The sequence below is a fragment of the Neltuma alba genome, unplaced genomic scaffold (genome assembly GCF_004799145.2).
Source record: "Neltuma alba isolate B1F8T4 unplaced genomic scaffold, ASM479914v2 tig00012714_pilon, whole genome shotgun sequence".
NCBI lineage: Eukaryota > Viridiplantae > Streptophyta > Magnoliopsida > Fabales > Fabaceae > Neltuma > Neltuma alba.
This window is the reverse complement of record NW_021637140.1, coordinates 182,999-249,714: the sequence shown is the minus strand read 5'-3', so window position 1 is coordinate 249,714 and position 66,716 is coordinate 182,999. Positions and strand designations below refer to the sequence as shown.

At 35.2% G+C, this 66,716-nt stretch overlaps 5 protein-coding genes across 7 annotated transcripts; 4 read left to right on the top strand and 1 right to left on the bottom strand.

The window, feature by feature from the left end:
* Positions 1 to 485: 485 nt before the first annotated feature.
* Positions 486 to 2,742, bottom strand: LOC114730153 (copper transport protein ATX1-like). Its single transcript, XM_028917183.1, has 3 exons — positions 2,590 to 2,742; positions 1,711 to 1,786; positions 486 to 821 (listed from the first exon to the last, which is right to left on the bottom strand). Exons 1-3 carry the CDS (start codon positions 2,596 to 2,598, stop codon positions 676 to 678), a joined length of 231 nt encoding a protein of 76 aa, XP_028773016.1. The 5' UTR covers positions 2,599 to 2,742; the 3' UTR covers positions 486 to 675.
* Positions 2,743 to 20,855: 18,113 nt separating this feature from the next.
* LOC114730161 (conserved oligomeric Golgi complex subunit 1-like) lies at positions 20,856 to 29,060 on the top strand. Its single transcript, XM_028917192.1, is given in 7 exon segments — positions 20,856 to 23,198; positions 24,136 to 24,148; positions 24,151 to 24,329; positions 25,843 to 26,123; positions 26,988 to 27,167; positions 27,363 to 27,537; positions 28,359 to 29,060. Coding segments are annotated over 7 exon segments (3,189 nt in total). The 5' UTR covers positions 20,856 to 21,008; the 3' UTR covers positions 28,530 to 29,060.
* Positions 29,061 to 37,452: 8,392 nt separating this feature from the next.
* On the top strand, positions 37,453 to 40,187 carry LOC114730178 (trihelix transcription factor PTL-like). Its single transcript, XM_028917212.1, has 2 exons — positions 37,453 to 37,934; positions 38,931 to 40,187. The coding sequence occupies exons 1-2, from the start codon at positions 37,453 to 37,455 to the stop codon at positions 39,724 to 39,726; spliced, it is 1,278 nt and encodes a 425-aa protein (XP_028773045.1). The 3' UTR covers positions 39,727 to 40,187.
* Positions 40,188 to 43,343: 3,156 nt separating this feature from the next.
* Positions 43,344 to 46,727, top strand: LOC114730160 (receptor-like cytoplasmic kinase 176). 3 transcript variants are annotated; one of them, XM_028917190.1, is made up of 8 exons: positions 43,344 to 43,358; positions 43,427 to 43,525; positions 43,702 to 43,783; positions 44,263 to 44,585; positions 44,886 to 45,021; positions 45,134 to 45,276; positions 45,376 to 45,499; positions 45,986 to 46,727. In XM_028917190.1, exons 3-8 carry the CDS (start codon positions 43,732 to 43,734, stop codon positions 46,450 to 46,452), a joined length of 1,245 nt encoding a protein of 414 aa, XP_028773023.1. In that variant the 5' UTR covers positions 43,344 to 43,358; positions 43,427 to 43,525; positions 43,702 to 43,731; the 3' UTR covers positions 46,453 to 46,727. The 3 variants fall into 3 exon arrangements, with proteins under 3 accessions (XP_028773023.1, XP_028773024.1, XP_028773022.1); XM_028917191.1 differs by having other exon boundaries at positions 43,355 to 43,525; positions 43,729 to 43,783; XM_028917189.1 differs by having other exon boundaries at positions 43,355 to 43,525.
* Positions 46,728 to 56,352: 9,625 nt separating this feature from the next.
* LOC114730177 (receptor-like cytoplasmic kinase 176) lies at positions 56,353 to 65,640 on the top strand. The gene is made up of 11 exons (XM_028917210.1): positions 56,353 to 56,404; positions 56,883 to 57,205; positions 57,497 to 57,632; positions 57,744 to 57,886; positions 57,986 to 58,109; positions 58,612 to 58,959; positions 60,420 to 60,553; positions 61,354 to 61,522; positions 61,605 to 61,897; positions 62,068 to 62,098; positions 65,600 to 65,640. The coding sequence occupies exons 1-11, from the start codon at positions 56,353 to 56,355 to the stop codon at positions 65,638 to 65,640; spliced, it is 1,794 nt and encodes a 597-aa protein (XP_028773043.1).
* The last annotated feature ends 1,076 nt before the right edge of the window (positions 65,641 to 66,716 follow it).

Below are 66,716 nucleotides of genomic sequence, written 5' to 3'. Positions count from 1 at the left end.
ATTAAAACTCATACCCATTTTGATCATTTTATAACCAAACTTACTTTTACTCAACCATAATCCAAACAACCTTTTACTAATCTCACTTTTACAAACTAGTAGCTTTTTTAAACTTCAGTCTAAACACAATTCAGCTTATCTAATTTAGCTTTTACCTAACTTCATTTCTTCATAAGCTATTTTTTCAATAGGCTACTTTTTCAACCGTTTCAAACGGACCCTTAAGGTAATATTGAAACCAAAGAAAGTTCAGATATTCAAAACTTCTATGCAACAACTTTCAGAATAAACTTCACCCTATTGAAAACCAATTGAGTTGGCTCGTGTCATTTTCACCTTAAGCAAAAACCCAGCCCAACCTATACAATCCCCCCCCCCCCCCAAAAAAAAATTAGAATGATAACTTGGTGTTCAAGTTAGAAGTAACAATGTGCTAAGCAAGAGAGGGGGGGGGTTTGGAGGCACAAGTGCCAGGGGAAGATAGAAGCACACAAATATAACATCCCATATGAACAGTGCAATCACATAAACATACAGCACCTTTAGATCACAGCATGGATGTAAAATACATCATTGTACAAGTTGGACAATTATTGACGGTCTACCAAATTGTATTTGGTTTGAAGAACTACCCAATTAACATTCGCAACAATGACTCAGGAAACAACTGCTGGTTTAGGCTTGGCCAGCGGTTCCTTCGGCATCCCAAAAGGTGGTCTTCTTCCCGGTTTTTGAAACTGTCTGCAGAACGGTATCCGGCAGCACGTTTCCTTTGACGGTCACCTTCTGTTCCTTCAAATCAATGTCATATGATTCTACACCTGTCAATAACAACATTCCTCATTATCAAACAAAATTGAACGAGCAAGCTATGGAGTATATTGCTCTTATCGCATTCTTTGGCAAAGATGCAGAAGCAAACTCATTTTGAAGCTTGTATGCAACTTTCTATGTGTTGTATTAAAAAATATAACGAAAGCCAATGAATTCCATAGCAGAACAGGATAAGAGGAAGCGAATCGGTTCGGATCCCTTGCATTACTTTTGCAGATGTAGAGAGCGTTAGAGCGCACATAAAAAGGAATAAAGGGAAGAAAAAAAAAAAGAGTAAATGAGCATAATCATAAATGTACATTTACATAGATATTTGCTTAGGTCTTTCCCTCTCATGCAAAAATGCATGAACCGAGAGAGTCTAGTTGGAACCGAAGTTATTTCAACACCTAGAAGTCCAAAGATCTTATTTGATTGTGTCACCTTTGATGGGCCAAATGTATCGAATGAAAGTACCGTATGAGATATGTAGGCATGCAGAAATAAGACAAACATATGCAGAGATTTGCCACCATAAATATACTAACTTCTAAGAACATCACTTTTAAGTCCAAGCACAAAGCAGTTTTAATGAGATAGCAAAGGAAAATTTAGAACTTAATAAACACTCTATGTGCACCCAAACCAACATTATTCATGTAATTGCGATGGAAAACAGAAATCGTATGATGATATTAACAATTGCAGTAAGAACAGCACCAATTATTGTGGCTAGGGTAAGATAGTGCATCAATAAATTTCTATACAAAGTTGATATTAGAATTTGATAGCAGAAAGCCAAATACACCATGCAAAATGAAGTTAAGCATGGATGATGCTATGTCCAGAGAAAGAAAAGAAAAGAAAAATATATTGAATGCAATAATTAAAGCCTACCATCCAGTTTTCCCAAAACTCTTTTCACTGCCCCAACACATCCTTCACATGACATAGCAACTTTGAGGACTGTGGTCTGCAATCCATATCAAGAAAATTAGGCAAAAGGGAGAAATTGGTCATGGAAACCCCCTATCTCACAAGACAGTGCATTCAGACAGACTTTTAAGTAAAATAAATGTACCGAAACAAATTAAAGAAAGAGTGAATGGAAAGGACCAAGGGCTGAAAGATTAACCTATCGACATCTAAACGTGATTACATCATAGAACAATTGCTCTGTTGTTCATCAAAATTCCAAACACCTCATAAAATCCAATAATTGATTAACTATACTAAAACCATGGGTTCAGGGCTAAGACGATGGCCTTTCATGAGGCCAATTTTTTCTATTTTTAACAAATAGAACATGCCAGATATAAATGTACTTGAAACAAGCAACGAAGGAGCATCGCTTATTCTGATCAGATTGAAACTTCTGCTAATTGGACGGCTTTCAAGAAATCACGTCAATTGCTAAAGCATACGATAGAATTGAAAAATAATAATAAATAAATAGAGGACTAAATCAAATCAGGAAGAATCATCAAAGATTCCGAAGGAAAATCCTGAGTTCCCATCAAAAACCATTTCTTCTAAGTAATCAGACTTTTTAGGAAAATAAATATCCAGTTCAGCACAGACATAATGAACAATGAACGCAATCGATCTAAGCCGCAAGACACGGGGTGAAAAATCCGCATCCAAAAGGAATGACCAAGAATCGCAACAAAATCAGATGCAATGAAATTAAACCAGAAAATCAGCAAACAGAAGTAAGAAATGGAAGGGAGGAGGGGAGAAGAAGACAAATAAGGGGGTCGGGTTTGGGGAAATCACCTGAGACATGCTAAATGGAGAAAAGCCAACTCCCTCCGAAGAAGCTGAACGAGAAAGAACTAGAACAAAAGCAACGAGTTTATGATGTTTGGATAGTGTTTGATTAAAGATGGAATTTGGCAATCGAATTTATAGACAGAACAGGAAGGTCAACGAAAGACTCGATGTAGCGTTTCGGCATAAGAAAACTGAAAGAGAAAACGTGGACATCGATTGTGTGGTTAGGTTTGGTGGGCCAACGTTGATCGCCGGCCTTGCTTTAACCGTCATGGCTCACGTTGCTTCAATTTTTTTTCCTTCAGTAAATTCATTTTATCATCCACCGCCTTTTTACAAATTATAAAAATGGAGGAAACACTCCATAAAATGTTATCAAGAAAGAAATATTTTATAAAATTAACAAATATAGCTAATCAGGTACTGTTATTAAATTTTCATTATTTTTTAAGTTACCCTTAGAATTAATAAAACTTTATTCTTTTACTAATCTCTTTCTACTTGCTTGATAATGCATCAAGAGTATTTTTATGCAAAAAAAGTAATCAATGCAGTATACAATTTAAAAGAAAAAATCCCTACAAAAAAATACTATTGAATTTTAAAATTTTAAATCAGTATTGGTTATTACACTTGTAAAAAGAACTGCTACACTCAAAAAGTAAATGACAACAAGTTTTTTGTAGTAATCCTTGATTTGGAATTTTTAAATTCAACAATCATTTTCTTAGGATTTTCCTATTTAAAAAAGATCTTATAAAAATATTATATTCTGGTCATTAATATAAGACCTAATTAATTGATTTGAGTAAATTAAGAATGTTAATTAAATTACTTATTATGATATTAAATGACAACAAGTTTTTTGTAGTAATCCTTGATTTGGAATTTTTAAATTCAACAATCATTTTCTTAGGATTTTCCCATTTAAAAAAGATCTATAAAATATTAATTAATATAAGACCTAATAATTGATTTAAGTAGATTAAGAATGTTAGTTAAATTACTTATTATGATATTTTTTTAATACCCTTAAATATCTTCTTTAATTCCTCCCTCTTTCTTTTACTTGATTATTGTTAAGAAAATATTAATAGGGTTAATTTAAAAAAATTGATAAACTTATGAAATAGGTCGTACGTACATATCAATATCAATTACTTAATTAGGTTTTATATTAAGGACCAGAGGCGTAAAAGAAATAAAGACAAACCATCCAAAAGGCTCTTATAAATCAACTACTATCTCCGGTTTTTAATATAAAAGTTTGTTTAACTTTTATTCTAGTCCTAAATATAAGATTGTAATCCACTTTGTTTCTCATATTTATCTATTATTTGCTAAGGTAGTCTTTGTAATATTGATAGTTCTCACCACTATACTTGATTAGTAAGAATATTTTAAAAAAATACTTATTATTTATTACAAATAACTAAATTAACTAGTTTTTTTAATTTATTTCAAATTAATCAATTATGTCTTTTATTAAGGGTAGAAGGAAGTACTAAATATGGATTTATTGGTAGTCATAGCTAATAGTAATGCAAAAGTGCTTCCTCCACGGTAAATAGAAACTGTTTTTTTTTTTTTTTTTTTTACCCAGAAGTAAATGGAAGCTTAAATCATCAAAGGATTAGCGCGTGGCATCATTTTCCCCATGGTGAGTGCTTTTTGTAACGTCTTGAAATTTTGCAGCTAACTGGTCAAATGAGAATCATATGAACAATATCTATTTTCAAAAGCGGAACTACAGGCATTTGGAAGGAGTCACATACTCTAGAATCAAAAGAAAATTTCAAGGGACTGCATTCAAAACAAGACACCAGAATTAAGGGCTTGTTTGGTTTCTTGTTTTGAAAAACTTTTTTTGTTTTAAAAAAAATAAAAAAAACTTGTTTGGTAATTTGTTTTAATTGATTGTTTTAAAACAAAAAACAAAAAAATGTTTTTAAAAACTGAAAAACCAAAACAACTTTGATATGTTTTTTTTGTTTTTGTGTTTTTTATTTTTTTGTTTTGAAAACTTGGAGAAATATTCTTCTCTTCCCCTCTACTACCTATTACTTATCACTACTAATAATAACTACCACTTATCAAAGTATAATTTTTTATATTTTTTTTTCAAATGTGATTTTTTAAAAAATTATTTTCCAAACAATTTTTTTGTTTTTTTCCTAAAACTTGTTTTTTAAAACAATTTTATAAAATTATTTTGAGAATAAAAACAAACAGACCCTAAAATTTTTTTGTTTTGGAAGGGGGGGCAATTTTCTAAAGTTGAGCCCTGATGCAATCGGCCGACAAATATTAGTGGGTGGGTGGGAAATGAAGGTCTAAAATATTCCTCTGATCCTGTTTATAAGACACTTCTAACATGTTTCACACAGAACAAGAAAAATTTTAAACTGTATTAACTCTTTTTTAAAATATAGCAACTTTTGAATTTTACTGCTATTTAATATATACACCTTTCAAGAAAAATAACTATATACACTTTAATAAATGAAGGGTAATATAGTACTGATGATGCCTTTTGTCGTCAAAGCACTCAATTAAACTAGGTTTCAATTAATTTGTAGTTCAGGATCGACCTAGGTCATTACTTCCAAGGAGCAAGTTGTGGGTTTCTTTAGGTAAAAATTCAGGTGATAAAAAAATGCAATAAATTGGACCTAAACTAAAATGCAAAACTCTAATTCTAAATGTAAGATGCAAACGTCCTAAATCTATATGAAAATTAAATTAAACTAAATAAATGCAATGCAATTTTTGGGAGGTTTTTTTTGAAGGAAAATAAAAATAATGAATAAAGAAATTAATCAGAAAGCAAGAGAATTAGCAAGTAAAATTCAGAGATTTCTCTTTCAAGTACGGTAGAGGGGACAACTTAGGATTTGCATGGATTTAACCTTCATAACCTTAATTAGTTAATTAAACCAAAGGGAAGTGATAAGAGAGTGGAATTAATAAATTTAATTACCTACTTGAAATAAAGGGAACCCTTAATCTCAAAAACCCTTAAACCATTAGAGAACTCATAACAGTATAAGGTTGGTCAATTAAGCTTATTAAAACCAATGAAGATATCTCAAATTAATTTTGGAAATTATGTTTGAAATCATCCAGTTAAACAACTAGATAATTAACCAACTTAATTAAACAATTAAGAGGCAAAAGAACTCAAATTTTGCAATTCAAACCACATTGATAATTAAACTCATAATGAAAACTCAATTATAAATTCAATTAACAATACAAAGGTTCCAAACATATATTCCAACGAGTATCTTGGCACAAATAAGATCCAAATATCAATTTAATCCAAGAATAAAATTGACAACCTAGAACTAAATTGTCTCAACAAAATTACAACTTGAACTCATTTAAAACTAAACAATTTCAAGTCCTTGAATTAAAAAGATAAATGGAACATCACTCCCTTGTGGTCTTCAAGTGCTAGCCCAAGGTTCAAGTCTCCTTCATGCTCCTCCCAAGTTGCCTCCCTAGCAAGCTTAAGCTGCCATCAAAATGTCTCTTCCTCCAAACTTGTTAGATGCCACGGCCATGAATGATGGTGTAGATGAGAAGCTGTGCGTGCAGTGAGAAAAAAATGAATGGATGATGATGAGGGGTGATGATGATTGTTGGGTGGACGTGGAATGAAAAGGAAAATGGGAAAGGGCGTGAGGCTAGAGGAGTAGCGGTGAAAGGGGAAGATTTGAGGTTGGGTTGATGATGGTGTGAATGGAGATGGAAAGAGAGTGATATGTAGGCGTGCTAGAGGGATTATTTTAGGAGAGAAAAGGAAATTTTCTTGGATCCAAAACTTAAGACCATTAGTAATTAACTGACCCACTTGATATTAGCCATTGGATTGTGCTTAAATTCCAAGAAACAATCTTGCACCATTGGATTTCCCATATACTCTTTTTTTACTTACAAGAATTTAAGTGCATCCATTAATGTAGATTATATCCAAGTATAATCAAAAATTAAATATTAAATCTGCACAAAAATTAGGCAAGAAAGTGCAAAACTTTCTAAAAATAGTCTTTCTAAAAATATGAGACTTGTTTCCAAAGAAATAGGAAAATTAATTCCAAGTCGAAATAGGAAATCACAAAATATCTATATTTTTAATCCAAAATCTCAATTTTTATGCAAAATCTAAAAATCAACCAATTTATCCAATAATGCATAAAAAATCTAATTAAACTCAAAATTAGCATTTAAATCCTAATTTAATGTGGGATAAAATGTATAAAAATTGGGATTTATCAAGTACATTCATGGTAAAAATTTAATAAAATGACTTATAAATAAGAAAAAAAAACCTTCTTTTTCTGTCTTATAAATAGGACCAGAGGAGTATATTAAATATTTTTATGAGTTAGCGAAGAAAAACTATTAAAACTGTTTTATGACGTATGAATGAAGACATGTTTTGGCTGCGTGGAAAAGCTGGAAAACTAGGAATGTTAATAATTTGGTACTACAGTACTTCCAATCCGAGTTGGGCCGGACGCATGAAATGTTCAGATCCATGTTTATTTGATTTTTGGTGAGAAGGGTCTCAACTCTCAAGAATGAAGAACATACAAGCAAGTTTGTAATTTACGAATATGGGCAAGAAAGCCCAACGTACGAAATTCCTGGATATGAGGAGCATAGCATGCTACCCATAGGGCTGTTTAAAACCGGCTCGTCCCGATCTCGGTTTTATTAGCATGAGACAGACCCATTCTGAAATTTTTTAGGACGGGATTAAAAAAAGGATCGGGATGGGACGGGACACGGGATGAGATCATCCCGTCCCAATTTTGTCCTGGCAGGTATATTTTTATTTTTATTTTTTATGTTTTGTATTATATTTATTTAATTATTAAATGTTAAAAACAAATAAAATAATAATATCCCTTAGTTGATACTCAATATACAAAAAGTAAATCTCCCAATCAAAAGGCCCAGTGTTTTTAAACCCATTAGAAGACCCACAAAGTTTAAAATCTCCCTTATAAGGCCCACAACATTTTTTTTTTAAAAAGGGACCGAGACATCCCGATCCTGTCCCAACCAGGATTGGGATAGTATTGGGATGGGATAGGACATGGGACAGGTTCCCTACCCATCACTATTTATCAGAACGGGACCAGGACAGGCTCGTCCCAATCCCATCCCGTGAACAGTTATACTATGCGTCATTTATAGATTTTCTGGTAAGAATCAAACCCTCTCACTTAAAGGGAGACTTGTTGCTTAACCGCGTATCCTAGACTAAGAATGTCTAGGTTAATGCCTACGAATATAATGTATGCCCTTCTAACAAGCTAACATTGATATTATCTAAGAAGAACCGTTCAACCGCCTTACTCTTAACTTGAGTTGAGCTCACGCATTGCCTAAAATTTTTATATAAAGAGAGAGAGAGAACACAGCAAGCTGAGGATTGTACTAATGACGGCAATAGGCCTCGGTTACTCTAAACAATTTTCCTCTACAATTGACGCTTAATGTAGATCATGCTAAGCCCGCAAGAAGATAGAGTTGAATTGTAGCATGGGAAATTTTCAAATAATGAAGCTACAATGCAATATGGGAAAAAATGGATCCAATACCATGGCATTATTAGGTAGTCGTGAATTTGTTGCTGAGGTATTAAATTGATCTGCAGCAATTGGCTGAGAGTTGTCAGGATATGGGAAGACGTGGAAATGAAGCTCCTGAGATAGAGGGATATCTGAATCTGATCAAGCTGCAAGGGATGCAGTGTATAAACATAATCTTGCAAATAGCAAGACTTTTAGTTCAAGTGATTTCACTTGCTTACGATAAGCTAGTATTCTTCTTCTTCTTGGTTTTTTTTTGGGGGGGGGGGGATTCTCAACTTGCATGGGTCACACAGCATATATGCTCAAATATTGAATAATATGAAATTTTTTGTGAAAAATTATGAAAAGGAGGGGAATCATGCGACACACCAGTAACGAAATATTAAGTAAAAAATTATGAAAAAAATATTATCAATGTTTTCATGTTTCTTTCATTTTATGCATTTTGGTTTTTAGAACATTTTACTAACATTGATTTTTGCTGGGCGAATCGTCAAATTCATTCCAAAATAATCGAAGGATTGCGTATACCCAATTACAGAAATGAGGGTAATTAGGTCACCTTTCAGGAAGGGTTCCTAATTATTCACTTCCAAAACTCCAATTATCAATTTACGAAACAAAACATACACAGCATTTGCAAAAACAAGGGGTAGAAATCTTTCAATATTACAGTATCTAAGAAACTCAATTTCTATATGTCTTAATTTCTAAGGTAGGTAGAATTTGACTTTAAATATAATTTTCAACTTTTTTTTGAGCACTGAATAATTCTTCTATTAAGAAAACCAAGCGGAGTACACTCGCTAACCAAGAAACCAATAAGAGAAACAATAACGAAACTGAAAAGGAAGAAGACGTCTAAGCAAATTTGCAGTAAAAAGAGAAAACTATACTCAACAATAAAGGAATAAGCCTATGCCAGTCCTATTGTGCACTTCAGCCTGTAAAATCTCAATGTCCTGTAACATCAAAAAATTCAGAGAGGGTGGTGGCCTAAATAGCCATCCTTGCGGTACCAGTCCCCTCATAACTTCAGCTGCCACACAGTTTGCAGCTTTATTGCCCGTCTAAGCAACAAGAGAAATATCCCAAGATCTACACTCTTCCGACTTCAAAATCTGCAGGCACTTTTGCACGATATCTAAACTACCCCATTCACAACCATCCACGTTCATTTTCTTTAGTCTGTCATAAAAACCCTGACAATCTGTTTCCATATTCACCTTATTACCACCCCATAAATCACAACAATTAAGAGGCTCAAGCATAGCACAGCACTCGACTTGGAATGCAGACTCAGCATCAATCAACTTACCTACTCCTCCCAAAAACCTTCCTTCCCAGTCTCTACCCACTACCCCAATTGCTGCCTTCATAGAGTTTTTACAGAAAGCAGCATCTACATCTACCTTCACATCTCCCCACTCAGGTGCTTCCGATCATAGCTGTGATTTACCATAGAGATTCGACCCCTTCTTTCACCTGCATCCCAGCAATCCCTCACTAACATCATAGCACCAGTAATGTAGAGAAAGGCATCAACATCAATGTGTTCATACAGGAATTTACACCTAGAATTCCAAATTCCCCAGCACGTGCAAGCGAAAAGAGCTAGAGCAAAGTCATCAGGACCTTCCTTCAACATCATCCACTCCTCCAACCACCTGTCAAACCTTCCCACCTTATATCTATCGAACCTCAGCGAAAGAGGAGATCCAAACCAACACTGAGATGCCCAAGGACAAAAAAACAGCAAATGCTCCACTGTTTCTGCCTCTACCTTGCAAATCTCACAAATCGGGTTATTAGCACACTTCCTCTTGAACAGAGCATCCTTTATTGCCAAAGCCCCATTTTCTACCCTCTGAAGAAAATTATTAACCTTTGGAGGGACTCTAATCCTCAATATTCCTTTATTGCCAAAGCCCCATTTTCTACCCTTTGAAGAAAATTATTAACCTTTGGAGGGACTCTAATCCTCACTATTCCATCCCAAAATAGCTTAGAAGGCCAAAAAGAGCTACTGGGACTAGCTTGATCCTTTCTTCTCTCCTTCTCCCAAGCTACCTTATATCCGAGCTTAACCGCATACTCTCCATCTCTGCTCTTTAACCAAACAATATTGTTAGCAGATTGAACTAGAGGGAGCCGCACTTTACTGATCTTCTCCTTATCATCCTCGTCTAACAATCCATTTCCATCCTCTAGACTCCACTCACCATTTCTGATCCAGTCTTTAACATATAATTCCTTCATTTCTTCGCTCAAATTTCTGCTTTTCAACTTAAGGTCATCATAAGCAAGCAACCATTTATCAGTAAAGATCTTGATCTTTTCACCGTTTCCTACTTTCCAACACAAATCATTCATTAGTAATTCTCTTCCTCCTAAAATGCTAATCCACCCCCAAGAGGCCTTGCTACCTCTCTTCGAGTGCAGAAATCATCCTCAAGAAAATAAAGACCCTTCAATATCTTACACCAAAAAGCCTCTGGATCCTAAATCAATCTCCAGGCTATCTTAGCCAAAAGGGCTTGTCGAATAATTCAAGATCTCTAAAGCCCATACCTCCTTCCCTTTTAGAACTACTCAGAGACTGCCAAGCCTTCTAATGTATACGCCTCTCATTCCCTTTCTGTCCCCACCAGAACCTTGAAACCATACCGTCTAGCTCTGCACAAACCTTCTTAGGGAACTTGAAGTATGACATTGGAAAGATTGGAATGGCATTTGCAACAGCTTTTACCAAGACCTCCCTGCCTGAAAAAGTAAGGAGCTTTTGCTTCCACCCCTGTAGTTTTAGCCCTATTTTGCAGTTAACAAAGGCTATAGCATATGATTTTGCCCTTTCCCAAATCATCCCCAAATATTTGCCTGGGTTATCAGTGTCCCTAATCCCCAAAACTTCAAACATTGTTGCCTTAGCCACAGTACTTGCATTCTTTGAAAAGAAAACGCACGACTTGTCAAAGTTCACAGCCTAACCAGAAGTACTGCAGTAACAATCAATAATCCTCTTCAAGACTCTGCAATTTTGCTGCCTTGCATTGATGAAAAAGAGAGCATCGTTTGTAGAGAAGCAATATGACAAAATCAGACATCTTCTAGTTAGTCTGATTCCCCTTAACCTCCTGTGATCCACATGCCACTGAATCATCTTTAACAACACATCAGCTGCAATGATAAACAAGTAAGGAGACAAAGGGTCACCTTGCCTAACACTCCTTGACATACCCAAATCTACAACCTTCCTTCCTACCACTACCAAATGCAAGCTAGCCGAGGAGATGCACTCCATTACCCATGCAATCCACTTTCCCCAAAGCCCATCCTCCTCATTACTTCCTCTATAAATTTCCACTCAAGCCTATCATAGGCTTTATTCATATCTATCTTTACTGCTATTTCTACCTTTCCTCCTTTCTTCTTGTTTTTCAGGTAATGGAAGGCTTCATGAGCAACCAATATATTATCTTAAATTAGTCTTCTAGCCATCAAAGCCCTCTGGTTTTCTGAAATCACTTTCATCATGATAGGCCTCAATCTATTGGCTAATATCTTGGATATTATCTTATAAACAAAATTGCACAAGCCAATAGGCCTATACTGGCCAACCTGTTCAGCATTCACCACTTTAGGAATTAAAACTACATTGGTAGTATTTATGGGGCCCAAGCTAACACTGTTTTGGAAAAATTCTAACACCATCTCTATTACCTCTTTACTAATCTCCCCCAAGCTATCTGATAAAAAATTCAAGAAAAACCATCAGGCCCCGGAGCTTTTCATTCCATTCAATTGACAGGCTGCAGTCTTTATTTCTTCAACCGTTACCATTCTTTCTAAAGCCAAACTATCCGCATCATCAACATTTTTGTTAACAAAACTCAGCGCCTGCTCCATTCCTCCTCTTCCATCAGACGCAAATAACTCAGAGTAAAAGTTGATAAAAGCTTGATTGATATCCTCCTGCCTTACCAACCAATCACCATTATCATCTCTTAACTTGCACAGTTTATTCCTCACCCTCCTCTGCATAGTACTGGAGTGAAAAAAATCTAGTGTTTCTATCACCATCATTAAGCTTGCTTACTCTGGACCTCTGCCACTAATACTTCTCTTCATGGTCCCAAGCTTCTTCAATTTGTCTAGTGATTTCTTCCATTTTAGCCTTCCTTTCTTCATTCAAGATGCCCTTATTGCAGTCGCTGAGTTTCTTAGTTAGTTCCTCCACTAATCTCTTCTCATTCAGAAAAGTTACTTTTCCCCGCTTAACCAGCTCTTTCCTGCAATTCAAAAGTCTACACAGAATTTCATAGACCTTATTCTCTGCATCCCCTCCTTACTACTGAAAGAAACTCTTCATGTTCTGCCCAAAATACCTCAAATCTGAACGGTTTAGGCACCCTTTCATATTTTAAATCACAGTTCAACAGAAGCATGTGGTGGTCAGATCTAACTGGCTCAATGTGAGTCATTGTAGCATGTTGAAACTCATCTATAAATTCATAGTTTGCCACAGCTCTATCCAGACACTCCTTCACATGATCATCACCCATCCTTCTATTCCACCAAGTGTAGGAAGACCCCTTAAACCCCAAATCCACCAACTGGCAATCAGACAGCATTGTTTGGAAATTCATGATTCTTCTAACATCTGCAGGCCTACTTCCCCACTTCTCATCAATAGAAGCAATGTCATTAAAGTCACCAATACAGAGCCAAGGGCCATTAATGTTGTCAGCAATGTTCCCAAGTTTGTTCCACACTATTGATTTCTCCTCCTTTGTTGGAGCCCCATCCACAAAGGTAATGAACTTAGGAGCTTTAATAGTAGTAGAGATAACACTCACATGAATCAGATTCTTCAAATTGTACCAAACGTTAATCACCACTTCCTTCTGCCACCACAAGGCCAAGCCTCCACTCCTCCCCCTTGGCCCAACATAAAATTCCTCACCCAACTAACACCTATTTCTCAACCTTGGTAACTTTCCATCCTTCGTTCTTGTTTCCATTAGGAAGACAATTGAGGGCTTGTTCTTGAAACACTCCTCTCTCAACTTTCTAACTGTCAGAGCCCTTCCTAAGCCTTGACAGTTCCATGATAATAACATCATTGCCCCTTGGTGGCTATTAAAGGATAGCCACCACAACCCTCATTAATCTCCTTCAGCAAACCCCCACTTACCTCCTCTCCACTCCCTACTTCCTCCTTACTTCTTGCCATATTCCCCTTGCCATCACTACTAATGCCTCCCTTCCTTCTAGCCCCTCTCCTTACCCTACTTTTTAGAACTTGCACACATCTCCTACCCTTATTCCTCCGTATAGCTTCAGTGAGTGAATTTTCACAATTTTCAACTACATTAAAATCAACCCTTCTCTTCTTAGGGTGTGTTTGGATGAAACCAAACCGTGGTTTGGAAAAGTGATTTTGGAGAACAGATTCTGTGGAGAATAGATTCTGTGAAGAATAAATTCTAAGAAAAAGTGATTCTGAGAAGTGAGAGTGTTTAGATAGTTATTACCAAAAGCACTTTTTACATGTGAAAATTACTAAAAAGGGTATAAGTTAATATGATAAGTATATAAGGGATAGATTTTATGATATATTTTGATTTGAAGAAATAAAATTATTAATGAAAATTTTTTTACTAACATAATTAATAATATATAAGATAATATAATTAATACATAATTAATATGTGTATATATTTTTATAAAACATAATATTAAATATGTTTATAGAAAAATGAATTTTTTTTTTGCTAACAGAAAAATATTAATTTTCTTTAAAGATTTTAAACGTGAAATCCCATAACATTTTTTCACAACTACTTTTTGTAATAACATACTACATGTATAATAACCTCTGATGTTTAATACAATTAATTAATTAATTGTCACCACATATATATATTCATAAAATATAAGAGTAAAAATATTTTTAGAGAAGATAAATTATTTTGTTGCAAACAGAAAATCATGTATTTTTCATGAAGATTATAAACATAAAATGGGATGACATTGTTTGATAAAATAGAATAAACACGTCTTAAAACAATTTATTAATTATTAAAGTAAGTAATAATTAGCTTGAGAATATAAGGTATAATATTAATAAAAGAAATATAAATAAAGAAGTGTCATAATAATTAAGATGATGCATCGATACAAAGCATTTGTAATAGGTTTTGTTTTTAACTACATATTACAATCTATGATAAAAGGAAATAAATAAGACATGACTACTATCCTTGTATTGAATTAACAAGTTCGTCTCTTATGCTGTCACGAACCTGAGCCATGTAAGATGAAGATTGAATTGATGAATGTATACGTGAAAATCCAACCCCATCATCATCTTCTTCTGCATAAGTACCTTCTTCTTCCAACTGAACGAATCCAGGATCAGTAATAGATGTCGTTCTAATAAAATTATGTATAGCCATCGTTGCACAAACGATTTTAACTTGTGTTTCATAATCATAGGATGGCATGTTTCGTAAGATTGCGAACTTTTTTTTCCAAACTTCGAAAGTTCTTTCAATTGTACTCCTTAAACTTGAATGGAAATAATTAAAGACCTCATTGTTATTTTCAAACCCAGATGTCTTTCGCAAATCAGGTAGATGGTAATGCTCCCGTCTGTATGGGCCGAGATATCCATTTGGTGTTGAGTATCCAACATCCACCAAATAATATTTTCCTATATAAAAAATGAAATTATTGTAAATTATGTTTCTATTGTTAAGCTAAATATAAATAAAATGTAGGAAATAAAAAAATACCTTCAGGTGGATGGGGAAAGTTCATTGAAGGAGTTGTGAGGGCATGATCAAATATCCGAGCATCATGTGTGCTACCTTCCCATCCGGCCAAGACAAAAGTAAAACACATGTCCCAATCACAAACTGCCATGACATTTTGTGACACTGTTCCTTTTCTAGAGATAAATTTAGTTTGATCTGTTGCACTGACAACGCAGGAAACGTGCGTGCCATCAATTGCTCCAATAGCATGTTTAAAAAAAGGCTAGTATTTACCAAACCGAATTTTTGTATGAACATGCCGGAATGTTGGATCTTTTGGTTTGATATTAGACATGGCAAGTCTACAACATGCCATTAGGACATTATGAAAATGTCTGCTAATTGTCTCCCCTGAATGTTGAAATTTTTCTTGTTGCATTCTGCTACTAAGTGTATGGCCAACGGTATGTAAAAACATTGCAACTGATTCATGTATCCCTATATTTTTAGTTTCTTTTAGACCATGTTGTTGCCATTGTTCCACCAGACTTAAGAACACACCCCGTTCCAGCCTAAACATGTTATAACAACGACTGGAGTTACCATCTAAAACATCCCTTACCCATAAACAGCCTGTATAAGCACTTGTATGCCGAGGCTCTTTACACAAGTTCAAAGTAATGTATGCACCGACCAATGCTGCAACTTTGTTAACCCCTTTTTTTCGTCCCTTAGCATGCTCTTCCACACATTTAATTTCAGCATCCATATTCGTTTTATCCTGTGCACATACATATAAAGTTTAGAATTCTTACGTAGAAATTACGAAACATTTATAAAAGTTACAGAGTTGTTTGATTCATATAACAACCCACTAGTCACATAAAACGATAAACATATGGAACTGTCCAATATAATAAACAAGTCATAAATCCCTAGTGTAAAACTCCAAAATAGGTAGAAGTTGTTCCTTCTGATCCTTCAGAGCTGCATACATTTCCCGTGCCTCCGGCCGTTCCATAAGGAGTTGTGTGCACCGTCTAAAGAAATTAGGATCACTGACAACTTCAGGAACTGTTTTCAGGTGAGACAGGACTCCCCTAATTGAAATCTCATAAGCACGCGCTTCTTCTTCCAACCTTTTAGCTTCTACTCGTGAAATGACCTCATTTCCACGCTCGGCCTCAGAAATATTTGTTTCAGCAATCTTGCTAAGTGCATCCGCTATTTTCATAGAGGGAGATGTGCGTTTCTTCTTGACTTCACTCTTCCTTTGACCCCCAGTGAGCTACTAGGTCGACTCCTACCTCTGCTTGTACCCCCACCACTGTTATCCTGCCTCAATTCAGTGTTGCCTCCACTACCTCCACTATTATCATTGAAGTTCACTGAGTTAAATTCCCCACTTATACCAGTTGGTGCGTCTAAAATTTCATCACTATCTCCGGACCCTTCTTCCAAATCTTCATTCGGTGTTCCTTCACTTGGAAGTGTCATGGAAGAAGGTGCCCATGCTTGTGGTCCAGTTGCAGCTACACTCCCGAACAGTTGAGTTAATTGATCCCTAAATTGAAGTCCTCTTTCTCTAAATTTTTCGTAGTTAGGAACTTCCTGCACATTAGACACCAATAATATCATATAATATCCAAAAAACAGTAAATATGCACAAAACATTAACAGGCAGAGAAAATGTAAGATCAAAAGGTTCAATAATTACTCTTATTTTCCTCTCCCACCAATCATCAGTTGCACTGACAGTATTCCTTTCAATATCCCATCCCAATCCTGTCTCGCGAAGCAGCCTATCCCATGTCTGCCACTCCTTTCGTAGGGAATCATATTTATTCTTAAATTGAGATTTTTCATACACTCTCCCAGTTTTGGTAGTAAACTTATCACCAAGAATATCCCAAGCTTTCTTTGTTAAGCTAGTACCTTTTCTTTCCCCTTGTTGCACAAGTTCAATGCATAGGTCAAGAAACACTTTTGTGATTCGTAGGTCTCAGGAAGCTTTCACTGTATCCTTACCCATTATGTTATATCACAATTACAGCTCTTCAGTCATCACAGGTTAATCAACTCAAAAGCAATTGTAATAACAAGTGTCATTGTTACCCAAATCAACTATGAATACCATATTAACATTTTTCTTTCATTCATTATTATTTAAAACAAAAAGAAATTCAATCTATGTATTTATAACATGTAATTAATTTTTTTAATCCAACATAAAATGGAACTATGTTCCCATTCCTTTCATGACTAGAAAAAATTAAATAAATTAATTTTAATTACCACAAATATAACATCCTATAATTTTATTCAAAACAGGATTACAAAAAATAAAACATAAGGATTACAAATATATGTCTCTAGAAAAACTAGTCACTTGAATAGACCGAAAACCAATCCTCTGACTGAAATCAGATAAACCAAGCTACACAAATGAATCCTCGAATGAAAATCAACCCACCACTGAAGCAGAATGTCAGCAACAACTATCAACCAAGCAAAACCAGCACCAACCAAACACCCCAAGCCAGCATTGGAAAAAAAAAATATTGCCACGGTCAGACGACAAACCGTGACAAGTTCAATGCACATTAAAAAATGCAGAGTATATAAAACAAAATTTTAGACAGCCCGGTCATCATCAACGTTGAGATGCTCGTAAAAATTATAGGGCGGCAAACTACAAATAAATTGCGCAGCATGGGTCAAACATTAAACACAAAGATTTCCATTTGCTATATTTGTGCGTATGAGAGTCCGGTGAAGGAGATGTGGAGCTAGATAAACATAAATAGATCTCAGAACCAAAAACAAATTCATAGATTATAAACCAACCGAAGATACCATATATCAGGCTCAAACCAACCGAATAATTTCTATCGTATGGCAAGCATAAACCAACCGAAAATCAGGCTCAACCCCAGATTGTAATTAACAAAAGCAAATCTACCCAGAAGCAGAAGAAGGTTGACTCGACGTCGCAGCCCGTAGAGAAAGAAACAGAGGCTGCTCTGGTTTTGGCTTGCAATTTGTAAATTTGCAATTACAAATATGATCCAGAATCCACAAATACTGAAACAGAGGTCGCAACTCGTAAATTTGCAAGTTGAAAATTGAGCTAAATTGAAACCGAAATTAACAGAAGAGATCGAGTAGCAGAGGATAAACGCCGGATCTGTGCCACCTTACCTGAGCGCCGGAGAAAGAGCCAGGGAACATCGACCACCGCCGAATGCTTCAGAGCGAACCTGAGCACCGGAACTCACAACTAATAGCTGCGATCTTCTTCCGCCGAGCTACGATTTCTCTCACCGGCACCTTCAAACCATGGCTAGACAGCGACTTCTTCACGGGCGGCGACTCGTTCTGTGAAGGAGGAAAGAGAGAAGGGGGAAAGGAAGACCGTGCATGGGGAATGAATGGAACGATGGGGAAGAAAGCGTCTCAAGAGGAGAGAAAGTGGACCGAGTGGGGAAGAAAGCGAGAGGAAGATCTATTTTGGACCGACTAGAATGGAAGAAGATAATTGAAGCCAGAGGAAGTCGTGGCTAATTTCGGTCATGTGAGGAGGGCCCATCGTCAGCCTTCAGCAATTAGAGCCAGAAGCAGACGAAAGTTGCTTCTGATAAAACAATGGTTTGGGGGTTCAAAACCATGGTTTGCTCCCAAACCATGGTTTTATATTTTCCAGAGGCTGTTTGGCTAGTATTTTTCCCAAACCATGGTTTGGGGTACTTGCCAAACAGGGCCTTAATCTCCTCTCTCCCACTGTCTTTCTCCAACGACCTCTTCAGCTTAACTTTCTTAAGACCTGCTACAACCTCACACATTGGAGATTGAGTACCATATATCACAATGGCCTTCGATAAGTCCTCCCTTTGCACCAATAGAGACTTGACCTCCTTATCATTAACCAAAGGAGTTTCTACCACAGGTTCAATCCCCTCGTTACTTTTTGCAACTTCATTGCTCTTCTCAATAATAGAATCATCGTTTGCCACCTCCCCTTCCCTTATTATAGTTCCCTCCTTCAAAGCCTCCTCTACGCGGTCAATCTTAGCAGGTCTCACATCAGTTTTCATTTTAACTCTCCTGATCACATCCTCACTTCTTCCAACATTTCTCACATCAGCATCCTTCCCTTTCTTTGGAGACTCCACCCAATCCCTCCTACAACATCTCACAGTATTCTCAATTGGTTTAGCAGCTTGAGTACTCAACCATCCTCCATACTTCAATTCAACCTCAGACTCCACATCCTCCACATACGTGCAATTCCTCTGACCGTGCCCAATTCTTCCATACTTATAGCAGAAATCCTGCAGCCTCTCATATCTAGCCTTAACCCACACTAGATCCTTATTTGGCCTTGGAGTCCATATTCCAGTAATCAGTGGCTTTCTTAAGTCAACAACCACTCGAGCACATAGGAAGCTTCATATCAACAGATTATTCCTCTGAGGATTCTCCACCATTACCACCTCAGCGATCATCGATCCCAATGTGACTGCATTTTCCTCGTCTATCGCTCCCAACGACACATACTGAAATTGAATCCAGAAAGGACAATAATGGAAGTCGACCTCCTTATAGATTGTAAATTCCTGCCACAACTGAACATTCAGCAAGATTCCTTAGATTGACCATGGCCTCCCTCTCAGGATCCTCAAATAGTCATCACGTCTTCTAAATTCAAAGATAAAAGCGTACCAATCTGCATCTGTTATCTCCAGATCTGAAGTCCTCTCAAGGTTCCAACCCTTGCGAATCATCCGAATCATGACCAAGCAATTAAGGTGCCTATCAGTCATCAATTTCCCTACCAACGCACCACCATACACCTTCCTCTGATCATTATTCCGCCAAGTCAAGTTCACAGCTAGCTCTTCCTTTTCATTGCAACTTCTCGACCCTTAGAGAACTTCCTTTGAACTTCCTTCCATTTCCTTCGAAACTCCACATTATGCCTTCTGAACCTCACCATTTCAGGACCATCACAATGCATTATAACCTGAAACTCTCCTTACCTCTGTCGCAGTGGGCGGTGAAGGGCTCTCTCAACTACGATGATAACCGTCGAAAACCACCTCTCACATAGGAGAGAGAGAAACCCCATGGAGGAGGGGGAAAAAATAATTTTCAACTTTAATTTTCATCAAAATCTGCATAGATTAGATATTTCTAAACAACCGGAAGTTTCTCAGTTCCTCTCTTTACATGTTTGATGGGCCACACTAACAATAACAACATATAATGCATATCTTCGAATCTTATTTTCAACATTAATTTGATGGAGTATTTTTTTCTTAAACATAGAGGTAATTTTAAAATAGTATTATCAAGCCTTTTTTTTTTTGAATTGGTTTTGAAAAATAATTCTTAACATTATATTACGAGCATCCAGTCTTGAATGTAAGATATAATTAGAGAATTAATATTAGTTAAGATCTATTTTATATAATTATCAATTTTTTCTCAAATATTTTCTAAATAATAATTAAATAAGAGAGAAAGGAAAAAAAATAAAAAAAATACCTTGGGTGTTTTAAAAAAATATATCATGTTAACTAATTTATCTAATATTTTTAACCTATTCAGATTAATTAATTATGACTTATGCTAAGCGTAGAGGAGCATTAACCAAAAACACAGAACAAATCAAACAGGCTCCAAGTATTTCTTGGTTCCATCTCATACCATAAAACTCCTTTGTGAATCTCAGCTTAGGAAGGAAACGTGCAGAGGAGCTCACATACGCAGTGCAAGACGCAGCCATCCAGTGCCACTTCTCTGGAAAAACGTTCACCCGACTCTCCTAAAGACGGAAAATCTAAGAGCTGTTCGGTAATTTCTGTGGGACAATTTTCCGTTGAAGGCCGGAAGATCTTCACTTGGAACCCCATTTCAAGCTACCAAACGCGCCAACTGTGGGAATCTGAGCCAAATTCATTCCATGTGATATTTTCCATGCACCAAACGGCTCCTAAGAATCATCCCATGATTTGATGCGCGAAACTCTTAATACGGACTATATTCATCAATCATGAGAGTATTAACGCCTAAGGCGACGGCGACTCACTCCGACGACCACCGCTTCGCCACTGTCGGTCACCGTGATGCTGAGTCGCTTTTTCGGACGAAGCCCATTTCCGAGATCCGAAATGTGGAGGCGAGTACGAGGAAGCAGATCGAAGACAAGAAGGAGGAGCTCCGGCAGCTTGTTGGCAACCGGTACCGTGACCTCATCGACTCGGCGGATTCCATCGTTTTGATGAAGAACTCTTGCCAATCGATCTCTGGCAACATCTCTTCGATTCATGGTGCGATTCGCTCACTCTCCCTCTCTCAGTTGCAGTCTGAATCTCCGTCCCAATCCTCTGCCACGCGCACCTGGACTTACGGCATCGCTTCCCGTGTAAAATATTTGATTGATACCCCAGAGAATATATGGGGTTGTCTGGATGAGGGCATGTTCTTAGAGGCAGCATCACGCTACGTGCGAGCCAAGCAAGCACATTGCAAATTGTTCTTGGACAATGGGAATGCCGCCGATGGGGATCAGAAAAAGATTTTATCAAATTTCCCTATCCTTCAGCACCAATGGCAAATCGTTGAGAGTTTCAGGACCCAGATCTCTCAGAGGAGTCGGGATAGGCTGTTGGATCGGGGCCTTACCATTGGGGCTTACGCGGATGCATTGGCTGCCGTGGCTGTTATTGATGAACTTGAGCCAAAACAGGTATTGGATTTGTTTCTGGAATCGAGGAAGTCGTGGGTCTCTCGTATATTGGTTGACTGTGATGCTGCTACTTCCGCTTCCTTTGTTGTGGTTTCTGTCTTCTGTGATGTGTTGGGCATAATTCAGGTCAGTGTTGGTCAGGTTGGTGAGTTATTTTTGCAAGTGATGAATGATATGCCTCTTTTCTACAAAGTCATTCTGGGTTCTCCTCCTGCATCTCATTTGTTTGGTGGAATTTCCAATCCTGATGAGGAGGTGAAGCTCTGGAAATTGTTTAGAGATAAACTGGAGTCAATTATGATAATGCTTGATAAAGACTATATTGCGAGTACTTGTAAAACTTGGTTAAGGGAATGCGCTAAAGAGATGGTAAACAAGATAAATGGAAGATATTTAATTGATGCCATTGGGAGTGGCCACGAACTAGCTTTGGCTGAGAAATCGATAAGGGAGACGATGGAAAGTAAGCAAGTGCTGGAAGGTAGTCTGGAATGGCTTAAGACCGTTTTTGGGTCTGAGATTGAGTTACCTTGGAGTAGGATCCGGGAACTCGTTTTGGAAGATGATTCGGATCTATGGGATGATATTTTTGAGGATGCTTTTCTTGGTAGAATGAAGGTGATTATTGACCTGCGATTTAGGGAGCTCACTGGCACTATTGATTTGTCTAACGTGATAAATGCAGTCGGGGACACTTCCGCCAAGCAGAATGATATGCAGGGGTACTTGAACAGACCATCAACAATCGGTGGAGTTTGGTTTGTAGAATCTAATGCCAGAAAGACCGTATTTAAAGTCCAACATGAAGAGAATGAATTTCAAACATGTCTAAATGCCTATTTTGGCCCAGAAGTTAGTCAAATAAGAGAATTAGTTGATATGTCTTGTCGGAGCATTCTTGAAGATATGTTGAGTTTCTTAGAATCTCCAAAGGCATCTCAAAGATTGAAGGATCTAGCACCCTATGTGCAAAGTAAGTGTTATGAAAGCATGTCTGCTGTATTGATGGCATTGAAAGGTGAGCTAGATAAACTGTATGCCATAATGGAGAGAGATGGCAATGTTTCTACAAATGCTACCATTGAAAGATCTCTTTTCATTGGTCGACTATTGTTTGCTTTGCAAATTCACTCTAAACATGTGCCCCTGGTACTTGGATCTCCTAGATCATGGGCGAATGATGCTACATCTGCTCTGGGAAAAATGCCATCAGTGATGAAGCAATCCAAGTTTGGAGCTGATTCTCTTGCCTGCGATGCACCAGGAAGACACACACTCTTTGGCACTAAAAGACAAAATTCTCTTGCTGCAGCTGCCTTGTTTGGAACAAGAGAAAGTGCAAGCCCACACTTGGAAGAACTGAGCAGGATTATGGGAGATCTTTGCATTAGAGCCTACAGCTTGTGGATATCATGGCTATGTGATGAGCTTTCAGTTATTGTCTCACAGGGCCTTAAACAAGATGATGCTCTATCTTTGAGTACTCCCTGGAGAGTAAGTACCGTTTTCTGATCTTTCCTGTTCATTTTCTTGGTTTCTTGTAATTTTTATTTTGTAACTTAAGCATGTTTGACCTTATGGTTATTTCGTATCTGCAACACTCTCTTATGCTTGTAAACTTTTAGGGAATTGGTCTTTCAGACAATTGGACAGAAGAAATACGATTTTGGATAGGATTAGAGGTACTCAGGTAGTATACATGGTAGAATATAAGGGCAAAATAAAGGAAATTCAAAGTGACATTGGTTGGGAATGAATATTGGTGACATGATTGCCAACGAACAGACAATGTTATGGATAATTCAGAATTCATTTTGTACTAGGATTTGCTTCCAGGCCTTCAACTGCTCACTGCTAAATACTATCTATTTCTCTTGACCCTTATATTACTGTGTTGACCTTTTATATTTTTCTTTTGCAATATATGTATGCAGATGTTGTGGGTTTTGGAAATTTTATGTCTCACTAAAGTGCATTGAAAACGTGTTAGTGGTAATGCTTACAAGATGTTTTGCTTTGGAAGTTAAATACATACGTTTTGGGAGTTCTGAATATTTAATTTCACATTCTACCCTTATTCTTGATGTTCTTGGAGGTTACACCAAGGATAACTGACGTTGACTTAGTCAGCATAATTTCTTTTCTCAGTTTTCGATGATTGTTCTCTTTAAATGCTACGTCCTACCAGTGATATGCAACAAGACATTATGCCTTTAAAATGTAGTCTAAGCCATGTAGCTCATCTCTCTTGGCCCTGCTTGAGGTGTTAGGCGTGTGATAAGTCTTGATTGGCATGATATTCCTTCTATATCTTTAATATTATTATCGTGAATGATTTTTTTTAGTTGTTTACCTACTGTTAGCGATGTGCTAATCAAAATCTCGTGGTCCTTAATCTTGAAGGCAGCTCATCTTTTGTTTGCCTGCACAGGGGTGGGAGGATACGTTGTCAAGCAAGAGCATTCTGATGAAAATGAATCCGAGATGAAAATATCTCTTCCATCAATGCCTTCTCTATATATAATTTCCTTTCTATTTCGAGCTTGTGAAGAAGTTCATCGAGTTGGGGGTCATGTACTGGACAAGAAGATTTTGCAAAAGCTGGCATCTGGACTGTTGGAAAAGGTATGAGTTTTTATGGAAGTGTCAGTCAACTTGATCTCAAGCTGCTGAAGTGTCTTTCTTTCTTTCTTTCTTTCTTTTTTTGGTAAAATGATTTTCCCCACTGTCCTTTTGCTTTCTTAATTTTGAATTATTAACACTGATTATCTGGCTTTTTGTGTTGTTTTTTTGGGATTTAAAAGCAAGCTTCATTTGAGGTAGAGAGAGAGACAGAGAGTTACAATAGAGGAGGATACAGTAGAGAAAGAAGCAGGGTAATAGGAAAAAGATACATGAAGAAGGAAAAGTGAAAAAGGGAAATAATGAAGATGAACTAAGAAAATGAAATGCTGGACAAGCAGTATTTATCTCAATCAAAAGTGTCAATGAGACTCCATCGAAAACCTGTGAACAAAAAACCAAAGGAAGCGAGAGGTTAAAACTTTGTCATAAATCATTTAGAGTTGCCTAACCTTAGCAATTGTAGCGGTAAATTCCAACCAAGTACCCTATATCATATCAACAATTGGAAATTTGCATTCTTCATTTTGTCCCAAACAAATTTACTCAATCAGTAAAAGCTTATTCAAAATTTGCGGGCAAACCCAAAGGGGGAATTTTAGAGTTCTTGTAATAGTATTTTACCCTAATATGCTGAGTTACTAGTAATGACCCTTTAGAGTACTAGGCATTACACCGTCTTACATCGGGCAACGATCCAAGAAAAACCTTATGGTGTAAATGATCAGAACTAGCTGAGGTGGGAAATGAGGACTTTGAAATGGTATTCTTTGCGATTGATGAGACTTTATATCTCGTCACATTAACGGCTACATTTTCCAAGTTAAGGCTAGAATTTGCCAAGGAGAAACTGGGTGAAAATTTGACTCTAGTTTAGCCTGATTGTTGAAGTGATATTTTGATCTCTACTTTACAAAATGTAGCATGTGATACTTTTTGTGGAATTGTTGAGTTTGATTCTGTTCGTCGGCAATCAAATGCTCTAAAAGGTGTAGAAGTTGCCTCAAAGTATGCTTATTAGCTTAGATTTCTGACTGTGACACATCTGACACATCTAGTCAATCAGGTGCAGGGAAGCATCTAATTGGATGGAACGCCTTAATAGGATATCACCCCTATTATGAGCAACCGTTTGACTGCCTCATACCAACTAGTTGTCTAAGTAAAATATTTCAAAATGGCTGGTATCTCTATGAGCAGTCAGTTGACCGCATTAAAGCAGGTCGGCAATTTGAGGTTATATGGACCAATCATTGAGGTTTTCTTTAATTTCTAAGCCTTTCAAGGACAACTAAAGGATAATATAAGATTATTTCTGAGTGACTTTTTAAGATTTAAAGGTGCAATTGAAGGATCATCTGGCCATGCTGCCTTGTTAACTTGATAAATGTTTGGCATTTAAAAACAATTTTCTAGCTAGTGGATCATCATGTTACCAAGATGGTCCTAATCACGGTGTATGTCTTTATGCTCTCATATGCATGTACAAGCTCTCTGACTATATTTCATTTTACAGATTATTGGAATCTTTGAGGAGTTTCTTTTCACCAAGGAGACAAGTGATCTTGGATTGTCAGAAAAAGGAGTCTTGCAGGTTCTGTTAGATGTCAAATTTGCCACTGATGTTCTCTCTGGGGGCGATTCAAGTTCAATTGGGGAATTATCTGGCAACCAGAAGCCAAGGTTACCTGTTAGAAGGAAGCAGGATCAAAGACTGATGACCTCAATTATTAGAGAACGTTGTGATCAGTTGTTAAAGCATCTTTCTCAGAGACTGGATCCTATAGACTGGCTCACGTAAGTTTTATTTTAGTTTTGCTTTCCTTGTTCCCTAGATATTAACGCCTTGAAATGCAGCAAGGGAGTGCAGACTATAAATGGAGGCCTCATGCAACATGTTACCCTTGCAAGCAACAATAAGTGAAATCATTTAAATTAAAGTAGGGAAAAAATTGAAATTTACTTACAAATCTCACGGAACTCTAGAGTTTGAAGGTAAAATATATAAAAGAAAATAAATTTATAGAATTGTTTGGATTTGTAATGAACATATCCATGGAAAAGTTGGAGTGGCTACTGGCGATGAGAAAATGGTAGAAAACCGTTTGAGATGGTTTGGTCACGTGCAAAGAAAGCCTTTGGATGCGTCGGTGAGAAGGGTTGATAAGGGTTGATCAAACAGCATTGAGTCTTCTTAAAAAGGGTGGGGGAGGCCAAAGAGAATATTTAATACAGCGAGATCTTTGAATTAACAATATATCCAAACATTTGGCCTTAGATAGAGCTTAATGGTGTCTTGCGATCCATATAGCCAAGTCCATCTAGTAGGATAAGGCTTTGTTGTTGTTGATGTTTGGAGCAGAAGCAGTGTACCAATCGTATTAACCATCTCTAGGCTGGTTGTTGATATCAGCCCATGATCTTTTATCTGAGAGTGTGCAGTCAAAATAATGGTTTGTGGTGTGAGAAAATTTGTCTTGTGTATTACTTTTGCACTGGTTAATACATTGGAAGGTACTCGTGTGATATGAGCTAACAATTAGATATTTTGACATTCTAGTAATTTCTGTGCTGTCTTCTCTAGGATCTTTTTTGGTGAATATTTCAATGCTTCTTTCTATTGATCTGATAATGATTTTGTGTAATATAATCTGTTAAAAGGTTTGAGCCATATCTTTGGGAGAATGAGAAGCAGTCATACCTACGTCATGCTGTCCTCTTTGGATTTTTTGTGCAACTCAACCGAATGTACACAGATACTGTTCAGAAACTGCCTACTAATTCAGAGTCTAATATTCTGAGGTGCTCTACAGTACCTCGATTCAAATACCTTCCCATCAGGTAAGTCTGAATTTATTACTTTTTTTTTTTAAAATTAAATTCATTCCCTGAGGCATAGCCATTTGGATTCCTCTCTTACAATTATTTCATTTAGAACGTACCCAATTCATTCAGCACCTTTTTTTTTTTTTTTTGGCTAAGGAACCTGTTCTGAAGTGAATTCTTACTCGTAAACTGATGTCTTGATAAATCCAGTGCTCCAGCATTGTCTTCTAGGGGGACAAAGAAGACATTTGCTCCATCTTCAAGTGAACACTCTTCGAGAAGTTCCTGGAACTCTCTTACAAATGGTGAGCTTTCTCAGAAGATGAATTTGGATGACAACTCAAGTCTCGGGGTAGCAGCTCCATTTCTGAAGTCATTCATGCAAGTATGTCCTTGTCCAAATTTTCTGATGGTTCTACTTATCTTATTGTGGCCTGATGCATTATTTCATGTATGCTTTTTCTAAGAAATTAAAAGCATAGATGCCGCATTTCTTTCTATTTATGTCTATACTATATCACTTTTTTAGGGACCCACAGCTGCTAATGGGTTCAATGATGCATGGTTTCATACTAGGATTTCGCTTCCTTTTCCATCTTTATATGAAGACAAAAAATATGCGTTTCCGGAAATGTTAGTGCTTACACCATATGGACTTTAGGAACTGCATGCTTTAGGGTCCAAATTTTAAATTTATTTTAGTGTAACAAGTCAATGCAATCCCGTGTAATCTTGTTTTCCTTCTCTTTTTGAAAATTAAGGTTTCAAATGGTTGCCTTGGGATACCTATATGTAAATATTTTTTAATATATCGATAAGCATAAGGGATGCTAAGAGCTGGTGTATAAGGAAATCTTTTTAAATTAATGGAAATAATAAAAATATGGTTGACAGATCATAAGCTCAATGGAGCTTTTAAATTACTGAAGATCTCATTGATTCCTGTTTCGTCCAGCAAGTTTTAGATTTTATAGACATATCGAATTATTGGTCCTTTGTGCCATAAAAAGGTGCAAGTGGGAATCTTGAAATTATAGATATTATGAGTGACATTTATATTAATGATTGACTTATATGATCATAGTCTTGCATTCACCATCGTGTAGATATTTTACTTCTTGTATCAAAACATAATTTACCATATGAAGGCAGCTTGGCATACTTTTTAAGGTAATTGAACGTTTTTTTTTCCAATGTTTGTTCTAGGTTGGAAGTAGGTTTGGGGAGAGTACTTTGAAATTGGGATCCATACTGACTGATGGACAAGTTGGCATTTTCAAGGATAAATCAACAAGTGCTATGTCATTTGGTGATATTCTACCTGCTCAGGCTGCTGGTCTTCTTTCATCTTTTACAGCTCCCAGATCAGATTATTGACTTTCGGATGAATGCAAGGCACTAGTGGCTTTTAAATGAAAGAATATTATTTGCAGCTCCAGATGTTAAACATCTGAACGAATGAAGCAATTGAAATGTATGGGGACGAGGTTATTTCATGTTAATGGGTTAAAGGATCTTTTGGCTTGGAAACAAGTGTGAATCGTGACAACTGTTGGAGCTGCAAGCGTGAGGAAGTTTGCCAAGCAACAGATTATAAGAGCACAAACTGAAATCCATGGCATTGATTTTGTTTGTCATTTGGTCCTAGGCTGCTTAGATGTGTCTATGCAAATGTTTTAAGTGAGAAGAGCTATGATTAATGGCCACTGTTTCGCCTCTCACTTACATAGTTGAAAAGTTATAGAAAATTATAATGTCACTATTCTTAAAATGTGCCAAGGAATCATATAATGTGTAGTTGTAATTTTGGGTTCTTTTACTGTTCTATAGAGGTTTTGTAATTTCCATAAAATTGTATCCTATTATTTGTTTATTTCTAATTCTAATTAAAAGGGGTTCAAACCAAAATGTCTGTTCCCACGGAGAAGTTAGATCAAATAGTTACGCAACTTGGGGTGTATTGGGCTCAAAAGAGGAGCGGGGAGGAGAGGAGAAGAAGGATTTTAGTGAAAAGAAAGGGAAGAAAAACAGAAGAGGGATTTTAATATTATCTTTTTTAAATTGATCAAGGGAGAGGGGAGATTTTTTATGATCTAATATATAATCTGATAAGAGTGTAATAGTTATTATTTCTTTCCCGTATGATGTAAGATCAAAAGCGTAATATGAGTATGTTGAAAACTAATTTTAGACATACTAATTAAAGTAAGCTAAAATATCAAATCTTTCAATTTGAGAGAGGAGGATTATGAGAGGAGAGATGGAAAAATCTTAAAAAAATTTCTCTCTCCTCTTAAAAATTTTAGCAATCCAAACAAGGGAAGGAAATAAAATCCGCCTCTTCTCTCCTCAGGGCAAACAAGCCCTAGATACTCATTCATGGAGCCTGACAGGTTCTCCTTTTCAGAGTATCCGTCTTTCCTTATCCGAACGCCTACCCTTGTTTGGATGGGGGGAAGAAGATCTGAAGATAAGACACATTTTTCCCTGTTTGGGAAAAGAGAAAAAACTCGAGGGAGGAAAAACCTTGAGGTTTGTCTCTAAATTTTCTCTCCAACACCTGGTGAGATTTTGAGAAGAAAATCTTTATTCCAGCATTTGCCCTCCTTCCCTCTTGACCTCTCTCTCTGGCTCTCTCACGCGTCAGACTTCATGCCATTCATTCTGCTTCACATCCACCTTCCCACCAGCGCCCGTCGCCTCTGTTCTGAACCTTCTTCTCAGCACTGTTTTGGAGCAGCGGCATCGATTCCATCTTCAGCCTCTACCTTTGTTCTGAATCACCAACAGCACCGTGAGACCTGTTTAAAGTGAATGAATCTCCACTTTCTGATTCCAGATGAATGTTCCTCGGAGTTGAGCAGTGATAATTACCTTCATTAATTGTTTGAGAATGCTAATCTTTACATATGATTTTTGTCTTTCATTGACGGTTAGCCAGAACCATATGTATACCAAAGTGCAGAATATACACAAGGCACATGCTCTATTCCTGATCATGAAAATAGTCGACGGATCTCTGTCCGATCACTATATTCTAACACTTGATCCTGAAGTTTCCTATTGCACCAAAAAATCCAGTGTAGCGTCCTTTGTTTATCAGTGAAAATGCTGAAGACAACGATTCCGTGGCTAATTTTCTTTGCTGGGAAAGTGGAGATTGTGAATTTCAGGACTTGACACAAAGATGATTAGAGGATGGCAACTAGGATTTTCACATCCTCTAGAATCTTGAACAGGAGTCCGTTTTGTGCCAGTATTTTCTTGAAATTATGTTATGCCGTCAATATTTCTAACTCCTATTTTTAGTTAGTTAATTTGAGTAGATTAAAAAAATTAGTTAAGTTAATTATTTATAATAAATACTATTTCTATCCTTAATGTAAAAACTCATTTGATTTTTATTTTGATCCTAAATATAAAATTTCAATCCATTTTGTCTCTTATATTTATTTTTTTCAAGATAGTTTTTTTAATAATGATAATTCTAACCAATACACTTGATCAGTAAGGATATTTTATGAAAGATAATATTTATTTATTACAAATAATTAATATAACTAATTTTCCTAATCTACTCAAATTAGTCAACTAACTCTTATATATTAAGAACCCGAGGTAGGAGGTGTTATCTTTCTTAAAACACTTTTGCTAAACATATTAATTAGAACTAAAATTTAATAAAATATTTAATATGCGTAACTACTATAAAACCTATCTTGAAAAATAATAAATAAATATAAGAGATAAAGTGAATTTAAATTTTATATTTAAACTAAATTAAAAATCAAATTAATTCTTATATTAACCATCGAAACTGGAACCATATAAACAAACGTCCATTCCCCTTGTATCCACAAATCATGAATAAGCCAACAGCGCGGACAGCAAAATCCAACACCTGCTTTTCCATACTTTTAGGTGCGTATGGTATGAGAGATTACGAGGGAGGAGGAAGGATTTTAATCATTTTCTTTTATTTGACAATATATAAATTTTAGGTGGAGAGGGAAAACCCTCCAAAATTGGAAATATTTGGAGGGAAATAGTAACATTTTGTCATGTTGTGATCATTATGCCTATCTTTATTTTTAATATCCCTATACTATTCTAGATCTTTTTTTTCTTGTCTCCAAACACTGCTCTCTTCTTTACATGTAAGTATTAAATTTGAAAAGATAAAATGGACAATTCAATGAACAAAGTTTTAAAGATTTAAATTTTGACATATATAAATTATATATGTCAAAATTTAAATCCTCGGAGCTTTATAGCCATACATATAAAAATAGATAAAAACGAGGTCTCATGTCTAATGAGTTTATTTGTTTGACTAAATATTTTATTTAAAAATAGGATACAGTATAAGTTGTGGCTGAACATTACTTTAACCTTCTTTTCAATAATACTTCACGCTCTAAGGTATATTAGAATTTTGGTATAAGTATTGCTCAATATATTAAATGTTATTTACAATTCTATTTTATTAAACACTATAAAATTTGAAAAAGTAATCTTAAATAAACTAAAGGCAAAATTATTCATGTCAAAATATTTTTCCCTCTCCTCTCCTCATAAACCAAACAAGGTAATATTAAAACTCCTATCCTCCCCTCCCCTCCCCTCTTATAAACTCAAATAAGATAATATTAAAATCCTTCCACTCTCCTTTCTTTCCATTCCCTCCATTAAAATTTCTCCACTCCCCTTCTTCCGTCTTCTCATTGAGCCAAACAAACCCTTAAGCCTCAACCGACTTGACCTCATAATATCCAATTCGGCTCCAAACTTAGCTTTAAACAAAAATCAGAAAATTGTGGTTACTGTTAAGTTTTTTTCTTTTGATAAAATGATTTGTTGGGCTGAAACAACTTTTTCATACAGTGATTAATGTTAAGATATACTTCAATGGGATCCTTCTACCTTAGTGTACATGTGCATTCAAAATTAATACTGATAGTTAATAATATCAGGATTGTATTAATGACATTAATAATTTAAGTATAGATAGAGATTATTATTATAAAAAAGGGGGGAATTTGAGGAAGTAGTCCATTTTTTTTTTTGGGAGCCAGAAAGAAAGCAGTGAAATGGAGATTATGGAATGATGAATCCAAAAGAAAAGTCCTATGTTTGGGAAGCAAGGGGCCCTCCGGTTTTGAGTGTCCATATAAAAGGTCACCAGTCCAGCTCACCCAACCTTTCCCATTTAGGCAAGGACAATTTCTCCCCGTGCCACGCACCTCCCAGCATCTCTCTTTTGAATTTTCAACTCAATCATTCTAATTTTTAATTCTAAAAAAAGACAAGAGAGAGAAAAAATGAAAGTAATAATGATAAAAAAAGAGAGAAGCAGTTGGCGAGAGAGAGAGAAGCACCTAGAAAAGTTTAATATTGACGAGGATTGTCATAAGTTATAGAAAAGATTATCGCAATATCGATTTCTTGTGAATATTGCAGTTTGTACAAAATTATATACTCCTCCTATCCTAATTATAAAACCCAAATAACTTATTTAAGGAGATTAAAAAGTAAGTTAAGTTGGTTATTTATAATAAATAAGTGTTGTCATTTCTAAAATATCCTTGCTAATTAAGTATATTGGCTAAAATTATCATTATTAGAAGGATTATCTTGAAAAAAATGCATAAATATAAGAGACAAAATAGATTGGGTCTTATAATTAGGACCAAATAAAAAATCAAATTGGGTCTTATAATTAGAACCGGAGGAGTACGTACATAGACAAAGTCAAAAAAATATACAGAGAGAGAGTAATATCACTTGTGCAAATAAAACCATTTTTCACCTAATTGAAAATAAAAGAATAAACAGGTTGACAGATTTCGCAATAGCCTTGGACCTTTTAGAAGATATAGCTAAGTTGCTACCTGCTAATATACTACCTCCGATCATTATAAGAAATCATTTCACTTTTGTTTTGTTCTTAAATATAAAAGTTCAATTCATTCTGTATTTTATATTTTTTTTTCAAGATAATCATTCTAATCATGATAGTTTTAACCAATAAACTCTATTAGCAAGGACATTTTAAGAAAAACAATATCTATTTATTACAAATAACTAACTTATTTTATTTTCTTAATCCACTGAAATTAGCCAATTAGCTCTTATATTTATGACTGAAAGTAATACCATCTTTAGGATATTATTCATAATTAAAGTGAATGAAAAATATTTTCTTATACATCATTTTGAATGACATTAATCCAAATATGACGATACACAAATTAGCATTTTTCATCAATAGAGGTATTATCTTGTTGGAGGTAATTCTGTTTGAGACATTGTTAGGTATTAAATGTGGACACCTCTCCCAATAGAATTCAAACTTAGTTCATCATATTGTGGGGCACTAGCTCTATTTCTATGAGACTTAGCTTATATCAGTAGAAATTCACATGTTACCATAGTCATGGGATTAAGATCATATTCTTTTTTCGGCCAATTTTATATCGTCTTATACTCCGTAAGACAATATCATAATTCTCGAACTATATATGAAGTATGGCCAGTTAGTATTAGAAAAGGTGAATCATGGAATCAAAAGTAAAATTTCAGGTTTAAGTTTCTTCCTTTGACATATGCCTGAGAAATATTCATATTTTATCTATTAATCGTATACAACTAATCCAGAATTATTACCTCGAATCAGAAAATATTACACGCATTAATTAAAACCCTTGGAAGTGACTCGATCCAAATGAACTTTCTCCTATGGCACTGTCCTTTGTTGGATAAATCATGCCTTTTAATAAGATGTAAGTTTTTTTTTTTTACCAGCAATTAATAAGATGTAAGTTGGTTTTTGTCAAAAAGGGCATCCTATATATAATTAATAATGCATAACAACTATGGTTTTCGAGTGATATTTAACGAACACTATGATGGTGTTTGTTACATGTGCCAGCTTTTTCCTCACATTCTCGTAATTATGCTATGTAATAGGTTGACCAATCGAAATGATTTGAAGTTAATTCCCTACTTCTTTTGCTACAAGGCGGCGCTTGACAAACAATTCCTCATATGATAACAAATTTCTGTATAAAAAGATCAAGTAAGAGAAATATAAAAATCCATGTTATTTGACTTGCTAACACTGGATTAAAAAACTAAAATATAAAGAATAATTTAAAAAATAGTAAGTTTTAACAATAACAATAAATCTATAGATCTCTATATATGTCGACAAATGAATAGTATATACTAATGTGTGAAAGAAAAGAAAGTACCATGAATTAAAATTTTCATATACCAGCACAAAAATGATTGAGTTTTCTAATTTAACAATAATAATATAATGTAAAAATGCATTTACGAAGAGCGAGGGGATTCCTTATGATTCCGACTATGCTCTAGTTCCTAAGAAAAAGTAGTTAGGCTTTTCTGATATTAAAAGGGGCGAAAAAAAGGAGCCAATTAACTTTTTTGAATTCCAAATGATGATTTCATGTATTGGTGGTGATGGCGGCATTGGTAAAAGTTAAAAGCATGGGTGAAAGAGAGCAACTAGTTATAACTTAGCTAGGGTTAAAGTGATTGGTAAAAGAGAAAAGCATTGGCGAGTGGGAGTAATTAGTCATAACTTTTTGTTTTTGGTCAGAGAGTAACTAGTCATATATATAACTTAGCTAGGCTTAAAGCTTGAGACGCAGATGAGGCAAAACCAGAAAACTTGTGATATTACTAGGGTCTGAATTCATTGAGTAATTGATGTTAAGATAGAGGTCTAATTAATGTTGTCGTTTTCAAGACATCGAAACATATGGGATTTGGGTTTGGATGGATTAAGAAGTAGAACTAAGGGTAACTAGCGTAGAAAAATAAGATGAAATTTCTTAGGATTTTGATGTTTTGGAATTTAATCGCGTCATGGGCCACATAAGATATTCAGTATTGGTTGTGGATTCACTTTAATTAAATGATCCTATATGAAATTGATGATAATTATTCAGTATGTTGTGTTGGTGACTGGGTTAATTAGATGTTGTTCGAATTACTTTGGTGGCTTAGCTTGGTGGCTTGGATTACATTAAAGTGCCTTGAGCTTCAAACACGCCTTCAGTTCACTGTATGAAGGAATGGTTTTGAACATGTCAGGATGATATGATTGAAATTTAATCATTATGTACAGATTCTTTAAATGTCTGTTTTGATGCTCTTTTATTATAGCTAACTTTTAATATGAAGCTGAACATTTTTCTATTACAATAGTATATTATATAGCAGGTTTATTTTGGGCCTATCATAGGGTTAATGATTTGATCAGTGTGTTAAAAGTAAAGGTTGTAATAAGAAGAAGGTTACATTCCCCGAGTTCTGCCTCAGTCTGCAAGTGATTCTCCCATCGATCGAGTCCCTTCCAATTTCTTCTTTTCCTTCACTTTCCTTTCACTTTCTTCTTTACTATACTATTATTCTTCTATGTTACGTTCTTCTTTTGGCTTTTCCTTTCGTCATCTTTCTCGACCTTTTTCGATCTTCTGCTCCGTTTAGTCTGTGTTTGGCCTCCATCTCTGACCTCTTATTTAAGCCAGATCAACCACATAGATCGTCATAATTTTTTTTTTAATTTTTTTTAGTTCTTATAACCGGTTATTCTAATTTTTGATAGGTTCAGTTTAATTCTACCAACTTTAGTTATGACTTAATAATAAAGGCTAAAGTATACTTTAAATTATTTAACTTTATGTAAGATTTTATTTTGGTTCCTTAACTCTAAAAAGTAAACTTTTAGTCATCTAGCCCTAAACCGTTAATAAAAAAAAAAATAATGATGTTGAGCTCTTGAATGTTGATAAAACATTATTAAATGCTAACATATTTAAGTTTTACTTTCAAAATAACCATTATTGTTACAGAAAATATCATTTCAGACTATAAATTCTAGGTTAAAAAACTAAAAGTATACTTTTTAAAGTTAAAGGATCAAACTAAGACCTTATATAAAGTTAAAGAATTAAATGTATATTTTAACCTAACAATAAGTCTTAGAGTAAAATACACATATTACCCTTTTATTTTATCTCAATTATAAAAACTTCCTTCTATTTTGAAAAAGTATATAAACTTCTTTTAAAATTAAAATGTATGTTACACAAACCTCCCTCTTTCCTATATTTAAAATTTTATTTCTATTTATCCAAAATATTAATTGACTGTTAAGTTTGACTTTAAATTATTTCTTTGACCAAAATGTCTTTTTTTTAACTTAATAATTATCAAGACATTTATATTTTCTAAAAAAAAATTTAAAATAAAAAATAATTCTAATACATATATTTTTAAAATTTCTCTCATGTTATGAAATTTATTAATTTCGATCTAAATCATAAAATTTTATAATTTTAATATTTTATCACATTTATTAGAAATTATTTGTTTTGATTTTTTTCTCAAATACATAGTTTTTGTTTATTGTAAAGTTTAAATGATATAAGTTGGAAATATTTTATAAATTATTTAAATTTATAATTTAAAACTTCTAAACACATCTTTGTTACAAAAATTTATAAATATATTTAGTCAAGTATATATGTTTATTAAAAAAATTAGTTAAATTTTTAATCAAGTTTTTTATGTTTGCTTTAACTGAATAAATTTCGTATAACTATAAAAATAATGTAGGAATTTATTAGAATGAAGAATAAAATATTAAATTTTTATTTTTTTCATATAAATTTTAATTAAAAATAAATATTTTTTTAAATTTTTTTAGAATATTACTAACTGTGTTAACTAATTAGATTAAACTGCATGTTTTTAAAATAGAGAAAAGATTTGTATAATTAATGTAAATTAGAAAGACAAACAGAATGTTTTATTTTAAATCTTATTATAAATATAACATGTGATGTTAGCCTCCTGCAAATTATATGACGAAGAAAGGTGAGCTCGTCAAGCTAAGCTGCGTACACAAATAAAAGACTCAAACAGATAAAAGATGCCATTGGCACCGAAGAAAAGAAGAGTGATGTGAGAAAGGTCAAATCATGCACTGTGCCTTTGTCATTATCACCAGTGCTGGCACAGGAGTTTCGTCATCTTGTAATACTTTGCCATTTGTCGCCTTCTCATTGGCCCCACCCTCATTATCCTCCTCCCCCTCTCCTCTCTCTAACACGGAGAGCTGCTATACTCTCACTTTCAATACCAGCGGTAGACTCGGATCATGTCTCCTTGTAAAAAGGCCTTCACAGCAACTAAATTGACTCTCTCTCTCTCTCTCTCTCTGGGCGAACCCTTTCCGTATTTTTTAATCTTTGATCATCGCACGCATATGGGTGATCCGTACCCTTATGGGCTGCTCGATTTCCAGCAACTCATAGCTGGAAGAAGCAGCCACCATGATTTGCCCGAGCCACCGTGTCTGGGCGGTGCCACTGCCGGTGCTGCAGCAGTGCCGGCTGCTCCAATACCTAACAACTATAACGTCGTTTTCTCTCATGGGTTTGCTACTACCTTCGCTCCTTCAAATCATCATCGAGACTGTTCCTCAAGTGTTGTCAATAATATTAGTCCCACCTCCACAAACCCTACTGTTACTGCTTCTGCTTTAGCAAATCATGGCACTACCACTGCATTCTGTAGCAGCAGCAGCAGCAGCATGGAAGTTGCAGAAAAGGGATGGCTTGGATTTGATGCTGCGAACAATAGATGGCCTAGACAAGAGACTCTTTTGCTCTTAGAGATCAGATCTCGTCTTGATTCGAAGTTCAGAGAGACCAATCACAAAGCTCCCTTATGGAATGAAATCTCTAGGTATATGAACACATCTTCCATACATCTAGTTTTACAGCCTTTTTTGTGTAAAATACATCAAAAGTGCAAGAATTGAAAACCTCCTGCCAGCCAAGTCCACTAGTTAGTGCAATTAATGTTCTTAAACTTCTTCTGTTACGTTGCCGATTTCTTTTGCAGCTGAGGACTGTTTGACGATCAAGTTTTGCTTTATTTCTTTTTTGGGGTTTCGGAAATTTTCTTTTTTTCTTTTTTCTTGGAAAGTGGAAGGCCCTGGCTCGCAACGAACTGAGTTTATTCAGAGTTCTTTTTGCTATGAATTGTCTAGCTAGTTTTGTCCAGGAAATTCTACTGGTCCAGTGCGCAGTTGCATCGGGTTTTTGGTAAGGAAATCATTATTATAGGCGCAAGAACTTCTCACCTTTAAAAGGAAGGTTGTCTTTGTTTTCCAGTCCTGTGTATAAACCTACAATTTGCTTAGCTAGCCAAGGCTATTGGAATTCAGTTAATTAAAAAGAAAAAAAAAGAAAAACAAGCTGATAATGCATATCTCTCAAACATCATTATTAGTGTATACATTACAATTTTTCTTCATTATTTTAAATTCTTAATGCTTTTCCAGAAAAATCATATTGTTAAAAAACACCAGGATTTGTTATATTTAAGCTCATGATGGGGAGGTTTTGACATTTATAATTAGTGCTTCGTGCATGCATAAATATTTTTAATGTCTAAGAAAGACATTTTGTTCCTCAGGTTGTACTTCTTTTCCTAAAACGGTGATGATGCTCCTGTGAAATGCTTATTGTACATAATATAATACTATGCAAGCTAAAATTTGAGCAATCAATAGTATTGCTTATAGACAACAGTGAATAGTATAACTTATTATAAACATTATGCATACTTTTATATTGATACTGATGTTGATGGATAGGGATCTTGTTCTAGTTAGTCTATTATGTGTTTTAGAAGCATATAATAGGTTTGTGATTTATATATCCGTGTGTGTTCCAGGATAATGAGCGAAGAATATGGGTACCAAAGAAGTGGAAAAAAATGCAAAGAGAAGTTTGAGAATTTGTACAAGTATTACAAGAAGACCAAGGAAGGGAAAGCAGGAAGACAAGATGGGAAACACTACAGATTCTTTCGTCAGCTTGAGGCAATATGTGGAGAATCAACCAGGAACATTACTACTTCTGCTAATTACCAACCTCCATTGATGACCTTCACAGATGGTGATGAACACATTAACAACAACAACAACAACATCAAGTACTGCTCAAAGAGCCTTAGCCTGTCAAACAATTCATCAGACCAATTCGAGACATCCTCATGCGAAAACAATGATGACAAGGACCTGTCAGCCATTGCCTATGGGATGAAGCAAAAGCATGTGGAGATAGACCGCCAAATTAGACACAGTGGAGTGAGGGAGAGGAAGAGCTTGAGAGGTGAGGTTGAAGAGATTGTGGACTCTAACATGAGGAAGATCATAGAGAGTCAAGACGCTTGGATGGAGAAGATGATGAGTGTGGTTGAGCACAGAGAGCAGGAAATGATGTACAAGGAAGAAGAGAGGAAAAAAGATTCAATAAAATTCGATCAAGAAGTGTATCAACTCTGGGCTAAAGAGAGAGCTTGGGTTGCGACTAGAGACACTGCATTAATGGAGGTCGTGAAGAAACACTTGGGAAAAGAGATAACAACAGATCATCATCAGCCTATGGTTGAGGAATACGAAGAAGAACCACAAGCCAAGAATAAGAACAATGGTGAGCGCGGACAGAACTGGAGATTTCAAATCTGATATAGCTGAGGAGTGGCTTTGAAATGAGACTCCAAGAAGGTGGAGGTGGAAGTGGCCAGTGGGTAGATATTGGAGAACAACAATAATGGTGTTTGTTTGGGATGAAATAGCAACAAAAATGGCGTATATGGGATTTGATATGAGTGCCAGCAAATACATGCAGTGACAATAACAAGACAACAATAGAGAGTAAAAGTAGTGTTGTGAAAACGAGGATGTTGTGTCGGGGACTTCATCTGACTGAGGATGAAATTTCACATTCAAGCTCTAACGCTGGAACTAGAGGTAATTATCTAACAGCTGCTTCAGAGTTCTACTACTGCATACTTAAGAGAAAGCTTCAAATTAAAAAAAAAAAGGTTGTGGGTGTTCGTGTTTTGCTAAGCACATGTATCATTCTATTAAAGACAATTCTGTTCCAAACAGTGTCGCCCACTAAATGTGGACACTTCTTTCAACGAATATTCGAATCTTAGTTCATCATATTGTGAAGGGCTAACCCTTTTCCTTAGATGCAACTCTATTGGTATTTTCTTAGCGAAGGTGTGTGTGTGGAATGCACATGTGGAATATACATTTAAATATGGGCCTATGAAGGCCGTGGCTGTAACTTGTCTATTTCGGGCTAGTGGTCTTCTTGAATGTTGGGTTTAAATGGATTTAATTAGCAAGGCTTAAAATTTCCAAATGTTGTATCAAAAAAATTTCCCAGTGTTTGGGAAAATTTTAAATTTTATAAGCTGGTTAATTTTTTATTTTGGTATTTATAATATAAGATGTTATGGATAAATTGGATCAAGTTATTTAGATACGCAAGGGAAGAAACTTAATACGGTAGTTGAAGATTCTTTATTAAAAAAGAGTTGAAGATTCAACTACATATTCTGTGGCTATTTTCTTAAAGTTTATTTTATACTACATAAGAACTAGTTAAAAATTGAATTTGGTCCTAAATATAATATCTTAATCCATTTTATCTTTTAAATTTATAATATTTTCTCTAAAATATCTTTATTAATTGTAAGGGATTCCCATTAAAAGATAGTTTCAATACGTATGATTAAATAGGATAGTACAAGAAAATCAACACATATTTATTATAATTGATCAACTTAATTAATTTTTTAATCTCTTTAAATTAGTTATCTAGTTAGAAGTAGTATATAGTTTATGTTATTCTTTAACAGGCCTGATCAATCTACATGGTGTGGATTGAATCGTTGAACAACAAGATCGAGGCAAAACTTTTGAGATTGCAAGTTTAATGGTTTGATTAGGTTAATTAGTCAGGCCAAGAGAATAACCTTTATCTGGTTACTTGCACATTTCACTTACTTGAATTCGATGGTACGATGAACTTTTAGAGGAATCGGTCAACAGGTAAATTTACTAAGCCATGTTTTTGAGTAAGCAACGTATATTTGCAGCAAAAAAGAAATACCCCACATCTAAATTTACATTAATTAGATAAAGGAATATGCGTGACTAGTGTTATTTTCCCAAATCGTGAACGAGGTGATGATAATTAACCCATTTAATTTGTTAGAAAACTGATGATAGAATAGATATGAAAGTTGCCCCAGTTATTGAAGAATGGCGGGAAAAAAAAAAGATTAGGATAGAAAATTTTCACTATAAAAGACAGAAAAACAAATTCCACGACATCGGTTGGAGAGAGACTAAATATAGATAAATATATGATCCGATTTTAAGTCAAGACAGTAAAAAGAAAATGATCGTAAAAGTTTGAGTCGCAATTTCAATATGAATATATGATATTTTAAGCCATGACTAAGTATTTCATTTTTAACCTTTTTAATGCAACACATCATTAAAATGTGTATTTTTGCCATCCATATTTTTTTTATAATCTGATTTGAAAAAAAGTGGGTGTAAGCATAGTACAAAAAATTGGACTAAACCCGCTGGTTTAAATAGAAAACAGACAAATTGACCTGATTTGGTTTAAGTGTCAAACTAGTAAGGAGTCGAACTAGTATCAGTCTGGTCAAACCAATGTGAATAGGTGAAAACCAGTGATGAACCGGTTTGGATGATTATATTTTTATTCGTCTTATTTTTACTCATTTAGTTCTTAATATATCAGTAATTATAGATTCAAATAAATTTTAATAATGATTTTTATATAAATAATCATTAATTTTAGTTATTAAGAAATCATAAATATCAAAATTCTCAATGTGGTTGGATTTTGTTATTGTTATAATCAAACTACTGTTATATTTTTTTATATTTTGTTATTAGTTATTATTAATATTGTTGTATTATTTTATTTTAAATTAAATTAAATTATTCTAATATGACTGTTTTGATTCTAAATTGATTCCAATCTGATTTATTAACTTTTAAACCACTATCTCAACTTTTTTAGTATCCGGTCTTTTTTTTTCCCTTTAAAAAGATTGAAACAGTGAATTTGTATGCTTTTTATTAAATATGAAGTAAATATATAAATATGTAAATAAAGTTTTGTATTTATGCGAAACATGGGTATAGGTGATGTTTCTGGACAGTTTCTTTTGTTTGGGACCAGGGTGATGCGTGTTGGCGAAAGGCAGAAGATGGTTAGTTAAAAGAAATATTAGAAAAATAGGAGAAAAGAAGGAGGCGGAGGGAGAAATGCAGATTCCAGGAAGAAGAGTAGAGCTGTTTCTCGCTGCTTTGGTCTCTGGTCAACTACGGAAGTCCGTCAGATTCCCGGAAGTTTAGTGTAATTCCTTTTCTTTTTTTTTCTAATTTAAGTTTTATAATGTCTTTTTCATAATCACAGTGCCTGACCCTGACCTGACCTACGTTTTGAGCTTGACTCATGCCCGTCATCAGTCTTCAGTCATGGCCTTTTATTTCGTACAAAAAAATTGAAACGCCAGCACCATTTATTCACATGTTGCATATATTTATGAAGCTTCCTTTCCCTCCTAACTCACCCCTTCCAACCTGCAATTGCAAAGAAAAGTCATCATTATTCAACATGATCTCATCCCCTGACTCCCTCACCTTTGAATCATGACGTCCCACATTAATCTCTTTAATTATTTAAATCAACTCTATCATCCCAATCACAGCCTCATGATGCCAGTTCCGTTTATTACTTGTTCGTTCACAACATCATGGATATATCATATATCGTACATATGTGTTTGTGTGTATATCCACCCCTGTTTTGAAAAGAAAACAAACACTGGATAAGTCGATGCCAACAAACATTTACAGAAGCATTTTATCTCTTGTTATTTTGCAATTTCATAACAAGTCTGATGTATTAAAAAAATGTACATTTAATTATGTTCTTAATTTTTCATACAGTTAATAAACAATAAAAAAAATTAAATTCTTAAGAAGAAAATATCCATTTAAATCAGAACACAATAGAGATTGTTAAAAAAGATATAAATGATTGATGCATTTAAATAATCGGCAACTTTGTATTACTATATTTTAATGTTTGTTTTTGTGTTTTCTGCCTTCTTTGAATCACTGGCTTGATTGATTTTTGGTTTGTTGGGGTAATAGGACAAAGGAAGGTAGGAAAAATTGGAGTCAACCTTCTACTCCTCCTGCTTTGCCCAAGGTCCAAAAAGGCTACCATTCCGCCTCCATTGATTAGCAAAGTGACCACTGACCAAAGCTTCTTTTTTTCTGTGTTTTTTTTTTACCTATTTCACTTTTTCGATTTCAGATCCTCCTCCTAATCCATTCCGAAATCATCAAAAGTTGATAAGGTTCTTCATTCTTCGCTACTTAGTGCGTAATCACTGCTTGAGCTGCTTCAACCAAGGTGGGTTTGTCTTCAACTCATCCTGCTAAGTGTTCTCTGTGAGCTGTTGCTTTTCTTTGCTTCCTACCTTTTTTGTTCCCGAGCAAGTTGTTTGCTTGCTACCTAATAATGCGAAAATTGGTTTACTCTTTTGGATTTTGATATCTTGTTTGCTTTCACCTGGAATCCTCAACCAAAGATTTTGGTTTTTGGGGTTGATTTAGTTGATGGGTGCGTGCTGGAGTAATCGGATCAAGGCCGTGAGTCCTTCAAGTACAGGTCTTTTTTCTATCACCATTTCATCCTCTTCTTGACTTGAATCTTCGGCTGTATTTTCTTTCAAAACTTGAATGAGCTTGTATTCCTTTCCAGATTTTGGTTTTCTGGGGTTTGAAACAGTAAACAGGATTGATTGTTACGATCTTAAAAGTTGTTTATCTTCAAGCCTCTATGGAGATATGGGTAGTTTATGTGCATCCTTAAGATCCCTGCAAATTAAAGCTGCTAGGTCTTTACTGATATGAAGATCTGAGCCCGATAGCAATTGTGTCTAGTTTGTTTTCGACCCATTACTTATCCTGCTCTAGACGTCTAACTCAATCTGGTTCTTCCCGCAAGATGTCCCTCTTGAGAAAACTGCGATGAGTTTTAAGAGAATTTCTTGTTAACAACATCAGGATAACTTGCGGTTCTTGCAGTTAAGGCTGAAGATGGTTGATGAATCTTTGTTAACTTTTTCTTTATTGGGATTTATGTAGGATTTATTTCTAGAAGTGTCAGCAGGGATGGCTGTGACACGAGTTCAAACAGCAGGAACTCATCATCCTCCATACCCATAACTCCTCGGAGTGAGGGCGAGATCTTACAGTCTTCCAATTTGAAGAGCTTCAGCTACAGCGAACTTAAAACAGCCACAAGAAATTTTCGCCCGGATAGTATCTTAGGAGAGGGTGGGTTTGGTTCCGTTTTTAAGGGGTGGATTGATGAGCACTCCCTTGTTGCTACCAAGCCAGGGACTGGCATAGTTATTGCTGTGAAGAGACTGAACCAAGATGGTTTCCAGGGTCACAAGGAATGGCTGGTGAGTATAAAATATTTTCTCGATACTCGTTAAAATCGCCCCCATCTAGAGCGTATCTTGGCTTTTTGTTATTGGTATTGGGGTCACATGGTGTCCGAGATTCTAGGCAGTTTGAGAGTCTACAATTTTCGAGGGATTTTCTGCTGGACTTTTATGTTATTTAAAATTTCCTTCGTTCCTCTGATTTTATTGGAATTAGCAGCCAAATCTTATGTGTTAAGTAACACTCTCTGAATGCACTAGACTATGATAAATTGCTGAATGCTGAGAAGTTGGTTTTCTTCTTGTCTGGTAACTCAGGCTGAAATCAACTACCTTGGTCAACTGCGTCATCCTAATCTTGTCAAACTGATAGGATACTGCTTGGAGGATGAGCATCGACTTCTAGCTTATGAATTTATGTCTAGGGGCAGTGTGGAGAATCATCTTTTCAGAAGTCAGTTCCTCTAATGTGGTCACATGGCGAATTTTTATTTCCCTTCAATGAAGACACATTCAATACTTAACTAAATTCTAGTACTTAAGCTGTGAAATCATTCTTTATGTAGGAGGATCTCATGTTCAGCCATTCACTTGGCCTTTGCGAATGAAAATAGCTCTTGGGGCTGCCAAAGGTCTTGCATTTCTCCATAGCACAGAACCTAAAGTCATATACCGTGACTTCAAGACTTCTAATATTCTTCTTGATACGGTATGTATTTGTTCTCAACCACGAACAATTCTTTTATGGCTGAATATGATGGATTTGATATTTAATCACTAAACTCGTCCGTTGCCTTCCACTTTACAGGATTATAATGCCAAACTTTCTGATTTTGGGTTGGCCAGAGATGGGCCAACAGGTGACAAGAGTCACGTCTCAACTAGAGTCATGGGTACTCATGGATATGCAGCCCCGGAATATCTTGCAACAGGTAAAATATCTGCTGTTTGCCCAATCCTGTCCGGACTGCTCTATATGACATGGTTTCCGTGCAACAATCTTCTACATCAACCAATTTACTCTCTGGTCAGAGGGAACTGTACTCTACTATTATGTATATCTCTGTTATTGTCTGTGTTTTGTACTCTTGTGTGTGTGTGTGTGTGGGTTTTTCACATTATTCCAAAGAATTGGCTTTTAAGAATCTTAGATTTACCATAGTGCCTTGAAATGCTACCAAATTCTTCATGCTTTTGCAAAGTACCTATGTTCAAGAATCTCCATTGCCATTTCTCTTGGGATCCCTTCTCACAGCCCCCTGCATCTGCATAAAATGTTTCTGCTTTATCTAGAGTTATGCGCTGTACGTTGTCAATTCACTGGAATTGAACCATACTGAGTCTCCTGTTATTATGTAACAAGGAAAAGATGAATTTTGTTATTTTATTACTGAAAAATGCTGTGTCTTTCTCCCCAGGCCACCTCACTGCCAAGAGTGATGTATATAGTTTTGGTGTGGTTCTCCTGGAAATGTTATCAGGAAGACGAGCCATAGACAAAAACAGGCCAACCGGAGAACATAACCTTGTAGAGTGGGCAAAACCTTATCTATCTAGTAAACGAAGGTCTTTTCGTGTCATCGATGGCCGTCTTGAAGGTCAGTACTCGCTGAGTCGGGCTCAAAGAGCATGCAACCTTGCATATCAGTGTCTTTCTCCGGAACCTAAATTCAGGCCAAACATGGACGAGGTAGTAGGAGCATTGGAGCAGCTTCAGGAATCAAAGGACATGCCAAAAAGTGCTAATAAGAAAGAGCATCAGGTACAACGCGCCAGTGCTAATCATCAACCAAACGGCTTACCTGCTTCTATGACAAATCGTGCCGGAGCTGCACCATCAAATGCTGCCTATCCCAGACCATCTGCTTCTCCCCTTTTTGCTTAAGTCAAGAGTATTTTGGTTATGGCATAAACCATAATTATGTAACCAATGTATAGTCCCTGTTTTCTTCTTTTCCTATTTTGGCATGCGTTAGCAAAATTTTTTTCTCATTTTGCTCCTAATGTCAGACACAGTAGGATCTGATGTGGGTGGACAAGGGGTTGTCAGACGCAGTACGATCTGCTGTGGGTGGACAAGGGGTTAAGTTTGTTGTTGTATCCTTGAAATCCCTGTTTATAGCTGCAACTGAATGATACGGATAATACTTGGCTCCCCAACACCCCAGAACAAGACATTTCAGTACTTTACTCAAAATCCCGCACTCGTTAAATACGTAGTGGGAGGATGGCTCAGGACAGAAGTTTCTTGGTGGCTAATTCGCGTCGGATTAAATAATATCGCTTTAAAGTGATTGATTAGAAGGTGAGAAGATTTTCTGTTGGCGAAAAAAGGTTGATCAAATTATAAGATGTGGAATGACATTTCAAATCACAGGAGAAACTGATATTCGATACAGATATCTCGAGATAAATTGCAGTTTAACATAACATAACTCGAGGGATTTTAAAATAAAACAAATGCTTTCCATTCCATACATGTGTTTTCGTGTAATTGTGCAATGAATCACTTTTTGGCTTTTCTTTTCTTTCTTTCTTCTTTTTTTTTTTTTTTTTGGTTTATCTGAATCCAAGGCCTCTTTACTTTTTTCTTCCCTTCATTTTCCTTTCTTGTCCAAACACAGCACAAATCTCTGAATTCAAACTCATCCCGAACTAACATAGGCTATAAGTGTTGATGTCCTAGAGGGTCGGGATGAGTTTGAATTGAAGCTCAGCAAGCCATTTCTTATAATAGCCCAATAGGCTTTTAATTAATTTAGGTCCAACTTGATCTAATAACTACCATTATTAGAAATCTAGAAATTTGAAAAACGAAATACCGTGAAAATACGGTTTAATCGCTATTCACTCAGTAGTAATTAACTAATTATTGATATGATATTAATTCAAAATTAGATCAATAATAAAAAGAGGGTACGCTTGTTGAAATTATGTGCTTTTTAAAAATAAATAAATATTGTGTAATGCTCATAGACAAAGTTCAAGGGCTGCGACAGAAATCAAAAGAGAAAAAAAAAAAAGTTAGTTATTGATTATAAACCTCTCAATATTTTTTTCCAAGATGACAAATTCCCTTTACCAAAGCCCCGTTCACTCAGATGGAAGCTGAACTTCTCGATCCCTCTTTTAACTGCAAGGACCTTCTTGTAGGCAGCATGATAATGCTTTTCTAACTCCTTGAATTGTCCGTTTGCATATCCACCCAAGCAATTGGAGGATCTCGCTTGGATAGGACATAAGCCGGGGTGATTGACAAAATATGTCTGGAAGGAATGGAAGGACCTTCCTGGCCTGGTTTTTCTCCTCAGCTAGAACACAACAAAGTCATCCACAAACCAAATGTCAAAATCCATATCATTCTAATAAGATATGAAAAACCAATTCCTATCCCAAAGAATCCGACTACAGTAAAGTTTTCAAAATGTCTTGTCTAATTGAGAAAACCTCAACCCACTCTTCTATCTGTACAACCAAATCCCCTTTCTAGACCTCCAATTGTCATTATTAGAATAGTTGTGTATTAAAAGCATCCTTGCCTTCATGTCAAGTATTCAATATCAGGGCTTAATTTAACATTGATGGGACGCAAATGAGGGTGATCTCTCCCAAAATGATGTTTTGTAGGAAGTTTCAACTCAGGATTTTGCCCTTTAAACTTTTTATGGATGTTGAAAACATTTCTTTCTGGATTAATGTGCATTTTTTTGTCCAGAAAATTTCACTCATGAGGGTTGATAAATTTGTCCCTAAATTTTAAAATCGTAATAATATTGTCTTCTATCATTAAAAATACTAACAGCTAATATAATTATTTTAATTTTTAACATTAATTTTTTTAAATTATAAGGGACAATATTATCACGAATTTAAACTTTTATAGCAAATTTGTATCTTAATCTTTTTTTTTTCCTGTCATAACTTACACAATCATCACACCTTCTATTAAGAGTTCCAATTTAGGACTTCACACTTAAAAAAACTTAAGAAAGATGTTTGATGTGAATTTGGCCACAAAATCTTCATTACATTAACTTATTGATTCATGAGTCTTAATTAATTTGTATGGTGAGTCATTAAATTCAGTTGAGAGCTACACAAGTGGAATCTATGGTACAAAAACATATCTTTGTGAGCTGATAAAAATAAAGACATGAAACCATCCAAAGATTGTAGAGAAGTGTAATGTTGACAGATTCTTGCCCCACTAAGTACAAAAGATTACGATCATTGCAAATATTCCTGATGTGCAAACAATTGGCCCCCTTGATTCAAATAAAATTATGTTCCAATGATTCAAAAGTGACTGATTATATATGTACTGGGGATACTTTTACTTTGTCCCCCCAATCAACTTGTGCTGAGTTTCTTTATGTATGAGCCTTCCGAATGAATTTTAACAACTGCCTCTTCTCTTCCTTCTACTCCCCCCCGCCCCCAAAACAGCAAGCAGCCCAGCATATATAAATACAATTTTGTATTTGGTAAACAAACAGGTCTTGCGTAAAAGTAGAAATCGAACAACACATTAAAAGTAGACCCTGACTTCATTTTATTTTTTTTTGTTTTACTCTTTTTTCATTAAAAAAAAAAAACATATAACATGTAGATGTGGAAAATTCCCAATGAGATTGGATGCGCTGTGGGACCATCTTTTGGGAGCACAAAAAGGTTCTGATTTGTGGGGCAAAAGCCATTGAATTTTAGGAAGAATCCACACACACACACACATGCAAGAGGTTTGCCATTCTTTTCCAAAGTGGTTCACTCTTGAGTTATCAAGATTTATGATACGGGTAGTCATGACATTGTGGTCTAACAGTATCAAAATCCCTTTATAAATAGGAGGAGGCGGGTTTGATCTGCTCGGCCATCGTCATGTATCCAATGAGAAAGTTGAAGGATCTTGTTAATTTGTTCTGATATTTGACAGTAAGTTTTGAGGGTTTGTATTGAAGTTGGGGAATTTAGGTGAGATAAGGAAGCAAGAGAGGTGAGTGGTGGTTATGGAATAGACAGGATAGGGAGATAGATATGCATGTGCAAAATGGGTACCACAGAATTGTGCTTTTAATAAATGGAGGATTCATATCAAAGGACAGAATCTTTAGAAGATGTGGTCAACATGGAATTGTGCCGCAACCAACATGCACATGAGATCTACCACAGTGCTGAAACTGAGGGATATGTTTGTGTGTGCCAATGACATTCCAACTTCTTCATCAGCGATCCAATATGCAACTTGTTTCATTCATCTGTCCTGTGCTTAATAAAACTCCTCGTCCTCAGAGCTATGTTTGGATAGAGGGAAATGTATGTGGGGGAGAAAATACAGGAGATGGAATACTAGGAAGGAAAACTTCCAAAAATGATTGAAAAAATTTACCATTTTTGAGAGTTTTTTCTCGTAGGATTCTTTCCTCCTTAATTTTCTCCTCGTCCAAACATAGGGGTCGCTCCTAACATATTCTTGTTAATACGATATTATATGTTGTTGCTATGCTCTGTACTTTCTAGTTTTGGACCACGTAGTACATACCCCACGTACCTTGTTGTGTGTTGAAATTTGGAACTATCTGGAAGGTGTAAAAGAAGAATCAAATACGAGATACAGAAATTTGCTTCGCACCATGCTTCATTCTTAATGCTTTGAGATGGGCCAAGCGATGGTTCTCCAAATGCTTTCAACCAACCAGCATTTATTCACATGTTGCATATATTTATGAAGCTTCCTTTCCTTCCTAAGTCGCCCCTTCTTCCAACCTGCAATTGCAAAGAAAAGTCATCATTATTCGACATGATCTCATCCCCTGACTACCTTACCTTTGAATCATGACGTCCCACATTAATCTCTTTAATTATTTAAACCAACTCTATCATCTCAATCACAGCCTCATGATTTCAGTTCCGTTTATTACATGTTTGTCCACAACATCATTGATATATATATATATATATATATATATATATATATATCCACCCCTCTGTTTTAAAAAGAAAACATATACTCCTCCGGTTATTAATATAAGACCTATTTAACTAATTTAATTAAATTAAGAAAGTTAGGTAAGTTAGTTAATTATAAGAAATATGACACATTTTTTCTAAAATTATAATCATCTTTCTTAATATTCCCTCACTCTTTTCTACTTGGTTATGGTTGAGAGAGTATCCATAAGGGTAATTTAGAGAAAATTGATAAATATAAGAAATAGGTTTTATATTTAAGATCAAAACCAACTCAATAATTAGGTCCTATATTAAGGATCGGAGGAGTATTAGATAAATTGATGCCAACAGTCATACACATAAATCATTTAATCTCTTGTTATTGTGTAATTTCATAACAAGTATGATGTGTAAAAAAAAAATGTACAGTTACTTATGTTCTTAATTTTTCATACAGTTAATGAACAATAAAAATATTTAAATTCTCGGTAAGAAAATATCCATTTAAATCACAACACAATAGAGATTGTTAAAAAGATATAAATCATTGATACATTTAAATAATCAGCAACTTTGTATTACTATATTTTAATGTCAGCTGTTAATTTAGCCAATACTATATAATCATTTGTTTGTTTTGTGTTTTCTTTCTCCTTTGAATCACTGGTTTGACTGATTTTTGGTTTGTTGGAGTAATAGGACAAAAGAAAATGGGAAAAGTTAAGAATCAACCTTCCACTCCTCCTCTGCTTTGCCCAGGGTCCAATAAGGCTACCATTTCGCCTCCATCGATTAGCAAAGCGACCACCGGCCAAAGCTTTTTTTTTGTAAAAAAAAATAAAAAATCTCTCATTGTAAATTTAATTGGCAAATAATATATAGGATGATTAATTATATAAAGAAAGATTACTTTCACATAAAAAAAAGTAAGTTGCACAAAAAGAAGATAATTTGCACAAAATATTATTTAGATATTAGGGATTTGTTTGCACATAAAAAAAATAGCTTGTACATAAAAGAATTTAATTTACACTAAAAAAATTAAATTACACATCATACAAAAGAAAATTATTGCACACAAAAGAAGTGAAGTTGCACTAAGTCCTTAGATCCCATTTTCTAATTAAAATTTGGGATAATTAATCTCTTAGTCCTTATAGTTTCATCTAATTTTTAATCAAGTCCCTATAAAATTTTTTCTTTTTATCAGATCCTTTTACTTTCATGTGTTTTTAATTAGAGCCCTCTATTTTTTTATTAGGTCCTTATAGCTTCACTTATTTTTTAAGTGCTTTGTAGTTTTAAAAAATTATTTATTAACTTTATTCTTTAAAATTAATTTCATTTTTAAATTAATAATTATATAATTGGACAAAATAATTAATATAATTATTTAGTAATTAATAATTAATTATAATAATCAATTATACTTAACTATAAATTATCTATAATTATATTCTAATTTTAGAAAATTTTACTAATATAATTTGAATTTTATAATTATAAAAATTAGAATTGAAAAATAAATAATATATATGTTGAACTAAAAATTTAAAAGAATATTAACATAAGATTATTATAATAATTTATTATTTATAGAATATTATTATTTATAGAATAAAAAAACTATAAGGACCTAATTAAAAATAATGTAAAACAATAATGATCTGATAAAAAGAAAAAAAATTATAAAGACCTAATTAAAAACATGTAAAATTATAAGGACCTGATTAAAAAAAATTGTAGAACTTATATATTAACTATCCCTTAAATTTTTAACAAGAATCAATATATCATATAAATCTCTTCCCCCAAGCCAGTTCCATATCACGGCTCCAAGTTGGCTCCTCTCACAAACTTGCCAAAAATAAAAAATTACATACGGCTTTATCGAAGCTGTCTAAGCTTACAAGGATGCACTAGGCTTCGTGTCTAAGCTAGCAAATATACGTTTTACAGTATGAGAGTTCCTACTTTTTACAGTCTCTCACAGCCTCCCGCCTAATTTTGTATTCATTGAGAATAAAATTTTGGGAAAAAAAAAAACCTTCTGCTCAGTGTTTCTTTTCCATTTTCATGACAGTGTTACAATGGCAAAGGAAAGAAGTCAGAGAGACTAACAAGGAAAAGACAAATAGCATAATAGAGTCACAAATCAAAGAAGACTGCAATCCCATCATCCAGCTGGGTCCCTTACTTTATCTAAGTATTGAAATTTTTTCTTTTGATTCCAATCTTTGTCACTTATTCAAATTTGAAATTCAAATTTTCAAATGTTGTCTTGTCCCTCCCAAGTTTGAGAAATACCAATTGACTTTGTTTACATGGGCGTGTCCTCTTTCTTCTCTATTCCATTCTCCTCTTTGTCTAGTGCGTCGTCGTGTGAGTGTCACTTGGTTCTGCCTTATCCTTTGTAGTTGTTGCTGAATATTCCCGTATCATCTCTAGTTCTAGTGACATTGTGGGGTTGTGATCTTTGATGCTCGGCCCTTGCTTCGATCGCTCAGTCCCCCTCCTCTTTGAAGAGATGAGAGCCAACAGGGACAAGTGTGTGGGAAGCAATAATCAGCTGGGGATTTACATCAATGATTGGGAGAAGCAAAGAGATGGATGATGTTACTATTGTTATCCCAAGGTTTGGCGGGTGCACGTCTCCTTGCTTGAAATCCTCCTTCAAATTCTTCCCGTTCGTTTCTTCGATGAGAATAACGACCATGGTGGATCTCAGGTACAAACCCCTTTGTTCTTCACTTAGCAGTTTTTCCATTTGGATTTTTGAATTTTCTTTATATACATTTCATAAATATACTTCTATTATTTTTATAAAAATATTTGAATATTTGAAAGGACTTACAAATGACCTTTGAGTCATAATCTACTCTTCATTTGTCAGTGATGATTCTCAGTTAAGGGGAAGTGTCCAGTTCTTCGTATGTGCGATGGCAAGAACTAGGCCTATTTGCTTCTTTAGATGTGACTACGCACATTACCAATGGCAGCCAAACGTTAAATTTGACATGCTGGTGGCTGAAATGTTTTGTAATAGATACAGGTTATTCAAAATCACTTGTCTATCCTGATTATGTTTGAAGTAATTATATATATATATATGAATCATTTGTAGTTCTTAACCAGTTATTGATTCTAATGGATTTCCTTTGCCTTCACTGTTAACATTTTGTATAATAATTTGATTGACTCATTGTGCTAGCAATCTTCTAAAAAAAATTTGAAACTTTAATGGAGAATTTCTAACAATAGTGTATAATTTTGAAGCGCATTTTACTGCATAGAGGAGGGAGAGGGAGACAGCAACAACTAATCTTGGGTTCAAAAGGCCATTGACCAAGGAAGAAGAAATAATGAAAAAGGAGACTTTTTTGGCCTAGGACTCGCAGAAGCTACTTTTTTATTTTTTTAGACAAGAATTTATTTTGGTTAACAAAGGTATTTGGCCCTGCTGTGAAAAAATTCTATCGCTTAGCGGTAGCAGAAAAATTTTCCTTTCTTTACAATCCTTCAATAAGCCAAGGCGTTGTAATTTTGGATGAAAATAACATTGTTAGGAGGAATTGAAAAATGAAAAAAGCACCTGCAACATGATAAAAAAAAAAGCCAGAACATGCACTAATTTAGATTATATTGTTATATATGTGATTGTGTTGTCTTTGTTTTTGATGATTTTATATATATCTAGGTGTGAAAAGGCAGAAGAGACCTTTGAATCATCTCAAAAAGCCTTCAAATTTTCTTCGTGATTTGGCGTGGAAAGTGATCAAAGTTTCTACAAGAAGTTACAAGAAATTGCATCGATAGTGCAGTAATGTAATTACCCTGGCCCATTTAGATTTATAACCATAAGAATTACATATTTTTCTTTTCAATTGAAGGCAATACCTTCAGTTTTTTCACTTTGATTTCAAATTTATTTATTTCAAATAGATATATTTCCTCACATTGATGTTTATGTCTCTGTTATAATTAGTTTTTTAATTCTTAGTTGCACTTTGGCATGTTTTCTAATGTTCATATTGAAAGTTGTTATATGAGATTTTGTACTCTTTTGGAGGCTAACATGCGATTTGATCTTGCCTCTAATTGTGAGTTTTGACATAAGGGGTGAGTGAACTAATAGTGATTGTGTATTATGTGCTAGGTGAAAGAGTAACCATTGGATTTAGAGTTTTCAAGAAAGAAAATTGCAAGTTTCACTTGGTTATAAAAAACGTGCTTCATTTTATTGGATTTAAATAATGGGAAGAAAAGTTCTCTATTTGTATTTTTTTAAAAAAATTCTCTATTTGAAATGAGTCATGAATAAAGAAACATATTTCTAAACTCGTACCTATAACTATGCATTCTAATTGTGCTTTCAAAGTGAAAAGGCAAAAATATTATGAACTAATAATAACAGTTGAAATTGGAGAAAAGTGGGCAAAAATAAACTTTGGTGTTTGTTTGTGTGATTAAGAATCATTATTAAGATTTATAACTTCATTCTGTAGTTATTGAAGTTAGACTATTATGATCCATAGTGAATAGTTGGGCGTTGTAGCATGAAAGCTAGGAAGATTATTGAGTGAAAAAAAAAAAAACTTAGAGCATGTATAAGATTTGATTCAATACAAATTTGTTATTTATTTCTCCCAAGCTGTTTACTTTTCCAGGTCATGTATTGTCACTTAATAGTTTCTAAAAAGTGGCTTCTCTTTATTTTCTTTCCTTTTTTTTTTTCGATAATAAGAAGGCAAGCAGAGCTTTAGAGTTGAATAAAGAAGGGAGAGGAATCTAATTTCAAGTTATAGGAAATAGATAAGGCCTAAAAGAAAAAAGTAGTTTTTTTATGTAGTATTAAATTAAAGATTGCAGCTTTGCAAGGGAAAAAAAAAGCAATAGTTCGGATGAAAGGAAAGAGTGATAATTTTGGTCATTCATACCTCACAATTTCCTAATATAAGAGCCTAAAACTGGGAAAATATATCATATATAAATGAAAAGAAAGCAGAAGAAAAATGCATTTGACCTGTATTTATTAATGAGAGAGGGATTATTTGAAGGAAAATTTTTGTTGGCAACAATTCTTTCACAAGTATTTAGAAGGAAAGAGATTTGGTTAGGTTTGTTCTGCCTATGGTTCTCAATTTTGTATTCATGTTATTATGCTTTTTTCTATTCAATAATTTAATAAACCCTCTTTATTTATCACTTTTGTCCCACAATAATAGTTAGGATGTGGTTTCTATATATCAAGTCAAATTCTGGTTTAAAAAAAAGCCAATTTATCAGAACATTTCAAATCATTGACGGATAGGAAAATGAATTGTTGTCTCATGTGATATGAAATTTACTTAGAACACTTAAGCAGTACAACGAGAGAGAGAAAAAAGTTTGGGCACTAAAAATATGAACTCCAAACTTATATGCCGCCCGTGCAACGCACGGTAAATACATGCTAGTTCATCTCTCATCCTCCCACCCCCCAGCTGTTTTACTTTTTCGATTTCAGATCCTCCTCCTGTTTTACTTTGCCGAAATCATCGAAAGTTGAAAAAGTTCTTCGTTCTTCGCTACTTAGTGCGTAATCGCTACCTAGTGCGTAATCACTACTTGTGCTGCTTCAACCACGGTGGGTTTGTCTTCAACTCCTCCTGCTGAGTGTTCTCTGTTGAGCTGTTGCTTTTCTTTGCGTCCTACCTTTTTTTGTTTTTTCGAGCAAGTTGTTTGCTTGCTACCTAATAATGCGAAAATTGGCCTACTCTTTTGGATTTTGATATCTTGTTTGCTTTCCCCTGGAATCCTCAACCAAAGATTTTGGTTTTTGGGGTTGATTTAGTTGATGGGTGTGAACTGGAGCAATCGGATCGAGGCCGTGAGTCCTTCACGTACAGGTCTTTTTTCTATCACCATTTCAGACTTTTCTTGACTTGAATCTTCGGCTGTATTTTCTTTTCAAAACTTGAATGAGCTTGTATTTCATTCCAGATTTTGGTTTTCTGTGGTTTGAAACATTAAATAGTATTGATTGTTACGATCTTAAAAATTGTTTATCTACAAGCCTCTATGGGGATATGGGAAGTTTATATGCATGCTTGAGATCCCTGCAAATTAAAGCTGCTAAGTCTTTACTGATGTGAAGATCTGAGCTCGATGGCAATTGTGTGTAGTTTGTTCGACTCATTACTTATCCTGCTCTAGACGGCTAATTCAATCTGGTTCTTCCAGCAAGATGTCCCTCTTGAGAAAACTGCGATGAGTTTTAAGAGAACTTCTTGTCAACAACATAAGGATAACTTGCGGTTCTTTCAGTTAAGGCTGAAGATGGTTGATGAATCTTTGTTAACTTTTTCTTTATTGGGATCTATGTAGGATTTATTTCTAGAAGTGTCAGCAGGGATGGCTGTGACACGAGCTCAAACAGCAGGAACCCATCATCCTCCATGCCCATAACCCCTCGGAGTGAGGGCGAGATCTTACAGTCTTCCAATTTGAAGAGCTTCAGCTACAGTGAACTTAAAACAGCCACAAGAAATTTTCGCCCGGACAGTATCTTAGGAGAGGGCGGGTTTGGTTTAGTTTTTAAGGGGCGGATTGATGAGCACTCCCTTGCTGCTACCAAGCCAGGGACTGGCATAGTTATTGCTGTGAAGAGACTGAACCAAGATGGTTTACAGGGTCACAAGGAATGGCTGGTGAGTATAAAATATTTTCTCGATAATCGCCCCCAGCTAGAGCGTATCCTGGCTTTTTGTTATTGGTATTGCGGTCACATGGTGTCCGAGACTCTAGGCAGTTTCAGAGTCTACAATTTTCAAGGGATTTTCTGATGGACTTTTATGTTATTTAAAATTTCCTCCGTTCCTCTGGTTTTATTGGAATTAGCAGCCAAATCTTGTGTGTTAAGTAACACTCTCTGAATGCACAAGATTGTGATTAATTGCTGAATGCTGAGAAGTTGGATTTCTTCTTGTCTGGTAACTCAGGCTGAAATCAACTACCTTGGTCAACTGCGTCATCCTAATCTTGTCGAACTGATAGGATACTGCTTGGAAGATGAGCATCGACTTCTAGCTTATGAATTTATGTCTGGGAGCAGTGTGGAGAATCATCTTTTCAGAAGTCAGTTCCTCTAATGTGGTCAAATGGCGAATTTTTATTTCCCTTTAATGAGGCACATTCAAAACTTAACTAAATTCTAGTACTTAAGCTGTGAAATCATTCTTTATGTAGGAGGATCTCATTTGCCGCCACTGTCCTGGTCTTTGCGAATGAAAATAGCTCTTGGGGCTGCCAAGGGTCTTGCATTTCTCCATGGCACAGAACCTAAAGTCATATACCGTGACTTCAAGACTTCTAATATTCTTCTTGATAAAGTATGTATTTGTTTTCAACCGCGAACAATTCTTTCATGGCTGAATGTGATGGATTTGATATTTAATCACTAAACTCTCCGTTGCCTTTTCACTTTACAGGATTATAATGCCAAACTTTCTGACTTTGGGTTGGCCAGAGATGGGCCAACAGGTGACAAGAGTCACGTCACAACTAGAGTCATGGGTACTTATGGATATGCAGCGCCAGAATATCTTGAAACAGGTAAAATATCTGCTGTTTGTCCAATCCTGTCCGGACTACTCTATATGACATGGTTTCCGTGCAACAATCTTCTACATCAATCAATTTACTCTCTGGTCAGAAGGAACTGTACTTTACTATTACGTATATCTCTGTTATTGTCTGTGTTTTGTACTCTTTGTTTTTTGTTTTTTTTTTGGGGGTAGATTTTTCACTTTATTCCAAAGAATTGGCTTTTAAGAATCTTACGTTTACCATAGTGCCTCGAAATGCTGCCAAATTCTTCATGCTTTTGCAAAGTACCTATGGTCACGAATGTCCATTGCCATTTATCTTGGGATCCTTTCTCACAGTCCCTTCCATCTGCATAAAATGTTTCTGCTTTGTACCTTATCTAGAGTTATGTGCTGTACGTTGTCAATTCACTGGAATTGAACTATACTGAGTCTCCTGTTATTATGTAACAAGGAAAAGATGAATTTTTTATCTTATTACTAAAATTTTTTTGTATCTTTCTCCCCAGGTCACCTTACTGCCAAGTGTGATGTATATGGTTTTGGTGTAGTTCTCCTGGAAATGTTATCCGGAAGACGGGCCATAGACAACAACCTGCCATCCGGAGAGCGTGAACTTGTGAAGTGGGCAAGACCTCATCTATATAATAAACGACGGTGTTTTCGTGTCATCGATGCCCGTCTTGAAGGTCAGTACTCGCCGAGGGGAGCTAAAAGAGCAGTAACCCTTGCAGGTCAGTGTCTTCTTGCGCAACCTAAATTCAGGCCAGACATGGACGAGGTAGTAAGGGCATTGGAGCAGCTTCAGGATTCAGAGGACATGGCAAAAAGTGCTAATGAGGAAGAAAGTGCATCAGGTGCAACGCACCAGTGCTAGTTATCAACCAAGGGCTTACCTGCAGCTATGAAAAATCATGCGGGAGCTGCACCATCCAATGCTCTACTTGAACCTTTTTAGTCGTCTTGGTTTAAATAAAAGATAAACCAAATTGTATAGTAAAACACAATTCGGGTTGTGTGTCTTGAGAAACTTTTTATTAATTTCTAAGATAACTAAGTGAAAAAAAAGAATTAGAAAGTCAGGGCTTGAAAAAGGTGTATTTTTAATAAAACTGATTATGAAAATGAAGAAATAAATCTAAACTATTTTTGTTCGGTATTTTTAACAAGAAAGGGAGAGTGAAAAAATGCAAATTTGGATTTTAAAAGATCAATGATGAGAATGTTTCTTGAAAGCAGAATGTAATTATCTTTGTTTAATGAAAATAAGTGAGTAAAATAATGCATCAAGTTAAAAAGCAATCCTAAATACGGTTTGGATCAAATAAACTTAACACTTGACTATTCTAAATGCTAGATAGTAATCAAACTATTAAGCTACTTTTAAAAATCACTTGACGTGCAATTTAAATTGAATTAATAAAACTTGTTTTCCTTACAAAAAATACTTACAGAGATACTCAATTACAATATGTCTCAATCATAAAATCTAACAACATGCCAAATAAAATAATTTTAAATAATGCAAAGGAATTATATATAAATTTAAATCCCAAGTAATATTGCTCAAATTAAACTGCAGAATTCTAATTAACAGAAATTATAATGCATAATTTCAGTCTCTAAATCAAACAGGAATATTCTTAACACAGGAAAAATCTAATGAAATCCAAAAGAAAATTAATTGGAAAACTAAATACTCTCCTAGTTGAAGCTCCAAGTGTAAGCAACTGCTCCATCTCTAAAAAAACACAAAGGGATTAGCCTCTCATAGCTCTAGAAGTATTCACAGCAAGTTTGAAGTAGTAAGAATCCATGGAGGCTTTGTGAAAGAGTGGGTACGGAGATTAGTTGCAGGAAAAATAAAGAACAATGGAGTAATTTGCGTTGCCGGCGCTGGAGGCAGAGAAGGGTTGGGATTTGTTACTGGCCGAAGGAAAAGAGATGAGGAGTGGCGGTCCGAAGTTGAATTGGTGTTGGCGGCGCCGTCTTGCGGTGGCATCCTTTCAGCTTTCTTATTATCTTTATTTTTTTTTTTAAATCTGCAAAAGATAAATTGAAATATTATCATAAAGACCAAATCAATTATTTAAAAAGAGATAAAAATATGATAAGATTTTTTAAAATTTTTTAATTTTATGCAATCAGTATTTAATTTAAAATATCCACAATTAATACAAATTATCCCACTTTAATTAATAAATATCACTAAAAAGATATCAAATAACATATTAAAATAGAGATTTATCAACCACTACGATCAAGCTGGATCGTGGCGACTATCTTGTTTGGGAATCAATGGTGCTACCATTGATAGAAGGAAACCAACTGGAGGCTCATGTTGATGGTACTAGAGCTGCACCTCCCCGTCTTGTTCTGGACACCACTGCCACAAATGGTGCTTCCATAAACCCAGAATATGAAGAATGGTTCTCTGTTCATCGGATGCTTGTGGGTTGGCTCCGTAATACTATGTCACTAGGGTGGAAATAGACCAGACGGCCTGTTAGGAGCTTATGGCCTGGCCTGTATTTGGCCTGGCCTGTATTTGGCCTGACCTGACCTAGCCTGTTTTTTAAAAGAGACAGGCTCAGGCCTGTTTGAAGGTTTGTTTAGCTAAACAGGTCAGGTTTAGGCTTTCTATTAAACTTGTTAAGCCGGCCTAGGCCTATTAAAAATTTATAATTATAGTACATGAAAAAATTAGTTAATAGTATTATTGTTAATGTGCTCTTTTAATTTATTTTTTAATTTTAATATATAGTTAATAGCTTAATCTTTTTTTAGATTTTGAAGTTTAGTTAAGAAGTGAAGATAAAAATATAATTTAAAATAATAATATCAATAAATAATGTGATCTTTAAATCTTAAAAATATAAATAAAATAGGAAAGAAAAATTTTGTTCTAAGAATGATAAATTAATTCACTTATGTATTATGTTAATTAAAGTATGATACCCTCTTTATTCGTTATAAAATTAGTATTTTTTTCTCTTTATTTATTTGTCTTAATTTTTTTTTTTGTATACTTAAACGTAGTCTTGTTTTAAATTTTAACATATAATTACAACTAGTTTTCAATAATATCCTTGTAAATTATAATTAAGATTTAAAATAGTACTTATGATAGTAGAATTTAAATAAAAGACAAGACTAAAAAATTAATTATTATGTACACTTTTTTTTCAATCTTAGTTTTTTTAAAAAATAATTTTAATTTGAATTTTTTAAAAATGCAGGCTTTTTGACAGGCTTTAGGCCAGCTCAGACTGAAAAATAAGCCTGTAACAAGCCACAAACCAGGTTCAGGCAATAAGCTCCAAAAGACCTGTTTCCACCCCTACATGTCACAAGTTAGAGCTCAGCTGGTACATTGCAAGAATGCAAGGGATCTCTGGATTGGTGCTAGAGAGCTAACCTGTGCGTCCACCAAATTCAAGGCAAAACTACATCATACTCGAAAGAACTCCATGAAATCTCAGCAAGATGAAAAATGTTGCAGATCAGCTAATCTTAGCAGGTGCCCCTGTTCCCACTGAAGAACTCATTATGTACACTCTGAATGGTCTTGACTCGAAGTACAATGCCACTGTTATGAAGCGGATTGATCAACCCAATCTCACTTGGGTTGGGGCACAATCGGCCTTGTTGGCATTTGAAAGTCGCTTGGAGCAATTGAATCATTTCTCCTCCTTAACTACTCATCCTTCGGCCAACTTTGCTCAAAAAGATTCTGCTTCTGCTCAAAACACTCGTTTTTCTAAACCACCTCGTCGCCAATATGACTCTGACCGCGTATATGGTGGCTAGAGAGAAAATTGCGGCTCACACAACCAGAGGTCTCGTGGACGTTGTGGCAACTACAGCAATGATGGTAGCTATGGTGGTGGAAATCATAGTGGAGATGGTCGTCCCTACTATCATTTCTGTGATAGGTTTGGTCATGTTATTGCCCAATTTATCAGAGGAATGATTGTTCCTTTCAATCTCCGTCTGAGTATGGTCGATATTTTGGTGGCTACAACCCTCAAGCATTTTATGCAACTCCATAAACTATGAACGACCCATCCTGGTATATGGACAGTGGCTCAAACTTCCCCGTGGCTCTTTACTCTGAGCAGCTTGATCAGGTCAATCCAGTGGGTAAGTCTTATTTATCGACTTGTACTGGTGAGAAAGCTCCCATAAAGGGAGTTGGTTCAAAATCTCTTTCATGCCTTGATTCTAAGTTATATCTTAGAGATGTCTTGCTTGTTCCTACAGCTACTAAGAACCTATTAAGTGTTAACAAACTTGTTGAGGATAATCCAGTCGATGTGAAATTTACTAATGTTGGTTGCACTGTGAAGGATCTGGTGACAGGAAAATTGTTGATGTAAGGGAAGCCAAACCAAGGGATGTACCCAATGGGCAGTGATCAAGATCAACCACAAGCCAATACAGCATTGTTTAACTCTGTTGCTTCAACTGATGAGTTTTTGAAATGGCATTACAAGTTAGGACACCCAAATAATAGAGTTTTGAGATAAATTTTTGAATAGTTGTAATGAAAAAGTTGAAATCAATGAGAATTTTGTTTGTGAAACTTGTCAGTTAGGTAAATCAAAATTATTATCGTTTCCTTCTTCAATGTCTCAGGCTACTTGTCCCCTTGAACTCATTCATACTGAAATTTGGGGTCCATCTGTTACAATCTATTGGTGGTCATCGTTTTTACATACATTTTGTTAATGATTTTAGCAGATATGCTTGGCTATTTCCCTTGAGACATAAGAATGAAGCTATCAATGCTTTTAATATCTTCAGGAAGCAAGTTGAAAATTAGTTTAATGCAAAGATTAAGACTATGCAATGTGATAATGGAACTGAGTACAGGCCTTTTATTCCTGTAACTCAAGAAGCTAGAATCACAATGAAATACACTTGTCCATATACTTCAGAGCAAAACGGAAGAGCTGAACAAAAACATAGGCATATTGTCGAAATGGGATTAACTCTCTTAGCTCAAGCTCATATGCCATTAACTTATTGGGTTGATGCTTTTCAAGTTGCAGTACATTTAATTAACAGATTATCAACTCTAGTATTGAAAGGATCAACTCCTTTGTTTCTCTTACTCAAGACAGAGCCTAATTATAAAACCATTCAACCTTTTGGGTGTGCTTGTTATCCATGTCTCAAGCCATATAATGATCACAAATTTCAATTCCATAGCCAGAAGTGTGTCTATCTTGGCCCTGCTTCACAACACAAAGGATACAAGTGTCTCAGCAATACTGGTTGAATTTATGTCTCTAGACATGTTATTTTTTACTCATCTGTATTTCCTTTTGTGACAGGTTTTCTTAATCTTCAGACCACTCCTGTACAAAATGATGATTATATTATTCCTTTGGTGATTCAAAATAATCTAACAGGTATCACAACAAATGAGAGCGATGATTCTGCTAGATTGTTGCCTCCATTATTGCCCTCAGTACCTCTGGAAAATTGAGACTCTACTCCACCTGGGCGGACACTTGATACTCAATCGGAGTCATCAATTTCAGAATCAAGCCATCAATCTCATGTTTATGGGTCTAATCAAGCTGATAAATCAAGCCCAGTTGTAGAGCCCGAGCCTAATATGGCTTCTATTAATCAGCATCATATGGTTACCAGATAAAAGGCAGGCAAAACTAAGCCCAAATATCATTTTTATTGGGCGTATAAAAGCTAAAGACCCATTATCTCTTGCCAAAGCAACCGAACCCAGAAGCGTCTCTGAAGCCTTGCCAATCCCTCATTGGCAGCAAGCCATGAAAGATGAATTCGACGCTCTTCAGCGGAACCACACTTGGATTCTCGTTCCATATCATCACCCCCAAAAGCTTGTTGTCAAAATGAAGTTTGGAGCTGATGGTTTGATTTCTAAGCATAAAGCAAGATTAGTAGCAAAAAGTTTTCAACAATCTCCATGGATCAACTATGGGGAAATGTTTAGTCCTGTAATTAAGCCAACGACAATCAGCATTGTACTTACGATTGCTGCAACTTTCAATTGGGACGTGAGGCAACTAGATGTTAACAATGCCTTCTTAAACGGCTATCTTCAAGAAAATGGGTTTATGCATCAGCCTGAAGGTTTTAGAGATTCCAGTAAACCCAACCATGTTTGCAGACTTGTTAAAGCAATTTATCGCCTAAAGCAAGCGTCCCGAGCATGGTTCGATCGACTGAGGATGACCCTGCTCTAATGGGGTTTTTAGAATTCAAGGAGTGATATATCCCTTTTCTATCTTCGGACAGCAAATCTCACTATATTTATTCTGATCTATGTGGATGACATACTTGTTATAGGGAATAATTCAATCTATGTGAATAAATTTATACAAAGACTGAATGAACTGTTTGCCTTGAAAGATCTTGGTCCCTCATACTATTTTCTTGGCATTAAGATTTCCCGTGATGCCGCTGGATTCTATTTGAATCAAGGAAAATACACTCGGGAGTTGTTGAAGAAACTTAATATGTTAGTTTGTGCCCCTATACCTACACCTATGGTGACTGGTAGACAATTTACATCTTTGGATGGTGAACTAATGAAAGATCCAACACTGCATAGACAAGCAATAGGTTCTCTTCAATATCTGACCTCCACATGTCCGGACATAGCTTTTTCAGTCAATAAGCTTAGTCAATTTCTCTCTTGTCCAACCAATGTTCATTTTCAAGGGGTTAAAAGGATACTTAAGTATCTTAAAGGAACATTCAATCTTGGGCTGCACATAAAGCCCTTTCACTCCTTGAGACTTGATATGTTTACAGATGCAGATTAGGCTACTGATTTAGATGATAGAAAGTCGATGGCTGGATATTGTGTTTACTTTGGGAAGTCCTTGTTTCCTGGGCATCACGTAAACAGAAAGTAGTGTCAAGGTCTAGTGCTGAATCAGAGTATAGAGCTCTGGCTGATGGTGCTGCAAAAATCAAATGGCTATATTCACTGCTATCTGAACTCGGTCTAATGCTTAGTCAACCTTCAATCATTTGGTGTGATAATGTTAAGTACAGGAGCATTGGCAGCAAATCCTGTTCAACACTCCAGAAGCAAGCATATTGAAATTGACTTACATTTCATTCATGACTTTGTTTTATCAAAGTTTATTGATGTGAAATATGTCCCTTCATCGTATCAAGTTGCACATTGTCTTCTGAAGGCTCTGTCTCATTCTCAGTTCTCTTATTCCCGAAGCACACTCAGATTGTGTATAACACCCTCTCGTTTGAGGGGGAATGTTAGAGAAAAATAGAAATTAGGATATCTGTATATTTGTTTTGTAATAGGGGTTAAGGATGAGTAATGACCGTCCACGTGTAAGGTTGATTTTCATTCTTTCGGTCTGCTGCAAATTAGGGCAAGACCACATCTCCTTGTATAGTGATTATATAATGGAGACAAGGCATGAGGATCATTTGTCTCGGCCAATACTTTTTCATATTTTATTTGCCTTTCCTTCTCTTATCCCAGACCATCTGCTTCTCCCCTTTTTGTTTAAGTCAAAGTATTTTAGTTATGGCATAAACCATAATTATGTAACCAATGTATAGTTCCCGTTTTCTTCTTTTTCTATTTTGGCATGCGTTAGCAAAAAAGGTTTTCTCATTTTGCTCCTAATGTCAGACACAGTACGATCTGATGTGGGAGACATCCCAGTATTTTACTCTAAACCCCGCATTTGTTAACTACGTAGTGGTAGGATGGCACAGACAGAAGTTTCTTGGTAGCTAATTTGCGTCGGATTAAATAATATAGCTTTAAGGTGATTAATTAGAAGTTAAGAAGGTTTTGTATTGGCGAAAAAAGGTCGAGCAAATTATAAGATGTGGAATGACACATTTCAAGTCACAGGAGAAATTGATATTCGATACAGATATCCCGAGATAAATTGCAATCTCATTTAATATAACTGGAGGGATTTTACAATAAAACAAATGCTTTCTATTCCATATATATGTTTAATTTGCTGTTTTGTCTTTTTCGTTTATCTTAATCCAAGGAAAGAAAATATTTTCTCTTTACTTTTTCCCTTCCCTTCATTTTCCTTTCTTTTTTTTTTTTGGTTGCCCACCCAATTCACCGGAGCTTTACTCCGACTATATTTGGATCCGACCCGCATCGCGTACCTGGCTGTAGTGGGTGAGTCTCCCAACAGGGATTTCTTCATTTTCCTTTCTTGTGCAACCCAAAGCGCAAATCTCTGAATTCAAACTTATCCTGAACTAACATAGGCTATAGCAGGCTGATGTCTTAGAGGTTCGGCCTGATTTTATCTTGAAGCTCAACAGGCGATTTCTTATAATAGCCCAATAGGCTTTTAATCAATTTAGGTCCAATTTGATCTAATAAGGCTTGCCATCAAAACCCAAAAGTTAAGTTTGGGTTTGGCCATAACTACAATTGCTTAAATTTAGAAATTTGAAAAATGAAAATACTGCAAAAATACGATCTTTGGTTTAATCGCTATTCACTTAGTAGTAATTATTGATATGATATTAATTCAAAATTAGATCAATAATAAAAAGAGGGTAAGCTTGTTGAAATTATGTGCTTTTTTAAAAAATAAATATCGGG

What these genes read in the sequence shown, in the direction of transcription:
- LOC114730153 (XM_028917183.1), bottom strand. An exon ending in AGTTTTGGGAAAACTGGATG is followed by an intron (nt 822 to 1,710) that starts GTAGGCTTTAAT and finishes TGTTATTGACAG; the next exon opens with GTGTAGAATCATATGACATT.
- LOC114730177 (XM_028917210.1), top strand. Translation starts at nt 56,353, where the DNA reads ATGGGTGTGAACTGGAGCAATCGGATCGAGGCCGTGAGTCCTTCACGT. An exon ending in TCTCTGTTCATCGGATGCTT is followed by an intron (nt 60,554 to 61,353) that starts GTGGGTTGGCTC and finishes GCTTTTTGACAG; the next exon opens with GCTTTAGGCCAGCTCAGACT. An exon ending in TGGTGCTAGAGAGCTAACCT is followed by an intron (nt 61,523 to 61,604) that starts GTGCGTCCACCA and finishes AAAATGTTGCAG; the next exon opens with ATCAGCTAATCTTAGCAGGT.
- LOC114730178 (XM_028917212.1), top strand. Translation starts at nt 37,453, where the DNA reads ATGGGTGATCCGTACCCTTATGGGCTGCTCGATTTCCAGCAACTCATA. An exon ending in TTATGGAATGAAATCTCTAG is followed by an intron (nt 37,935 to 38,930) that starts GTATATGAACAC and finishes TGTGTGTTCCAG; the next exon opens with GATAATGAGCGAAGAATATG.
- LOC114730160 (XM_028917190.1), top strand. Translation starts at nt 43,732, where the DNA reads ATGGGTGCGTGCTGGAGTAATCGGATCAAGGCCGTGAGTCCTTCAAGT. An exon ending in CGTGAGTCCTTCAAGTACAG is followed by an intron (nt 43,784 to 44,262) that starts GTCTTTTTTCTA and finishes GGATTTATGTAG; the next exon opens with GATTTATTTCTAGAAGTGTC. An exon ending in AGGGTCACAAGGAATGGCTG is followed by an intron (nt 44,586 to 44,885) that starts GTGAGTATAAAA and finishes CTGGTAACTCAG; the next exon opens with GCTGAAATCAACTACCTTGG.